The following is a 72,089-nucleotide window of genomic DNA, read 5'->3' on the forward strand; positions in this document are numbered from 1 at the left end:
ATAAATTATATTCTTAAAATATTGCCTTCTTATTTAAATTAATAATCTACGAGATTGAGTTACTTATTTCTTCAATATATGAATATTTACTGACGTTTTAAGTAAAATTATGTAAATATAAATATTTAAATTATATATATATATATATATATATATATATATATATCAAAGAACTAGTTATGTAGTAGATGGTTTCCTTTCAACAACAGAATAATAAATCTACTTGATCCCTTGCCAACTTTGTGTGTGTATTCTGCCTTTGTCTCAGACGCCAAGATACGCGCTGTGGGCTCTTACACTGGTGTAAAGTGTTCTCTTATTATTAACCCTAACGTATAAACTACAATTTGTGTTTTGAACTGATTCATCTTTAACCAACGTCAATTATTTCCAAAGTGACCTGTAGGTAAATTAAGTATTTCATACATGTGTATGTGCATTTTTGAGAAACTTTTAATTGAGATCAACTTTCTCTGTAACGAAATCGTTACCGTTTAATATCTTTATTGCAGTTAAACAATAATATGAAACAAAGTAAAAATTGGATTTTATTTCCATACTTTTATGTTATCTTTACTTGTCAACCTATATTTAAATATGGTAGATATTTAAAGGAGAAATAATAACGTAGTGACAACGGCTAATACCTGTATAAGTCAATGTTAGAAACTATAAATATATTATGAAGGCCAAATTTTTAGTCTGTTTATATCTATTTCCATGTTATTTGAGGTTAAAAATAAAAATTTTTATTTGTGTAAAACTTATATGAAATATATACATATATAATATATATATATATATATATATATATATATAAAATAATAACGATTTAATCCTTAATTCACATAACATTATTTTTAAAACTTAAGCACGGTATCGTTAGGTTGATTCCCCATTCCTCTTCTGAGTAACTCCCTTAGAATATTATCACTATTTTGTTTTATGCTACTTCATTTTCAAGATGTTTTAGGATTACCAAACTAAAGAAGCGCTCTTAAAGAGATAAGTAATTGATTCTTTGATACGTAAAATCGATTTTAAACATGTTATACTGAACTTTTATCCATACAGTATTACCAATATAAATACCAAAAGGAATATATTCGTTAGCTTAACTTCTTAATTAGTTAGCATATTAAAAGGTATGAAAAGAAAACCCTTGACTGGAATACAAGTTTGAGAAACCTCCTTCAAACTCTTGAAATTATTTAGGGGTAATTAAGACTTGAGTTGAAATGAACGCTACAATGATTGGCACTTTTTTATTATTTCAAAAGAGTATTAAAAATAATCAAACCAGACATATTATTATCTAACCCTATAGAAATAGTTCCACATATGTAATCTAAATGAACTAAATGGTATAGTATGCAATGAAAACTTATTTTAAATTACCATGCATAGACATGTTTCCTTTATTAAGTCAAAACTAAAACTATAAATAATTATTCGATACTTTTTTTCAATCTCTATATCAAAATTAATTTATTTTTAATATGCATTGTTATTAATCTGTTAGTATTTTCTTATACCAACTTATAATAAAACAACTATTGAAGATAACTGGGCAATTGTTAAACAATACTTCTAATATTTGAAAAAATGAGACGTAAATCTTTTTGAACTCTACGTATGAGTTTCGTCTTAAATTTCATACTCAGGTCACTAATGCGTTCTACTTGCATTGTATTTAATTGCCATTAATACAACCATGCAAATTTCTGACGGGACTAAACCTGAAGATTATGGAAGCTGCTTAGTTGAATGTACTAAAACGGTGGGATAATACCTGCCTCTCTGTAACTCACAGGCTATATTGCTGGTCCCTATAAACAAATCGATTGTTGGCTAATATAATAGCAGAATGACCTGTTATCGGATCATATGCATTTACATCTTGATTCTGCTATATTGTCAGTCAATCTAGAAGTTGTGCATACAGTTCACTACTATATCTGCATTCTAAAACTGTATAATTACTTTTATGAACCCTTTGGAATTATACTCTAGCTAACATGTTATATAAGCAAGAAATCTCTGTAGAACAATCACACTTAATAAGGGAATATATTATAATATAATGAGTGTAATAACGTAATTACTAGATTGATTATTCATTTTCAAAGCTGAAATACTTCTCGTATCAAAGCTGAAATACTTCTCGTATAATTTACTCCTGCCTGAATCTATAAAGGGAAATAGCGTTGCTACTACTTATAAATTCTTATTTTTATCCACCAAGAAATTAACATAATTATCTAAGATTAATCATAAAATAACTGGATTACATTACCATAATATAACACAATATATATCACTAAATATGGAATACAATTAACATAATCTCTCATGACAAAATATAATTCGATTATCTACTAAAAAGTTTCAAGTTCAAGTTGTTTATTTATGAACGAATGCATGAAATAAACTTACCCTGCCGCTACAAGATATTTTCAAATCCACTCGCTAAGTTTATTTAATTCAGCATGATTTTCCATTTGCTTTTGGCAGCACATTGCGACTTTAAAAATACCATGATTTAACTCGCAAAATTTCACTATTGAATGGAGATTAAATGTATTGGTGAATTCACACGTATTTATGCTTCTTCTAATATTTTGGCAGTCTGGACAGATTTAGTGGTTGCTATACGTTGGGACGTGTCAGAGGTTTAATAACTCGACAAGCCCAGATCTGCTAAAGGCCGGGAAAATATAAAGGCCAGGAACTACCAGAGACTAAGATCTGCCAAGGCCAGGAAATACCAGAGACCTTGATCTTCCACAAATATAACCTGCCACAGACCGATTCTAGCCGGAGCTGCGAAAGCCTAGAATCTATTAAGATCCGGGATCTTCTCAGGCCGGAAACTGCTTTGGGCCGACAGTCAAAGAATTCATGATATGTCAGAGGGTGGAAGGGTCCAGATACGGGAAAAGACAGTGATGTCTAAATATGTCAAGTTCAGGTATCTGCCAGTTGGAGAGCCCATGCCTGTTTTCAAAGAGATATAAAAGGTATTGTTTTATTTTAAAGTCTATGAACTTTTGATAGATGCCTGAATATGTACCTTATGCAGCGTTTCTCCTGTTAATTTGGTCTTTGTATAAAATATGGGTAGTCCAAAATTTTATTTCTAAACAGAAATATTTTCCCTAAAAGTTACTCTTATACTGAATCTATACAGGGAAATAGCGTTGCTACAGAAACAGAGTTTTTTAAACGAAATAGGTTCTGATTGTTTAAATATTTAGTGGATGTTTAAAAATATCTGTTATTAGATCATATTTTATAGTTAAATCCTATATGTAATTTCTTTAATTAAATCCATATATGCTCTATTATTTAAACCGCGAACTACTTATGAAGAATAGCTTGCCATTTTCTATCCGCAAAGGCATTAACATAATTCTCAAAGATCAATCAATAAATAATTAATTAAATAAATTTATATTATATTAAAAATAGATAAGTAAAAAAAAGATAAATTTAAATTATATTAGTTATTTAGTTATTAGTCTTTGTTTAAAATATGGGACGTACTCCCCGCCGGAAGAGCCAAAGTCATCCAGTCGTTCCCCAATTTTTCTTGCAAAAATTTGGATTGTTTTAACGACATATCTAAAAAAGGCACAGAATGAGAATAAAAGTGTCTAAGCATGTTTATCACAATCTCTTACACAGTCTTAAGTGCTCTAGAATTTCAATTGCTGAATGGCATGTGTAAGTTATTTTGAAAAGCACATTATACTTCTTAGATGACCTTTTATTTTATTATCCTCGAATATATATAAACAAATCCTTTTAGGCTACGTCCCACTGGTCTCTAAGGCAGCTAAAAATCCCATCTTGGTCTTAAAAGTTGTGAAATATGAATCAAAAGTCCTTTTAAATATATTTAGCTGTTCTGTGTAAACGTTGTATTACGACAGCACAACCGTATGTTTAGTAAATTCGACCAATATATTATTATAGATTAAAAATCATAACAAAAGTAACAACACCTCTTATTTCAATATCGTAACAACATGACAAACCAATAAATTTAATCTGGATTTTACTTTATAAACTACATTGGGAATAGGTACATGTAAGGTATTGAATTGAGTTTGCCTAGACATTGTGAGGCGGCATATTTGAAGTAGCTCAAGGAACAAAAACCGAGGAACTGAGCTTGATTCAACAAAACATTCACTCTATGACAGAGAGGAAACAGGTAAGCACGGTGAGTGAGTTTGTGATTATAGCAAGTAGAATCACACAGCAATATACGAGACACTAAATGCAATTTTTATGATAGAAAATCGTCCAGGGGACATCACATCTATTTATCACTGATGAGGTACTGATTATGTATATAATCATACCATACTGATTAGGTATATAAATAACGATGTAATGTCATAATGTAAGTATTGAAATGTATTAGCGTTATTGATGTTGAATTTTTGTAATAGCACTAACTACATCCATACAAAATTGTTCTGAGTTTCATTGAAAACTGTTACACTAAAACAATAAAATCTGATTCTCGAAATTTCCAATTAAACTAACAGACGAAAAAATTTCACGTTTCAATTTCAACATTAGTTACATTCATTATGTTTACAACCACAAAATTATGTTCCTAGAAATTTTTATAGTTAAATTACCATAAGGATGTGTAAAAGTATACCAAAATAATTCAAACTATTTTTTAATATCATTTTATACCAGCAACATTGGTCTTGCAATAGAACAATAATTAGTATTTTTTTCCTGTGAGAACCAAAAAATAGCTAAATATTCAATAGTTGGAAGCAAAATAAATACAGAAATATTTATTCCAAATACTAACGTATCATGATATTGGGAGTAAATCAGTGTCACTGGACCCAATTTCGTGACAGTGAAGTTGGTATTAAAAACATGTAAGCATTGCCGACAACCTTATATCTTAACTCATGTCGTGATTGGAAATACACTGCGGTGGCAGCTCTATATCACCGTGCTTGAGGGGCTTTGTAAATAACCTACACCAGATTCTTCGGTAACCGTATCTCTCTAATCTCGTGGAGGAATTGGAAATATATGATAAACCTCAAACAAATTAACCACCTTATTTTTGGTCACATAAAGTTATGACTTATATCTAATTTTGAAGATATCAATTATACACATCCCCGTTTTATTGTAAAGTGTTTACTTTTAGAGTTTATAATAATTAAAACATTTCAATAGTAATAAATTTTAAACTCCGTTTGGAATCATGTGAATTATATCACTAAAATGAAACACCACCAACAATCATACGATGAAAAATGACCACATTAATATATCTGTGGGTTAAAATGTTACCTAAAAATATCTTTAACAAAGTATTGAGAACATATATGCGCTGTCGGGATTCCTATGAGTTTATGTTCGATTCGTCACGTGATAAAAATATAAATATTATTTTACCCGTAATTTATCAAGTCAACAAGTGGTTTAATTTCAATTTCAAACTCAATTATACGTTTAGCCTTTTATTACTTTCAATCTAACGTTGTCTATTGAATAGCTTTTAAGTACTTCACCTACATAATGTCGTACAATAATATGAACTTTGGCCATAATAGTTATTTTCATAGTATATTTATTTACCAATTATAAATCGTAACAGTCTTTTAATAAACTGTATTATTTACAAATTTTAAGATACAATAAAGGTCCGTAAAGTTTTATACAATTACGTAATGTTACAAATTCCTAAAAAATATTTACAAAATTTCATCAAGCCTGTGACCAACATTTAAAAGGTACATTACAATTCCAATGCATTTTATTTTCAGTTGTCAGCCATGACAACACTAGCTATATACCATTTCCACAATTATCGTTAAACCTTCATGATGTGTTTGAAAGCGGATTTGTTAATGAATATTCGTCAATAAATATGTTGCTATTTAAATACACATTAAATATGTACAGAATGCATCCACGTTGTTTACTTTCACAGTGTTGTAGGGTTGGCCTTCTTGAAAGCTTAATCCGTAAAAACTATGTAGAGTCTCTTGATTTAATACTATCCCCCTAAGTTTATACAGTGTACACAAAGTAAATCTAGAACATTTCAGAATACTCAATGCTGTAGAGATAGATACCTTGCAAGAAGACTACTAAAATCGTCTGGATACCAAAATTCTGGATAATATACTGTATGTTTCGATTTCCTACCTGATCATATATTTTTTTAGTTCGGAAATACATTAGTCCTAATTGATTACATATATTTAAATTTTTAAAATAAATTGTAACATTTTAAGAAAGTTAATGAGAAAGGCAAGACATAGTTATGTGAATCTACGATGAGGGTGAAACTTATGAGACACCCAACCCTCCTTTAACATGTACGGATAACCAAGGATATCCTTGTAACTTAACTACTACCCTTCCTCCTCCGTACGTCTTATTCAGTAGTATTCAAATTCACATAGTTTTAACTTAATCAAAGCTATCTTCAAAATGAAATGTTGACCAATAGTAGAATTCTGATTAATAAATGTGAATAGTTTGGTGAATTCTTCAAGACTGCTCATAAATTTAGTGCAACTATAATGAACAGAATAGTTTATGCAAGTATTAAAACATAGTAACAATGTATAAAAAGAGATTTCCTAACACTGACTATTTGACTTATTGATCAACACCCTGCAAAAATTATTGAAGTTAGAGACATGAAATCTGGTAGATATACTTTGTTTGAAGGTTATTTTTGACGAAGGAAGGATTGTGTAGGAAACAGGATTTTTCCGGACATTTGCCTTCGTTCAGTGAAACAAGAAATCAGTAACACTACGTTTCGAGATCTGCAATCTGATCTCTTCTTCAGGTAAAGAACTAACCTAATACATAATTACAAACTGGTTAAAATAAACAAATCTTACCAAAGCGTTGTGGCACGTCTAAGTCAGGAATCACAACCACCATGTTGTTTGTCAATATCACTAACTCTATAAACATGCACTTAATAAAAAACTATACTCAACACTAATCATTAAAACTGAACTACGGAATACAAGTCACAATACGTCTTCATTCGTCTACTAACCACCTACGACTGACCAGGGGGCATTACCTGTTTTTTACCTGAAGTAGAGATCAGATTGCAGATCTCGAAACGTATTGTTACTGATTTCTTATTTCACTGAACGATGGCAAATTTCCGGAAAAATCCTGTTTCCTTGGTAGATATATGTATCGCAAAAGCAAGTAAGGAGTTTTCTATCTAACTTTAGGGCTACACCCCACTGGCCCTCTAAAGTTGTACAATTTTCCATAAGAGTTGCATTTCAGAAAATACATGTTTCTAATTGGAAGAGCTTGTTAAAATGTAATTAACTGTTCTTTGTAATTATTATTAGACAACACAAATATATTACGTGATTTATAGTACAATTTTATTTGTCTTTAAATTTGTAGTCTTGAAAACATAGAGTTATCGTAAATATAACATCTAATGTATTTCAAAATCTGTAATATCTTATGAGCACAGACATTATCTAGATGAATATTGTAATGCTATGTACCTAAATTTTTCTAACATCTGTTTTTAAAATGCATAGGGCCTCACCATTTATTATATCATAATTGCGTTAGCTGAGAGCTTAATGACTTTAATATTAAGATTCCTCCATACTGGGGTAAAGTGTCAATGAATCTGTTTGAGCTGTGCAATACAAATCATAGAACTCTAGAGAGAAATTCGAATTATTTGATAGGTACTTTCTAGAACTGTTTCACTCTCGATCTTCAGAGTTATAAATCGGTTCTGTAAATTTAAATCGTGAATGGATCAGGAGATTATAATATTTCTCTGTGACTATCCCTTATCACAGGAAATATAAGAATGAGATAGTATGTCATTTTAGATAAATATACCCAGGATGTCCATATAGTTGAGTAGGATAATGCCTGTTAAAATGTGGGTAGTTACTAATTACATTATAAATATTAATTTGTATATTTGTTTACTGAAATATCACATACTAGGGGCTCAATCAAAACAGATACATTCTTACTTCCCGTAGCATATAGGTTTTTGGCGTAGTAACATACTGATTTTTGCAATATCACAGCATACCACAAGGAATATGTATGAAAGTAATTACATTTAAATTTACCAAGCAACTACATAATTTTTGAATAAATAATTTCATGGTACGCATATAATTCTGTTTTCATTGTTTATAAATTCTTTTTCTGTATTAACCCTTTTCTTTATTGTTTCACCAAGCATCGCTTTTCATTCTTACTTTTTGCTGAGATATCCAACAGTAATCAGCTGGCACAAAGACGGGAAAAATCGTGCGTTTCTATGTAACCGACGGTCCGATGTAGCTTTGTACCTTCCTCTTCAAATAATGTAGATTCTTTTAGAACTCTTCTCCAGGTAAGTTTTTAAATCAACGAGACAGTAACTTGTTATTGATAAATCTTAAGTTTAATGTAGAAATAAGAATAAATACTAGGTGACAAGTTTCCAGAAACGTTTCTTGTTAGGATAACTGAAATAAAACGTTTGTGTACTAAACGAGTATATAAAAATATATAAATAAAATTGTTTATTATTAATACAAATCAACAATATGTTTTAATATGTTTATGCAGCTTTTCTTATAATAACTGAGTAATTATTATATTTCTCAGTACTATTGGTTACACATTGAAATTATCAAACTGTTGAACATTTCCTGGCATCTGCTCGTCCTGCGTAAACAAAGGTTGTATATAACATCAGGTTAAACGTGTCAATAAGATATGCAGGCACCATATTAATAAACTCAAGTGGTTCATAAGTTATATATATATATATATATATATATATATATATATATATATATGTGTGTGTGTGTGTGTGTGTATGTATGTATGTAAAATAATATATATCTTATAAATAAAAATTATTATTTAATGAAACCATTAAAATGAAATTTTATAGCTCGCAAACAATGATTTTTTTTCCAATTCTTAACCGTTCTTTTCATTAATTTACTATCACTGGTAAATAAATACAAAATTGTATTCATAACACTTTTATTTATTTACCAATTAAAGTGAAATAAACCTTTTTGCAATGCTCCAAGATTTTTCAGTTCATTTCATTATTTATTAACCTAAACAGCTTTTACAAGAATGATATTTTTCTTCAAACTCTGGGTTAGCAATGTTTTATTTTGTACTAATTTTAAACATATAATAATATATTTACCGCAAACAAAACTAATTAAAAGCAGTGTTACTTTTAAATAAATACAGTCAAAGGCAAACCTTATATTGTGCGTAATATTTTATTTACTGAACAAACATGTAGCTCGGATAAATAACTAAAATCTCACTGCTTACGTTGTTTACCAAGGATTCATCATTGGAACATGTTTAATGATACTTTTCTTTCAAACAATCTTTTATGTTTAACTTAATGTTACACATGGCTTAGTAAGACCTAACTTTATAGAATTTCCGTTGTTTACGATCTAACTTTATCGAAAGTTAGGATGGCAATCCAATGTTTTAATACAGTTAAGTTGAGTCAGGTAGTCTCCTAACTCATTTAATAGAGTTAAGCAACCTCCTAACTAATGTATATGGCTTTGGGTTCAGGTAGAATTGCAACCATTAGATTATTGGTTGCGTATTTGTTATTTTTTACTTTCTAACAATGAATATTCCATTAAAGTAAAATAGCTATAGTAGCTGTATGGGATAATCCACAGATAAAATCGAATACTACAGTCACTTGATCCTGGAGGAATTGAAAGAATTGAAATTGAAGGAAATTGAAGAAATGAGAACTGATGGTAACATCTAGAAAATATTTGAGCGTTATTTTTGTATATGTACGTTGAATTTAGGAGTTTAAATATTTCAAATGACATTGAATATTTAAAGAAATAATGTCATCTTAGAAGTAAAAACCAAGATTTAATTTTTATTACCATTTTAGGACTTTTGAGGGGCAAGTTATAAAAAGTTAAAAAAACTATAAATATAAAGATACTTCTTATATTTGATAATTAAAATTGATTCGAAAAATACGTTGTTAAGACCAGTTCTGCTAGTTCATTTTTTTAAATACTCCTTGAAGATTCTATATATGAAGAGAAAGATTGGAAAAGTCACCTAAAACATTTTAGAATACGGAAAATATGGTTTTATAATCCAAATTTAATTGACACTAAAAAAACTGTCGTCACTTTCTGTAGTTTGAAAAAGCGTCTACAAAAACTGTTTATGGTTTAATTTTATAAAATATTTTTATAAGGTGCTCAATCAGTGGTTTAATGTAATAATACAGTTAAAGTTATTAGTTGACATTTATTCCAAATTGCGCCTGTGAGGAATTAAAACATGTAATTCGTTAGTAAATACTATTTATACACTGTCCTCATGAATTACCATCATTATCTTAATGAATGGTGCTTTTAAATAAGGTACTCTAAACTGATGGGCTTCTTTGACATCGCGATATCGTATTTTAACAAGAGTGGCTTCATGGAAAATTATAAAATGTTCGATAAGATGGTTTAGATATTCCTTATTTTCCGGATTACAGTCTGAAAAAAAGACTTCTAAAACAGAAAATCTTATATACAATTATATTGAAATTTTACATGGACCTAATATAGATTTTCTTCTTCTACCAGAAAGAAATAGCAGCTAGGTAGGATTTATCTTTAGACAGCAAGATGCTTCTCAGTGCTACATATGCATATAGTTTCTTTATCGGAATAATAAGGCACTCTTAACCCTCGACATTTCTTTGACTGAAAACAGATTATAGAAGCCGAAAGTGGACGCTTTCTATCCAATTTAAAGTTTTGACAGCTACAGGGGCAATTTGGTTTCTTGATCGGGGCAATAAAGCATTGACAAAAACAACTGTCTAGCTGTACTTGGATTTAAAAGGCCGAACGTGGACTCCTTTTAACTAAAGTATGCTTTTTCGTCCTAATTATCTATACAGTATATCTTTTTTCGTGGAAAGTACAAGACAGACTTTGCTATGTTGCTAGAAATAGACCCAAAGTATATGACAAGAACGCTAGAAGTAAACGCTTATTTTACTAAAGTAGGTTTCCAGGATATATATATATATATATATATATATATATATATATATATATTTATATATATTTGTAGTTCCTTGATAGAAGCAACAAGGCAGACAAGCTACGGCGTTAGAAAAGAACAATGTGAACAACTAATGGTCCATTATATGCACCACATGCATGTGTTTCGTGCAAAACATGTTATAAGATTCAGGTTAAAATATGACCATCTTACCCATAATTACTAAATAGTATGCGTCTGGAAGATAAATAATCTTATACATTCTATGTTATTTTTAGAATTAACCTGAATTTCTACGTGGATGTTGATATTAATAAATAAATATACAATGTAATAGCCAATCCGCTGCAATATATGCTGCCATTTCAAACACAAAGAATACGTGTTTCCTAATACAAACATCAGTCTTTAAGATTTATTTTGCATTTGTAGAGTGATTTTTTCGTATTAAATACTTATATACTGATATTAAAACCTGACTTTTAGTATTATATTTAAGATATTGTGTAACAATAGTTATAGCTCTTTCATTGTTATTTATATCTTAAGATAAACACGATTAAATTATCCATTCTGATGATAATTGGAGCTGGACGGTTAGAATGGCTATAAGTAGAAATAGGCTTATATATATTTGATATGTTTTAGTATTAACTTGACTAAGATTTAGTCCACGTTCCATCAATTTTATAATCTCTATCCTTAATTGAAGTATTGCATTTGGATTTGGACTGTCTGCAAATTAGGAAAGAGTAGAAATTTACGGGAAGAAGCGCCCCACTCCTAGTGTTGTACGAGTATACGGTACGACGTAAACGTACGTTATTGTCCCACCGGACAGATCTCCTGTGTTCATGGAATATTCGCTAGATGGAAACTCAGCTGACCGCTTTATTTTGGCTTCTAAACGTGGTAATGCCTCATCTGTTCGCAATAATTAAGTGTTATAACCATCTGGGGCTATGAGAGTATTGCGCCCTAAGGCGTCAGACGCAGTCAAAGTGTTATGGTATTTACAGCTTCATGAAATAATTGGGAGAGAGTGCGATGCTATAGGACTTGTTGCCAATAAAAAAAACAACTGTTATAGAAATGTAATATTGACTGCATTATAATTCCTACAGCTGTCACTGTTACACTATCTAACAAACTTCGAGTGCCAACTCTTAAATAAGTCACGTATGTAAACTATTATAAATGTATTAGCTAAAGTTATGTTATTTAACAGACAGTAAATGGTTGAGGAACACGCGTGCTAGTACCGAGCTGTTTGGAACCAAACAAAATACTCTAATACGGCTAACATTGTAAATTTTCATTTCAAGTTCATATTTGTATTTCAAGTCTATACAAGGCGCACCTGGTGTAATAACGTTAAATTATACAAAACTTGAGTTTAAGTGAGTAAAGTCAATAATAGCTTTACTTACCTAAAGTCACTATATGTTAATGAAAAAACATGGCAATGTTCTTTATTATTGTAATTGGATGTACAATTTAATCACATGACTGAGAGCTACAAAATTATTTAATTAATTTACGAATTGAGTTGCAAACTTACAATTACCTAATATTTCAATTGATTAGATCTGATTAAACATCTTTATATTAAAACGTAGCATTATTTTAAAACATAGTGTAGTCAATAAAATTACATATTTACTATTATTTTGAAACTACTAAGTGTCTTACTAATACAATGTTACCACTATTCTGAGTTATTTCAAACTATATAAGAGTACCTCTTTTGTTTCTCTGTAAAATTAAAACTGAGTCAACGAATCTTCTTTTGTGTTAGGCTCTCATAAGTCTTAATATTTTCTTAACTATTCCCTCTCGACACCCAGGATGAATTGAACAGCAACCAAAAGGGACGGAGAACTGTCGTTCTTAATTACTGGCTCCACATTTTATTCTCGTATCCTTGGAGAACATTCAGAATTGGGTTATTGTTGTGAATCTCTTCTATATAGTAGTTACTTTTTGTATTTATGGAATTTTCTTAATGAAAAAAACTATTAGAATATAAGTATTTCAATGTAACTCAGTACTGGGATTTACTGTAGTTTACGAGCAACTTAATATTAAAAATACCGATACCTAATCCAATTTTAATACTTTCAATGAGAAGGAATGTGGTTGTTAAGAGCTAATAAAACATGTCCACCTTCATGGCAAATAAACCACTCAACACGTGTACTGTCTAGTAATTTTGTCTAGTAATTACCAATTAACAGTACTGTCTAGCTGGTAAATATCAACGATACACAGGACATAGTATTTTTTACACTCCTTGGGTTACCCCACATCTCATCTTCTCTAAACACCTAAAATCACTTATAGGATAAAATGTAATTAGAAACCACATTAGGGACTGAAAATAGATACTTTATAATCGAAGTAAATATTGAAATATATTTTAATGACCTTCATTTATCTGAAGAATGTTTGGTATTTAATAAACAAAGTATACCCATGAGGGCCTGTTATTCAACAGTAAAATTATTGCACATCTACTTTTACTGACAGTGTCTTATTAACATCATACCTGGAAATTTAATAATATAGCTTGTATTTATATTTACAATCTGTGATATAAAATATTATTTTAAAATCTGATAATTGAGACATGCGTAGTGTAATTTTAAATAATATATATTACTACTTGCGACCTCCTATGTGATTTCTTTGACAAACGAAATCCTTAGACAAATACAACCACATTGGAGAGACCTTCAAGTTTAATTTGACCGGAATAAAACTATATCCAATTTGCGGGTAGTTCGCAATCTCCTTTATTGGTGTTCCTTTAAATTGCATTTCATGATTTAAGTGTGTTTTAAACGTTCACCTAGTTGAACTTGATCACAAGAAATACAATAATGTTTTAGAAACATGTCTTTAAACGATAGCTTCCAGAAATGTAGACGTTCTATCACAAATTGTGTGGACGTCGGAGGCCTACTCGTTATCTTAAATTTCAGCCCGCTTATATGCACAGCCAAATGTCCTAAGTAAATCTAAGGTCAGTAATAGTCATTACGAAAATCCAAATCCCCATCTCATCTCCTGACTTCCTGACCCGGAAAATACAATACCCTAACACGGGTTTCACCGAGGCTAGTTCCTTGGATGTTCAGATATATACAGTGTATTTGTGATTTCAGTAAAGATATTTTTTAATATGATTCCTCAGTAACTTTAGGAGTAACTTCCTACTCATCCTGTAATTATTATCACATGTTGTACCTTTTCTTGTAAATAATACAATAACTGATACCCTAGTATATCTTTAAGATATACTTTAAGTAAGATAAATATACTTGTAGATACCATTTTTCTTATTCAGAGATAAAAAAACTCATTTAGAAGCACTTGACTTTTGATAGATGTCAGCAGAAGGGAATCCTTCTAAAGGTAACAATCTAATCACGGTCTAAACTGCCTAACTAATGCTAGAACTTTTGATGTGCAAATTGAAATCTAAATATAGTTGTTGCTTGTTGGAAAACTACTTGGAATCAAAATATAAACTACATTGGTTTCATAAATCAGTTAATGGTTTATACTGCATGCGCACATCTGTGCTCAGACCAGTTATACTTCTCAAACACGCAAATACATCAAACACTTAACTTAATTATAGCTTAATTATAAATGTATTATTATGCAATTATGCAATTATTATGCAATTATATATGCAATTCTATGTTATTTTATAAATGATATAACAACGTTTTAAATTAAAATTCAGGAAATGTATCGGCACATTAGCAATACACTTAAAATTACCTCTCAAAACACTGATATCTTAGAATAGAGTGGACAATGAACATCTCTTCCAGGTAAAACGATAATATTCAATACTTTATTAGAATTGTCATTAATTCATTTGAAATGCTATCATTGTGAAATATTACGAAGATTATAATGGCACTCGGGTCGTAGGATCAGCTGTAGTTGTATCATACAGTTATTGTTGACAGAAGTAAATGGAAACAACATAGCTGACGTTTCTGTATGTGCTCGAAAGTATTACGCTGTCAGTTATCAAGTAATAACAATGAAACAAAACGTGTAAGATTTTATTTTGTTCACCCTATGATTAAAACACTTTTTCACCACATGGACCAAAAGTATCTTCAGGCGCTTGGTTGTATTCCCGACATTGGATTTGCTCTGTTGTTAAACATATTACGCTCCTTAAACAACTAAATTTGCCGAACTGATTCTCAACACCAAAAATAAATAATGAAATTTACTGAAAACTACTATTACCGTGTTGTCACACACTTATGTTTTAAAGACTGATACAATAAAACATCTTTTCAGAACAAGATGTGTTAGTAACAACAGTTATCTTTATCATATTTACTGGTTGATTTAATTATTATTTTAAATCGCTAGGTGTTTTAACATGGCTAAAACCTCGTGAAACTGTTGCTGTATGTATGTATGTTGTGTTGTATGTAAGAACTGATGTAATATAAAATTGTTTTCAATATTACGACCATAAAATTATCCCGACGTCTAAAATTTGTGACTATTTCCATCGTTCCGATATCTTTGAATCGTGTCTCGGTAATTTTGTTTTTACCTAATTGCCTAATAAAAATATCTACTATTAAAATATATTAAAATTAAATAGTCCCATGTTCTAATGTGAGTGGTTTACATATGATGATTAAATTGGTAATTAGGTCGCATGCCCGAACGTTATTCGATATTAATTTCATACTTTACATTTTATAATGTTTGCGAGGATAAACCTCCTCGTACATCTATAAAAAATATTTTATATAAATATTGATATTTATAAATTATTACGAAACAACCCTTATCTTATATAAGTGTGGTTACAGTTAATAGCTATATTAAAAAATTAGTCGGGCATTCTAAAATTTATGTTATGAACATAATATATATATATATATATATATATATATATATATATATATATATATATATATATATATATATATATATATATATATCTTATATATATATATATATATATATATATATATATATATATATATATATAAGAGGTTTTATATATATATAAAATACACATAATCATGTATCATGAGAAATTACACTTATAAACGAAGCAATTTTTTTTATTATTATTACCAGTCTTCAAACCTCCAATTCAGTAAATCACGATTGTCATCGAGTTAAAAACTGAGCAACTGCGTCTCCTTCATTTCTTACCAGTTATCACGAATTGACTAATCAACTTTGTTTCATTACAAAGCTTGTGGTGGTGTTGACTGCTCGTTGCTCAAAGATCCGTTTAGTAATTATCTCATAACTTCTTATAAGAGTTACTACTTAATTGAATTTTTCTGTTTAAGTAATTAATTCTACCACCATTTCCTTCTTTTTCAAACCTGAATTACCTAAAAGTAAATTCATAAACATCTATAAAACCTCAGCAATTATAATATATTTAAATGACTTATTTAAATTTTTAGTACTTCTCAGACAGTTCTCTATGTGATGGAGCAAATATTCGAAGGATTAAAGGTATAATCCCCAGTGAAAGGGTTCCTATTGAGTTGGACAGATTGCTTCCCCCGTCTGGAGGGATTACTGGCTAACGGCTGAGACCATATATCCTGGGCATTGCATTGGTCTTTGTTGTTAGATTCATAAGTCTAATTTTTCCATTTGTACCAAAAAGTTGTAAACAATGTTTTATAAATAATAAAAAATTTTATTTACTTTGAAACATTGCATTAGATGCATTAATAATTTTTAAGTTAAAATGTTTTTCAATGTTCTAAAATACAAATTCTACAATAGCTGTTAAGCCATGATTTATTTTTTAACCACTTAAGCTCTATAATTTCAATTCTTTAAAATATTCTAAATAATTACAAACGCACAAGTACTGTAAATAATTTAAATTTGTTTTAATACTTTATTGCACAAGGGTGCATACGCTAGGTATCCAATTTGTAAAAGAATAAAAGACCTTCAAATAATATACGGTAATGTAATTGCATTGGCTTATAACGTGAAAGCAACAAGAAAATTATATTGAATTAATACGACTTAAGAACTCGTTTAGGGCATATTCTATACAGATTTCCTAAAGTTTTATAGAAATCATTTAATTCTGGTAATAATTACTTACTGTTTAACCAATACAGACCACTTCCAAATTGGAGGAACTCATGAAACAGTTACGCACATTAAAAGAAAGATGGGCATATAATATCATTTCCTAATAAATATGCTTAGTTTTCTGTACATAAACTGTTCGTGTTTTATAAGCAATCGTCAAAGCATTAAAATTAAATTTGTAATATGTGCTGACCCTGATTGGTAGATCCGAAGTTGCTTTAACCTCAAACTCACTTGAAACAGTTAACTGGTTTAAACAACAATCAAAATGTTTAAAAAACTTCTCAACTTTATAAACAGCCAGTTTAATCTATTTCAATATAAATTTTGTTTACTGGTCAATGTTTTCGTTACATAGGACCAAATGTAACGTTTATGTTAAATGCATTAGACATTTAAAACTTTTTTCAAAACTTTGATACAGTTAATAAATGCATAGTATTTTTAAATTATTGTTCCTCTAACATAATATATTTTGAAAGTATTATTTGATGTTATATAGAATATACAAATTGTAAAGACGTTTTTACGATTCTTAATTATCATGAAGAAAATGTATAGACGATATCATATAATTAAATTCTGAAGATACAAGAAATAATTTTTGTCTGTTGTTAAACTAACTAGAAAATCTACAATAAATTGAGGAATGAAAAAAGATTGTTTGAGATATAAGTTAGAAAATGTCATTCTTCTTTACGTCATAATTATTTCTCAATAATATTTTTAATTGTTTAGTGTACTACAAATTGTCATTCCAGACTAGAAGGAGAGAGTTGAATGTCCTCTCGCTTACTTTCTACCCACATTTCTACAGATATCGACTGTTGACTAATTTGTTTAGTAGTAATAGTTACTTCATTTTCATTACATCAGGCGATTACCCAATCGCAATCTTGCCACTTTTCAGCAAAATCTTTGACAAGGCGTTTTTTAAACAACTGCAAAGATTTCTGGAAGGATTTGACATACTGTGTCCTGAGCAATGCGGCTTCCGTAAAAACAAATCAACAACTGATGTGTTTTAAAGTCTTTGGATGTTGTTGTCTATGGTGTTGAAATTAATTCATTTGTCACAGTGAATTCATGCATCCATTTTTTGTCTGAAATCAATTTGAAAACAAACAGCTGAAAATCAAACAAAATTTATTTTTGTCTGAGACAACGTGAAGGTAGTGCACGACCTAATGTCCTGGTGGATGACAAACCCTTAGAGGAATCTAACTCCAAAGAATTCCTAGGGGTGTATCTAGATCGAGGTCTGACCTGGGACAATCATCCAGGGATGCCTGCGCCGCCGCCTGACCATATGACTGGCCCAGCCACCTCCGCTCCGCCCGCTGCCATCCCCATGTCTGCTGCGACCAATGGAGAGTCGGCTGTCGCCCCTCAACAGAGACTGAACCATCAGCACATCACCTACGCGGAAGCAGCTAGGGGATCGCCCACGTTAGGCAGTGATGTGCAAAAGGGACGCTCTCCAGCTTCAAAAAACTTGACAATGTCACACTGTACGAAGCAGACCTAGGCATGACTTCTGATCCAGTCTTGCAGCAAAAAAATGACCGAAATCAAAAATGTTCAAACACCTCAAAAAAAATTCAAATTCAAATTCAACCCAAAATATTAAATTGGTTCACCAAAACGCTCAGATTGCAACAAACAAAAAATTTGATGAATTGGCTTTAATGTGCGAAGAGCAAAACACCAGATGCGTTTATAGTCTCTGAGCACGGATTTTCCCCTGAAAACAATCCACCTTTTCAAAATTCCAAATTATTTTTTGGCAAAATATTTCTGTCGAGCAAGCTTCAAAGGGGGTGGTGTGGCAATATTTTTGAAAGAATTTTCCAAATTTGAACCTTTCAAAATTAACTGCAGTGCTGACATGGATTTTGAAGGCGATGGCATCAAAATCAATTCCAATTATTTCGGTTAAAATAACAGTTCATTGGGATGTTCAGATCCCCCAATGGCTGTATTAACTCCTTTTTTGAAAAACTAAAACAGCTCATGAATTTTATTTTTTCAAACTCAATGAAGTTTCTCATAATCGGCGACCCTCAACATTAATTTAATGGACCTCACCGACCCCCTCACCCAGCGGCTGCGCGATATTCTGAACTCCTCTATACCTAAATTGGTCTGTGAATTGCACCAACACGGGTGACCGCTACGACGAGCACAGCCATCGACAATGTGATCACAAACATTCATGGCACACGGTCTCTGTTTTAAACCACTGCGATCTCTGACCACTTTGCGCAGGAGGTCCTGGTTCATGGATGCAAGCTGGAAAAATCAAAACCCAAAATATAAAATTGCAAGATCTGTCAATTTTCAAAACATTTGCCGACTGAATAAATTGCTGGAGCGCGAGTCTTGGGCATTTTTAAATGAGTTTGAGAATGTTGAGGACAAGTTTCAAGCTTTCAGTAATAGTTTCAATTATTATTTGGATGTTTGCTTGGTCCGTTTAAATAAACTAAACAAAATCAAAAACCACGGAAAAATGGCTGGTTGACTAAAGGAATTCTTATATCTCGAGGACAAGCTTAAATTCTACCACAACATCTTTATTCGAACCCAAAAACGAAGATTTCAAAACTTTCTTTAGAACATACCGCAGGATCTATAGAAAAGTCATACGAGCCGCCAAAGCCTATGACATCAATAGAGCCTTAGGTAATTGTGAAAATTTCTCAAAAAACTGCTTGGAAAAACCATTAACAACCTTTCTCGAGATTATAAAACTCAAAAAAGTCTTCCCAACCGATTGCAATCAAAATTTAAAACAAAATTTACGAAGATCAATTTCAAGTGGCTGACCTATTCAATAAATACTTATCTACCGTGGCTACAATGAACTCGTTATTTAAAGAATCTCAGTCACACGGAAGAGAAGTCAGTGATCCGAGTGCATCCATGGCCTTGGCCCCTGTGTGGGAGGGGGAGGTAGCAAATGTCATACAGAGGCTGAACACAAAAAAACCAGTGACGCTAATGTCGGGGATGTCAGTATGGCTACTCAAATGTTGCTATAAGCACATTTTGAGGACCCGCTCACAAAATTGATCAATTTCTCATTTGAAACTGGAAATTTTCCATCTTCTTTAAAGACTGCCAAAGTCATTCCGAGTTTCAAAAAAGACGATCCTTGTCTCGCAAGCAACTATCGTCCAATCTCAATTCTTCCTGTGTTCAGCAAAATTTTTGAAAAATTATTCTATGAAAGACTGGAAAGCTTTCTAGAAAAAAACAAAATTCTGAATCCAGAACAATTTGGATTCCAAAAAAAACAAATCCACAATTGACGCGGTGAACAGCCTTCTGGACAATGTTGTCGATGGACTGGAAGGTCGTGAACATATGCTAAGCATATTCCTCGATCTTTCCAAAGCCTTTTACTGTGTGCATCACGGGACACTGCTGCAACAGTTAGAAAAATGTGGCGTCCGAGGTCTCCCACACTTATGGCTCACGTTCTTATCTAAAAGATCGAGATCAACGTGTGATTATCTCGAGCGTCGTTTCCAGCAAAATAAAAATGGCTCATGGTTGTCCCTCAGGGATCAAATCCTTGGACCTCTCCTTTTCCTGATTTATTGTATGTAGATTGAACTCAGTAATCCAACTTGGGGCACTGGTTAAATATGCTGACGACACGGACTCTCTGTTTCAAAAGCAATTCAAAACAAGACCTGGAAATCAAATCTTTTGTGGGATTGAACGCATGCAATCAATATTTCACAGGAATTGAACTTGCCAACAAAACCAGTCAAAATCAAGTGTCATCAATTTTTTTCTTCGTCAGCATGATTATGCGATGCGACCTTCTGTCTTTGCGGATGATGCCCTTTTAGAGGATACAGATTCAACAAAGTTTCTGGGGATGTTCCTTGGACAGAGGACTGACCTGGAATGATCATGTTGATAGCATCTGTGCTAGAGTTACCACAGGCATATTTACCCTACGGCACCTAGCAAAATTCTGTACCCTAGAGGTTCTAAAAACGGCCTATTTACGGCCTAATCCATCTACTTCTTCTGTATGGATTAAGACTCTGGGGAGGATGTGCCAAAAAAACAAAATGGAGCGGGTTTTCAGGCTCCAAAAAAAAGCAGTCAGGGTTAATTTTAAAACTGAATTATAGAGAGTCGTGCAGGGTATCTTTCGGGAGCTGGGATTGATGACATTGCCCTGCTTTACGTTTTTGAGGTGATCGTGTACTGCAGATCGAGATGTGCCTTGATAAGTGGCAGGGACGTTCACCAATATGAAACTAGAGGACGGGACAACTTGCGAACTCATCAACGCAGACTGGCATTATCGCAACACCTCCCTCAGCAGGTGGGTGCCAGACTAATCAACAAGCTCCCTAAGGATATCAAAAACTCCAACAACCTCAATCAATTCAAAACTCGTCTCAGACGCCTGTTGGTGTCTAAAGCGTTTTACTCGATTGATGAATTCATGACGAGCCGTTGGGATGATTGAAAATCATGGATCCGAAGTCTGTGTGATTGTGTCGTGAGAATGCTGAGATGTAAGTATGACTGTGAGTGAATGTGTAGTTAGGATATATTTTATGATGCATTTGACTATTGCAATACAATGTTACATATTGTCAAACACGCAATAAAGAGATTATGAATTATGAATCATGTTGAAAGTGTTTGTTCCAAAGCAACTTCAGGTTTGTATGCTTTGCGGAATCTGGCAAAACACTGTTCTCACGACATCCTGAGAATGGTATATTTTTGCCTTGTTTATCCGCACCTTGCATATGGAGTAAGACTCTGGGGCAGCTATGCAAACAAAAAAATGGAAAGAGTGTTTTTCCTTTAAAAGAAAGCTGTACGAATCATTTCAAAATTAAAGAGAAGAGAGTCGTGCAGGGATGACTTTAGGTCGCTTGGATTACTGACCTTACCCTCCTTCTACATCTTCGAGGTGGCTGTGTTCTGTAAATCAAAGAGCACATTGGCTCAGGGAAGGAACATTCACCAGTATGAGACAAGAGGCAGGGACAACTATCGCAGTCAACCCCATTGAACGGTGGCGTCTCATAATTTGCCATCTCAGGCTGGAGTTAGGTTGATTAATAGGCTCCCTGAGAATCTTAAAACATTGTCATATAGGTACCAATAAATCTATATCCCGTCTTAAACGCCTATTGGTGTCAGGTGCTTTTTACATCGTGGGTGAGTTCATGGAAAGCCGCCTGGAAAATTAAAATTAAAATCGAAACACGTTTTAACAGGATCTGACATAGGCATTACATGTTTGTCTGGACGAGGAACGTTTTGTATGTATGATTGTGTGTGCATGAGTAGATAGGCTAATGACTGTTGTTATACAATATTGTATGTTTTTCAAAGGCAATAAAGACTGATCTGATCAGAATCGTTCTTAAATGTTGGTTTTGAGGAGAACTATATTGTTTAATATTGCAGAATCGTAATTTCTCTCACAGTTGGCTTAAAAATCCATACAAAAACTGTTATTTTTTTTTTGATACACAGAATATTAAAAATAATGGAATCATTAGAGTATTTATTATTTTCATAACACAAGAAAGTTTATGAAATCCTAATGTGTGCCCTCCACTATATCTTAATGTAAGTCCTAATGAAGTAAGTAGCTCATTAGCGTGATCACACATGCATGCATAGCCTAACAAATTCATTTCCATAAAAGTTTCCTTAAAGGTTTATGTCCTGGAAATTTACGTGAACTGCACATAAACTATAAATTTGTTTAAAGTTTGAAAAAACATTACCAAACAGTCAACGAACAACGTATTTTAGCAATCATTTAGTGTATTGAAAGAATTAGTAAATAATTGTGCACTACTCTTTCATGCACAATTCTCAGCAGATATAAAAGTATACCTTTTCAAGAAATTATGTTTTGATTAGCAACGTATCTAACAAAACAATTAAAACTCTCCGAACTCTAAAAAACGTACTGTGTACTTATAATCATTATTTTTATTAACCTAAACGGTGATAGGTAACCTCTTATATTTTATTTACTTGAGCATCTATATTGTTAGAATGGTTTTTATTGCTTACCAAATTATTGTATACACACTATGATATGCAGGAAGCAGCGCAATTTGGCTTCCAAATTTGGGTTTTATTACTACTCATAGTTAATTTTCCTTATTGAACCACATGGTAGATTTATAAGTCTTTTTTGTTCTCCTCAAAATCTCTACCAAAAATTAAAAAACATTTTGATTATAAACTTAAATAAAAATTAACATAGATAAATTCATTTTATGTTATGGAGTTCACACACGATTCCTATTATTTCAATTACCTTTTCGAAAAACTTAAATGAGAATCCTTAGCTGAAAGTCATTAAACATTTTATTATGGCTACGTAATACATTTTCAACGCGTGTCCGAAAATATATAACAGTAGTATTTTTTATTGCCTTGTTTAAAAACGAGTTTGTGTTCTGTTTTGGTGTTCCCTCTAGAAAATAAAGGACTTTGATATAGTACGTCAAATATTGCTAATTAACTATCTAATTAGGATCGCCAATTATCATACTCAGCTTTCCAAATACGGCTTTCAACTAATCTAGAGTGTTTTAAATTGTTTGAAATACATTGAAGTGTGCAATTTATATTGTATACAAGACACCTTGATAAACTTCCCTGACAAAAATGGAATTTGCATAGTATTTCTAGTTGTCTAGCATTCTCATACTGTTAAGAGTGCTTTCATAGAGCTTGTACAGAAATCTGAATGAGTTACAGGAAATCCGTTTTAATAAAATATCTCATATATTAAAATATTAGTAGATAATAAGCATATTTTACAACTAAATAAATAATCATTCTTTTATTTAATTCACTGAGTAGATTATAAGAATGTGGATACAAATGTTGTTACTGGGAGAAGTTAGGATTACGACCTCCCCGATCGAATGGTTTCCTTTGCTACATTCTTTTACCAATCAGGGCAGATCTTCTCTTTTACGTAAACTCTCGCAATTTACATTTATCAAATTGCATGTCTACGGAAAAAGTGCTGAAAACCTTTTACTCGTTACTTAACACTGAGCAGAGTTATATGTGTTTACATTGCTTTGAATTACGGTATGCACGCTGATTTGTTAAAAATGTTTAATACTACGGTAACTAATGCGTAATAATATAATAAATTTTTGCTTGCATAATATATATACAATTGTCATAACATAAACTAAAACAGAAAATTTCTTCTACGTTAAGTAATAACATTAGGAATTACGGATAGGAGGGATATTAAACCATTTTCAATGAGTAAACTTATGTGATTATTCAGTTATAAGTTTATTCAGATCATGCGCGGAGTTTATAAGAGATGTTTCAAACGTCGTAAAGGACCAAAAATCAATTGAGGATATTAAAAAACATTTCTTTCTGCACCTCATTCACGCTTACAATATTAGCATTGCATCCAGAAGCTAGTGGCTCTAACAAGATTGAACTATTGAATATATAATTTTACTTATGCATGTAAAATCATGTCGATTCTTGTCATATGTCATTACATCTTTAGAGTAAATATAAAACCCCATGAGTTTCACAGCTCCAATGGAGGAGAAAAACGAAAACTGGGCAAGTGTGTCCTTAATATTATTTAATAGTAAATATAAAATAAGTTATGAGTATGATTCTTATCAGCGTTACGTTTGACTTCTTACCATCATATTGTGCCAATTGCCGAGCGGTCTAAGTCGTTGGACTTTGGGTCTGAGTTAGAGATAGCGAAGGTTCAAATCCTGTCTGTGACCGTTGCACTTTTTATCAGTACCATCAACCTCGTACTGTATCGACTCTCTCCCCCTTATTCTGTTTGATAGGATCCTCGCACAGGCCAGTGGGCCATGAGGACGGACAGAATAAGGCTTAAAAGGGGATCGGTCTCTCCTTTTTTATAAAAAAAAAAGAAAAAAAAATACACAGGATTAACTTTCAAAAGCGTAGAGGCAATCGGCCCACCTGAGAACGTACCACCTTATGATTGATTTATTTATTTCTCCAACAGAACTACACCAGTATTACAATAAAGTACGTTAAAAACGATTATTAACTAGTATAGTATATACACTAATAAATTTACTTATATAATTCAATACCCCACAGTGTTAAGATAAATTATTAACAAAACAATGAATAAGTAAGAAATATCAGTTAGTTAATAAGCAATCAGCAAAATGGTAATAAAGTAGTCAAATACAACAATACATTTGTGGTGTGTAATAAGAAAAACAACAAAGTTGTAAACAATTTAACAGTTCTCAAAAATAATAAACTTTAGAATTAACATGCATGAAAAGATAAATAATCAGAAGCAAGCGAAACATTAAAAAGCTACAATAATCAGAAAAATCTAAATAAATAAATATAAATAAGCATTAACACTTGTGAATATATTACTAAATCGCTGCATGCATACTAGAGTGACGTGCGAGGGAGGGAGAGATAGAAAGAGACTTATCGATTGACTTTCAATGGTGGTGTGCTCTCTGATGGTTAAAAATGTTTTCATAAGTACAACTGAAAATAATAGTCCAAATCAAGCAGACGCAATTGATTTTTACCTCAAAAGCAAGACCCACCTCGATGTTTTTATATCCTAAGGATTCGGATAAAGTGGATAAAGTACTTTTATCACTTAAAAACACAGAATCCTCAGACTATAATTGGCATAACAACAGCTGTTATTGAACTAATGTAATTTTTGTGTGCGTTTATTTCTGAAATATTCCATGTTTATTTTTAAAAAGTGGAACATTTCCACCAAATCTTAAGAGTGCTATAGTATTTCCATTGTAAAAGAAAAACATAAAGACGGATGCGTCAAACTACCATTCAATAACTGTATTTTCCGAAATTAAATGTAAATGTATTTTTATTTCGTTTCTTTACTTTTTTTAATACATTTAACATTCTCACAGACTTTCATTTCCGAGTTCATCCTAAATATTAAACAATAGTGTTATACTAAGAAAAAAAATTAATTATTGAAACAGTTTTAAAGAAAAGAAGGTGTAATATCAGTTATGGACAATTTTTCTAAAGCATTTGAATGCGTCAATCATACTCTTTTCAAAAATTTGAACATTATGTGGTCCACGGTAAATCTGAAGATTAGTTGAATTCTTATCTTTCTGGGAGAAAACAATAGGTGTCTCTTGTAAATTGTGCCGGTATTACTTGTCAACCTCCCTTGAAATTAACGATCATGGAGTGCCCAGGAATCAATATTCCAGATTTACGTAAAGGATCTCTGCGAGTCTTCACAGGTTCATTGGTAGTCGTTTTCACCGATAACACTAGATTAATTATTTCAAAAAATAATTCCATGAGCTCAATAACTCATTGCATAAAACTTTGGAGAAAGCAGACAGTTGGTTTTTGCAAACGTCCTCTAGCTTAAACATTGAAAAAATGAAATCGTAAAGTTTTCCACGATACAACCCAGATCTATGCAACGTGTAGCATGTAGAAATAGTAGCTTCCAGATTAGGCTCATATTCTTTTACGATCAGGGGTATTTCTCAAGTCGTTATTCCTAAGACTTAATGGACTGTTTCCTAATACAAGCACCGTATATAAAGAGTGGTGTTCTGACGAAACTTGGTGGATTGTAATAAATTATTTATAGTTCAAAAAGTAATATTATTAAAACAATATTTCAGCTGAAATACAAGCAGTCCTACAAACCTTTTTTTATTTTAAAATTATGACTTTGCCTATATTTTAGACATTCTCTGTATATACAGTGAATATACAACAAAAATCAACAATCAACAGTATGAATATCACTATCAGCTTATACATAGAGACCTTAATGATAGAGCGTACAAGGCACTGCCGGCAGGACGTTACGTTCTCATTTGAGGACGTAATTCAACTGCTTACACGAGGACGAAAAGTCCTGCTAGCAGGACCGTTCTTGGTCCCATTTAGAAAGAGGGAAATGTAACGAATTAGCGCATGCAAGTCTGAAGTTGGTTAGCTCTGACCGTTCAGAAATGGCGGCGATTATAGGAAAGGGTGACCGTGTGTATGTTTTCGCTACTTACTTTGATACTCCAAATAGTGGAAATGCATGGAGTCGCTCGTTATATTTGGTAATAGTTATGATACCACTAAGTGTAATGGGGGTACTGTAATTAAAGTGACGTGTAGTTGTGCAACAGTTCTGTGGGACATTGACAAAAACACAACTAGATGTTTACTAAAAGACTTGTTCTCGAGTGATGGTCGAGCTGTCATCGCTGCTAATGTGACGCCTGCTGCCAGCGCCGCTATAGGCCTACCCCCGCCAGCTCATATCACCTGCAACGCTATCAGGTAAGAGAAAACATTTCACTTTCTACCATTTATTAATAGTTGATAAATTAAAACTGGGTTTCTTAGTATATTTTGGTCGTACTTGAATAGTAAAGGTATTCATTACCAGGACAGTTTCAAAGGGGACAAGTATAGATGACGGACTTTTGGCACACGTTAAAACTTGTAATATTTTGTCACATTAAAAGTTCGGATAAATGTTCGTTTATTATTAAAAAGGCATCATCTGAAACAATTTCTTTGTTTCAGATGATGCCCAGAAAAGTAAAAGGAGGGAAGACTACCGTTCAACTCACCAGTGCTGAAAACAGTTCGTCGTCATCATCATCCGATGAATCTAATGATGAAGATGAAGACCTTGATAGCGGATCAAACAATATTATTGATTTACCTGCAGATGCAGAGGAAATCTATACTAATTCAAACTTAGTTTTAGTTAATGACACTGAGTGGGACTTTGGTAAACATGTAAATATTGATCAATTCAAGGACCATCAATACAAACCTCGTTTTCACTTGCTCAATACTAATCGAGACATTCTATCCCTCAATGAAATGGATTTTTGGCTAATATTTTTCCCCATTGATGATATAAACCATATTTCTAGTTTGTTCAAATGCTCATTTGAGGGATAGAAGAAAACCAATTTCGAGACATGAGTTTTTCAAGTCAATTGGTATTTTGTACGCCATGAGTATAAATATGTTTAGGGGTCCGCCCGCCAACTACTGGTCTACGGAAACCGACGGCCTCTTTCCTGCTCCAGCTTTTGGTTCTAGGTTTGGGATTGGTCTGCATCGTTTTGAAGAAATTTTAATGGCAATGGCATTTGCCATGCCTGAAGATAAAAGGAATGGAGATAGGTGGTATCATGTTAGGCCTCTCATCAACATGTCCGTAACACATTTGGAGGCAGAGTTTTTCCCCAGGTTTCAAATTAACTGTAGATGAATCCATGTTTGCTTGGTACGGGAAAGGCAACTACCGTGAAAATGGCATGCCTGCTGTGATGAACATTAAAAGGAAACCTAAAGGAGTTGGTTGTGAAGTAAAAACTATTTGTGATAGCACATCAAGAATCATGATTGGGTTGGAAATCAATGAGGGGAAAGAAGAAATGAAAAATAAAATGGAAAAAGGACTTTGGTGCTGGAACTGCAACGCTACGATTGACTGAACCGTGGCATGGAACTGGTCGAATAGTTGTAGGAGATTCTTGGTTTTCTTCTGTAAAGACCAGTATTCAGTTAAAGGAAAGAGGTTTGTATTTTTTTAGGGATGGTTAAAACCGCCTATAGAAACTATCCTCTGAAGCAAACTGTCCTGAGGTGCCCTAAGGAAAAGGGGTCTTTTATATCAGCTACAGCAAGCTCGGAAAATGTAGATCTTATTTGTGTAGGATGGAGAGAGACCGTAAGGTTCATACGTTTGTAGGTACCTGCTCTACAACTTTACCTGGACAACCATGTACAAAAAAAGATATGATGACGACGGAAAACCTTACACCAAAGAAGTAGCACGTCCAAAACTAGTAGAAGATTACTTCATGGGAGCTCCTGCCATAGACATACATAACCACATTCGCCAAGATGGACTAGCACTAGAAAACGGTGTGGCAAAACTCAACAGTGGCATCATAGAATGTTTTGCTTGTATATTTGGTATTATGGAAACTAAATGCTTTTTTAGCATATAACCTTCACAGACCTGCCCTTGAAAAGAAGTCTCACACAGACTTCACTAAGGCACTAGCCTTGCAATTAATAAAAAACCAATTTGTCCTTCCACCAGAAACAAGACCTGCAGAACCTTTGTTAATCGATGAAGTGAATTTACCTGTGGAGGTAATCTCGCACGTCCTTGTTAACCTTTCTAAAGAAGACGAACGGAAGCGAGTTCAAAGGAAGTGTCTAATCTGCTCGAGAGTGCACGGAAAAGCAAATGGAAAGCAAGCTACTTTTGCAAGAAATGCGGACCTATGCTGTCATGTGTAGCCCACAAACTGGCAGAGATTGTTTTGAATACCATATAAAAAAATGGTATATACCCTTACGTCGTAAAGAACTAGATATGTATTGAAAAAAGATGACTATGTAGCTATCAAGATAGAAATCATACTTTTTTGAATTTAGTTCTTTGAGATAGCTAAACATATTAGAAAATAAGTTCCAAGATTTTCAATATCTATCCTAAGTATATGAATACATAATGAATTTTACTAATTAGTTGAAATACTTAATAAAGTTTTCTTGGGTAGATTCTTAATTTTTACTACTTATTCTATACTTTTAATTTATTCATGTATTCTCTCTCTGTTGCGTAACGGAACAAGTTTTATACTTCGTATGTTTATACATTTATTTTACATTTATAAAATAGATTACAAGGCAGTTGTTGTATTAGTCAGTAAGAGTAGTATTAAACAGTTTTTTTCAAAATTTGCAGTAGTTTATTGTTCACCCAACACCATATCTGAAGTATTACTGCCACTAATGCGCTCTGGTTACCAAAAGTACTGCCGGAAGGACGCGTCCTGCTGGAAGGGCAGTTCAAACATTCGCCATAAGTGCCTTAAGTCCTGCTGGCAGGACGCAACGCTGCGTACAAAAGTACTTCCGGAAGGTCCTTCCAGCAGGACGTGGGACTGTACGCTCTATCATTAAGTACCTAATCCACCAATTAGTGATAAAAGAAGCTAGAGTTTAATCAGCTCTGAAACTGCATTACAAGCTTCCCCCATATCACAAATCCCAAAAGCAAAATTAGGGTTTCCCTAAAAGATTATCCCCTAATCGGGCATATCACACGGTTGAGAAATTGTTAACGAATGAAATAGATGTGATCTCATGTTTCTTTCACACATGATCTCAAATATTTCAATTAAATATTTTAAGTTACAATAGCTTTTTACATTTTATTGTAATTGTTTGATTAAGTAACTTGTTGCAATGACTTAAAACTTTTTTCAACTTGAGCACACCTCAATATTGTAGAAAAAAAGGATACAACAATTTTATTTTTTCTTTATCCTCGGCTAAGCCCCTAGAGTGTATAAACCAAAACTAAATAACATTTTATTTTTTATCAATCTTATAATCGTAATATTGCAATGCAGTGGTGTCTCCATAATATGCAACATTCAATAGTTTTACGATCAGTAAATACTAGTTAATTAGTTTTTATTCCAACACAAAAACCTGGAAATTCCTTATCAATTTGCTGTGTTAAGAGCTGCTTGACTAAGCTACACACATGGTAAAGCGTGTAAATCAAGTGTGTCGAGGCGAAGTGCCAACGCGGTGTAACTTTGGTTCCGTATTGAACGTGAGCTATATATTCTCTGTTCAGACACATGTACACCTTGCATTATAACTTTGCTGTGTTAAGAGCTGGTTGACTAAGCTACACACATGGTAAAGCGTGTAAATCATGTGTGTCGAGGCGAAGTGCCAACGCGGTGTAACTTTGGTTCCGTATTGAACGTGAGCTATATATTCTCTGTTCAGACACATGTACACCTTGCATTATAACTTTGCTGTGTTAAGAGCTGGTTGACTAAGCTACACACATGGTAAAGCGTGTAAATCAAGTGTGTCGAGGCGAAGTGTCAACGCGGTGTAATTTTGGTTCCGTATTGAACTCTCTGTTCAGACACATTTACACCTTGCATTATAACTTTGCTGTGTTAAGAGCTGCTTGACTAAGCTACACACATGGTAAAGCGTGTAAATCAAGTGTGTCGAGGCGAAGTGCCAACGCGGTGTAACTTTGGTTCCGTATTGAACGTAAGCTATATGTTCTCTGTTCAGACACAGGTACACCTTACATTATAACTTTTCTGTGTTAAGAACTGCTTGACTAAGCTACACACATGGTAAAGCGTTTAGATCAAGTGTGTCGAAGCGAAGTGCTATCGCGGTGTAACTTTGGTTCCGTATTGAACGTGAGCTATATGTTCTCTGTTCAGACACATTTACACCTTGCATTATAACTTTGCTGTGTTAAGAACTGGTTGACTAAACTACACACATGGTAAAGCGTGTAAATCATGTGTGTCGAGGCGAAGTGCCAACGCGGTGTAACTTTGGTTCCGTATTGAACGTGAGCTATATGTTCTCTGTTCAGACACATGTACACCTTGCATTATAACGAATCACCCGATTTAAAGTCCAACTGGTACAGATCTATAAATAGTTATTGTGGCATTAAAACATATTTACCATATAAAACAAATTTTTGTAGCAAAAAAATCTAAATAACGAGAGATATAAATAGACAACTAATACACAGTATCTTGTTTGTAAAAATAGATAGTGACCCCTTTCCCAACAATCATAATGTATCATATAGTAAAATTAAAACTCGGGAAATGTTCTAGACAAACAATTATTTTTAATCGATGATTACCGTTGTCACTTAGACTTGACAGATCAAAAATTTGTATATGTGTCATTATATGTATTTGTGTGTAATGATGTTTAAGAAGGGATCCCTACACCGTTTATAAACTAGAGACAAAACGTACTGCTGATATTTTACAAGAGCTAAGTTTAGTTTTCCCCTGTAATTTGTTATCAACACAATACAAAATGAATGAACAGACTAGTTTTTAAAGTAATGTTAATGTTTTGGATTAACACTATATAAATAAAATGTTAAGGTTTATACTACTTCTTCTTAAATAATTATTTACACTGTCTCGTATATGTTCAATGCTTTTTATTACTGTTTCTTATTTTCGATGATATTTATTGTCACGAAAACTAACAGTGGGTTTTATAGATTTTGTCTGTAATGCAATGGCCAGTCAACGAACAGCTGATTATACCTGTGGCCATCTTGATTTTAACCAAATAAAAATATTTAACAGCTTTGACGACCTTAATTTGTATTTTTTCGTTAACTGAAATGCTACTTAGAATATAGTTAATGCTTTTAAACATACTTTTTACATTTTTCTATATTTATATTTGTTATTCAGTAAATTTTTAACAAATAAAAATTGGAAAGTAGATAAAACATACATGTGTATTCCATTTAGCTTTATTAAGGCCCCTCGGGCTCTTCGTGCAACAGCAAATCCTAAAACTTGATATTTCGTTTACCTTTGCAGGTCCTCTCGATTTATATTTACATAAATAGCTATTTAGAGAGCTAGACATTTAGACATACAAATGTTGTTTCTCTTAAGCTTTTGGAATATTGAGTGCTATTTAATAATAATTTTTGTTCCATATCTAACATGCATCTAACAAGAGCTAGTTAGGTAGTAGATCAATCGGGAAAAAGTTATCCCGAAGTTTCCAACCAGTTATTGGAAAAACTTTACTGGTATTACTTCGTGTTTTCGGATTTTAGTAAAAGCTTTGGAAATGTGGGTTCGAGATTTAGGATTATAGCTAAAAGTCGGCTTCCTTCTTATGCCCACCCATTTCCGTAAGGCTATGATGAATCACTTGGTCCTCATTCAGAAAATTGTTTATTTTTGAACCCTGAAGCGATCCCAACCAATGTTATGCTGAGTCAACCGCGATAAGTTCATTTTTGAGGGTATTTCGAACCCTCTCACAAATTTAACAGCATGTTTCGTATAAAATTTCACAACTTCGGAGACTAGTGTGGTACGGCCAAGAGTGACTTTCCAAATATAAATAGCCCCATATGTTAACCATGGACTCTAAGAATGTCCGTGTAAATTATACAATTTTCCAGAGAGATACCATTCGAATTTTATATAATGGCATAGATAACAATTTATGATTGATTCATCACATGAGAAAGAAATATTCTTAAACAGGAAACATTTTAAATTTCCATTGTTAGATGCATAATTGCAGCTTGCGAAGGAAATTTATGTAAGAATTAAACTTGTGTTGTTCTGGTCAACACAAATACAGATACCACTCGCTTGCATAACAGAGCAATTAGTTAAACAGAACATGATTGTTTCGTGAACACAAATTAACTGCAAAATCAATACATCCACTTCCTAAATGCACCACAGCATGAAGAATGATAATTTAATATTGAAATTACTTTTATAACCTTCTGCCCCATATTAAGGATAATTGTGATTTCATTCAAATAAACTTTTCATATAAGTTATTTCGTTGAAATAACAAGATAATTTTACAACAAACATTTACCATGGTAACAAAGAATAGCCCCATTGAAGTAAACTTTTTGATAATACCACGTGTTGTACTACATTCAGAGTTGTCTGAGCACTCCACTTCGAATAGAGTAAAAGGAAGGATCAACAACAACTATAGAATTGACGCAAGGTCTCAATGTCAAATGGAGTTTACCATGTCCATGTTCTTGCAGGAACGCTATATACAAGTCCTTGTTCTGTACTGGCTCTTTTCATTAGTTTGTGCCATCTGCGGTTGGAATACTTTATCAATGTGTTAGATAAGTAGTGATTATTAGAATAAAATTGTTTATTGAAGAGCAGTGTCAGACTACAGCAGACTTTCATGTCGTCCAGAAAGTTGGCCAAGTTCCTAGTCTTGCTAATCTCTAAAAAGGTTTTTAATGAAAATATCAGATTTAACCTGTCAATTAACATGGCATGAACAGAGACGTGACAGAATGCCTCATATTATGCCCTGAAACATGACATTCCGCCAGTAAATATGATGTGGGAGCGCTGGTTTCAATTAGTAGTCAACTAACCCAACCTGCTGTAACAGGTGTCTTATTACAAAAGAGGCATTCATTTTCCTTCCTGGCTTCTTGACCTGGACGTTATGGCGTTAACAGTTGGTTGAATAACGCAATTACAGGACACAAGCTTTTTTTCAACGTTCTACTTAGTTTTTCTAGCGTTACTGAAATATTTAGGTTAGTTACAATCATCAGTATCGATATTTTTATGGTAATCTATGAAGATCTAAGCCATTAATACATGCTAGCAAAGAAACTAAAATATAAATTGTAAGAATTTGAATACTAACAATTCGAAATTTGATAAACGGCCCAATTTTTACTTATCATCATCGATTGAGCATTATTCAGGTATCTTCAGAGTCTGGCAATTCTCACGCCAACCCCAAATAAACTGATTTTCAAAAGGTAAACTTTCAATCAAATATAGTATTTGCACGCTGCGTTGTATGCTGCAAACTTTTCCTTAAACCAACATCTGCACTTTTTTAATCTACAATTTTAAACTCATTATTTTACCGTACATAAAATAGCTTGCCAATATAGTATACCTATATTAGGTGAAACGTGTTGGCTATAATAGCCATTCGTCATAAGAAGAAGCCCTGTTTTAAAAAACTAAGTCCTGATGTCTTTGATGAAATTAGTCTATTCCAACTGTTCCATATGCAATAATTCCATTTATCAATATAGACTCTATTAGTCTGTATATTTATAAATTCTTTAGTCATAACAATTTGAAATTTGACAAACGGCCCACTTTTTTACTTATCATCATCGATTGAGCATTATTCAGGTATCTTCAGAGTCTGGCCTTTGGCATGTAATATTAATCGATTTGAGTTAGGGTTTCCTTACCTATGATTATACCTAGAACAACACGATTGGGTCATTGATATTTTCTCAGAAGCATGTTTAAAGTTTCATCACCCTCACTTTGAATTGTCATACGTTCAAGGTTTAAAAATGGTATAACGATTAGGTTAAATTAAAAGGGTCCCATTGGTTACGAGATGGTGTCTTATACGTATTTAAGTTGATTTGGACGTCTTAAAAGTTGTATAAAATATATATTTTGTGTTCTATGAGCAGGGATTCTGCGAATCATTAGCTTTTAATCGATGCAGTATCTCATAAAATATTTATTCCTAGTAGAATTTATCAAAATACTAGTGAATATGATCTTTTTAGTAATCCTAAGCATTAAAAAAAAATGTAAATCAGACATATAGAATTGTAGATTTGTTTTTTATAATTTGCAGCAGACCTATTTGGAAATCCCTCAATGTTTTTACAAAATGAAACTCTAGCCCGGAACCATCAGTCAAGCTACTTCAGTGTAGGCTCAGATGGTTATATTTTAGCATAAATACATGCTGTTTTCCAGCATTAGATCAGAATTCACGTCCATTGGGGGACAAAATAGGGAGCCAACTGTTCCAATACTAGAGAAGATAAAACCTCATGTTGCAGTCTATATTCCAATTGTGCTAGAAGATTCCCATCTGAATGACTCAGAGATTTTGTCGTAACTTATGTACCACATTTAAGCTAAGAGTAGTTGAGGTAACAACTATTTCACTTAAAAGGAAATAAACTTAATAAAACAATCCTAACTCATTTTCGAAATTTATAAATTAAAGATAAAAGAAGGAGCTGCAAACTAACTTAGTATTCCTAATTTGACCACCCAAGGTAAATAACAAACAGCACATGAAATATTAAAGGAAAGTCTCTGCAGCACCGAGCGCCGCCACCTGCACCACCTGAATCAGGGCTGAGCAGAATTTCCTCTATGATTCTGTAAACAAGAGAGCATCGTTAGCATGAGATAGGCATCAACTCTCTGGTCTTTTACCTAAACTTTCTCATGCTTCATTAGTGCACTAATCGTGTTTCAATCTTAATACTGCACTAAACTATACATTTTATTATTTATTCTTGTACAACTCGCTACGACTATTATTATCTACAAAGTTTTATGAAATAAAAAAAATAAAGAGCTACAGTTCAGAAAACAGCAATTCAAATTTTGCAGCTTGAAAGGCAAAAGAGTAAAGTTTTTGTATTTATCTATTGAAATATAATGTTCTAGTACAAAATGTATACAAATAATGTATACACAAATATAATGTCAGCAGGTAATATGACCGTAACTATAAATAGTTTAAGGGCACAATACTTCTTAAAAGACCATACTTCTGAAATTAATATTTTTTTAAATACGAGCTGTAAGCCACGCTACAAACATGTCCTATAACGGTGGGTGGAGGAGGTGAAAGAAGGGTAGAGGAGAAGGCTTTAGGCCAGACACTCCTAAATAATATAGCCTATTGATTGCACTTGATCTTCATTTGACGATTATATCTCTAATCACATAATGTCTCCACATAATTGGGATTTATTTTACTCCCAATGTTCATACTCTAATATAAGTGACCAATTATTAAATTTTAATTTCAAACAACCTAAAGAGATACTGGAAATAGAGAAATAATTCAAAGAAAACGACAAATAATGTTGGTACTTATTAATCAATTAAAATGATCGTGTCAGTTGTTACATTGGTGGTTTTTATTGAAAGCTCTTTTATTAGATATAGCTGGTGGTATTGTTTAACCGTCTCTGCTTAAATATGCAAAACGGATTATTGGATTGTTTGTAGCTGGTTCAAATCACAATGAGATACGCGTTACTTTATTTTATAAGAAATACCTTAGATAAAATACTTGGAATAAATGCTGCACGGTTATATTGCGATTGTGTTCATAAGTACAGAGATAAAATAAGGCATGACATGAAATTGAATATTATGATAAAAAAACTATTTATAAGATAACTGTTATATTATACCATAAAATCTACGAAACCTACATTTTGATTAAATTGGGTTCACAAATAAACATTAAAGCAAAATGACATATCTTAAAGTAACACTATTGTACATCTGAATATTATTATCTTTAATATAAATAATCACACCAAACAAACAATGGCTGTATTTAAATTATGTACCAACATTTACAACCATTTTCCAACGTGAATAATTTAAATGAAATATTATGTGGGTTTGGTTATATTAAAAATATCTGGTTAATGTTTTTTACTAATCTAGTTCAAAACAACATGTGTAGAAATATACACTAATTGTTCCATTAAGCAATTACTCAAGTAAATTGGTATTAATTAGATGCGAAAATTGTTTTATTACAGCCATGAACTAAATGTTTTTCAATTTAAAAGAGTAAATTATTCTTCATGTATGGAGTCAGCTACTGCTTCAGACTGCACAAATAATAACAGTAAGTGCTTGAGTTAGCGCTGAATTGTCAGCTACAAAATCAATTGTTGTCAACGGCGCGGTGACCTGGACTTGCGTTACATTTTACCACTTTATTCTATTCGTCTCAAATACTTTTTTAAATGGTATTAATTATGTACCTGAATACTATATAAGGATATTAAGGATCCGATAGGGGGTTTAAATTAACCCTCTTAACGTCGTGACAATATCCTTTCTGGCTGTTGGTCTGTCCTATAACTCCAGATAAAAATTTCGATCAAAGAAGAAATCTCTTAATTTTTACTTCAAAACATCAAATGGTCGACAATTTTTCCAGTCTGTCAGCTTACATACATAGCACATACTCGTAACAAAGTGGATAGTAAATTTAATAATAACAGTATTGTTTATTAATAACAGTTTCACAAACATAAAAATGAAATACAATGAAACAAAAGCAGCCTATAGCGAATACGACACTTACGGCAAACATCAGTGAATAGTGAGGTTAGGAAATTCTCACACCAACCCCAAATAAACTGATTTTCAAAAGGCAAACTTTCAATCAATTATAGTATTTGCACGCTGCGTTGTATGCTGCAAACTTTTCCTTAAACCAACATCTGCACTTTTTTAATCTACAATTTTAAACTCATTATTTTACCGTGCATAAATTAGCTTGCCAATATAGTATACCTATATTAGGTGAAACGTGTTGGCTATAATAGTCATTCGTCATAAGAAGAAGCCCTGTTTTAAAAACTAAGTCCTGATGTCTTTGATGAAATTAGTCTATTCCAGCTGTTCAATATACAATAATTCCATATATCAATATAGACTCTATAAGTCTGTATAGAACTTGAAAATTTTACAAGGCACATCTTTACTACCTTGTAAAGGTAAAGGTGAGATGATGTATACTCTATGGGAGTTTTCTGCGCGTGAGTGTAGCATCATTGACCATACGATGTGTCGAGAAAAAAGTGACCTTTGCGCATTAAATTTGCATTTGACTTTCTTGTAGGAAAAGCAGCCAATGACGTTAAATGTTAGTCCACGGGGTTTGGCTGGACTTTAGTAAAGCTTACCTGCCTGCACGATGTCTCTAGAATGAATATAACCATGGACATTCAATTAGGAAAGTGATTCATATCCACTCAAACTGTGAAGAATTCTGTGGTATAATATACTTTATTGTTACACATACATGCGAATTAGTGTCTCCTGACTTTTATACTTGGCAGTACCCTTCACACGAATGGGATTAAACACACTCAGGATGATGTATGTAAAGATTAAGCACTTTATAAGTTTGAATGAAAAATGTGTAACGTATATATTATCCGTGTAAAAATCCAAGTTTCTCACCCACAAGTTTGCGCTTGACCTCCTGATATCAGATTAAAAGAAACATAAATCTCTCACTACCTTCATTCGTTCAATCGGCTGGTTGGTCCTGCACAGTATATTATACCAACACTGGTCTAAAAATAAATTGGGAATTCAATTACAGTAAGACATTTACTATCATTAACTGTTAAATTGTTTTCTTTTTATTTAATCATGACATGTCCTTAAATTACTCAATAAAAATGTAATAGATGTTATTTGTAAAGCTGAATTAAAGGAAATACGCCTATTTTATTTATTTTTCATATGATTTCATTTTTTTATAGTTAAGGGTTCTCAGCAAAACCTGGTATATACTTCAATACATCAATCCATGATTTCAAATCAAGATAGAAAGTATACCAAGGTTTATTATTTTATTATATTTCAGTTGTAAAAAGTTATAATATTTTATATAGTATTTATATTTTATTATAAGTAATAACATAGTTAGACATTTATTGTTGAGTCGTTTGACACTTTGACTCCGACAGAGAACTTAAACGGTTGCATACTGGATGGGCTACTCAAGGTAGATCATTCAGTATAGACACTCAGTAAGTATATTAGACATTAAAGTTGAAAAAGTCTTCATTAGACTGACATTTTTCATAATTTCAATTTAGAAGATTTTTGTGATTTAAAACTCCGCGCGTGGTGATTGGTCGGTTTAGTTCGTTTGTTTGGTCGCACTGTTATGACAGGTTAGAGGTTATAATTTGTTATTTTAAATGTTTGACTAGCAATACGCGCTGTTTCTTCTCAATCGACTGAATTACGATTGATTGCAGAGTGATTTAAACTAATAATGTACTTAACACTATCAACATTTGTCAATAGTATGACATAACCTATAAACTCAGTTTCTCAACTTTTGTGTCAATCTAACAATTAATCAATCAATCATAGTTTACGATAATGAAATATCAGTGTACAATTATATACCTTTATTGTTGTAGTTGTTGTAAATGACGAATCTAAGCACTCCACATTTTCACGAATAAACATAGTTATCTGCTTTATCCCGTGCGTGCGGCGGACCCACAGTTATCTGCTTTATCCCGTGCGGATCCCGTGCGGCGGACCCACTGGACGGGCATCGTAACGTTACCGGGCGTTACACTTTTTCATGAGTGACTCCGAGCCGCAACCTAATTTAAGACGTTGTCACGTCAAAAATATAATGATTACTTAAATGTGAAAAAGTTATATTAGTGTTGACAAAAGATAGATTTATACATTATATACAATTTATTTGTTATATGAACTTATCATGTAAGAAAGTAGAGTGAGTCTCCACATCTCTGGCAGATCATTTGGATGAAGTTTTATGAAGTAAGAGTATTAACAACCTGTATATTGTTGGATTTACTTTGCTAATTTGGATGTTTCTTACAATACAGGCCATATATTCCGAAGTTACGTCCAGAAGCATGTTATAAATATTTTTAAACACAAACTTTTAGAATTAAATGTAAGATATAATCTAGTTTTAAATAACTTTTTATCCAGAATTTTTCACACCAAACACAGTAAAGATCTCATTAGTTCTATACACATTCATTGTACATTGATTTCTGTCAGCAAAAACATACAAACATATATAATATACTCATATACTCAAGTCATAACTAACGGAAAAATAAATTTCCAACATATGATTGTATGGTAATCGTGATAGCAACAACATTTCAGTATCCTGCAACGAAACTGAGTACAATCATATACAATTTTATAAGATTAAGTTTATTTGTTGGATTGTTTAGTAAGGGTTTCTTATAATCAATTGGGTTTTTCGATAATCTTTGTATAGTTATGATTTAAATTATCAGATTAAATTACTTTCAATCAATATTATTTTATAGTTTAAGACCTTTTAATATATATATATATATATATATATATATATATATATATATATATATATCCATTAACTGAAAAAACTAACAAATATGAAATGGGAGATATTCTTCTTTACGTTTAAGGAAATGGAACATGAATAACATGCAGAACATAAATGGTAATCAGGCAACAGCAGAACCAATCCTTTAACGTTTATGTTCTTTAATCTCATTTCGTTCTACACTATTGAGATCGTTACATGTTTGGTTTATATATAATTTGCATGGTTGCTTTGAAGTATTTTGCATTATATGCTATTAAATATAAACTATCTTTATTTCACCACAGTATAATCATATCACATTATAAATATTTTTCAATTTACTCTATTAGGCTATTAAATTTTGAATAACACATCTAGTTGAGCTGATGTGTCATTTAGGTATTTGCATTATCTGACGTTTTTAAAGTTACGGTTCAAGTAATATTACTGAAAATGATGTACTTCTCGTATATAATAGTTTTATTTTATCAATATACATGTGATTCAGTAGGAAAATTTCAATACAAAAATTTGCCCAACCACACAAATTTCCTTTACTTTTAACTACATGACCAAAATACTTCGGTCGGATGTTCAACAGATAAAGAATTACAGTATGACCAACCAAATTAAGAACACTATTACTTCATCCTGATCCAAACAAGACTTTATAAACACAACTCAACATCCTAGTAGAACACAACTGGCGAAACAAATAGAGATTTTAAAAATTGGTTTCTATGGTATGCTCCTTTCAAGATTGAAAATGATAGTGTTTTCTGTCAGTGAACAGGATATAGAAGACAATGTATTTGTAGAAGAAAACGTGGAAAGCATTTCAAAGTTCTACCAAGAAGTATAAGATATATATCGTGCTAATGGCAAGTGGCCAGTTCTCCATGTCTGTTGTTGTGTTGAATCAAAGCCAGCTCTACTTTCGTTTTTACATAAATTTTTGTATACTATAAAAAAAGTGTTTGTAATGATAGAAAGTTATTCCTATACAGCAGTAATACACCTTTAAAAGATCTTAAATTATAAAATAATATTGATTGAAAATAATTTAATTTGATAATTTAAATCATAACTATACAAAGATTATCAAAAAACCCAATTGATTATAAGAAACCATTACCAAACAATCCAGCAAATAAATCTTGATGATATAAAATTTTACATTATTGTACTCAGTTTTGTTGCAGGATAATGAAATTTTGTTGTTATCACGATTACTATACAACCAGTATGACTTGTAGTAGTAGTTATGACTTGACCTCATGCTCAACAGACTTTCCATTGGACCAAGCAGAACCTAATTACTAAATTTAAAGTTTCAACTACCTTTTTCAAAAATATTCAACACTCGAATGGATATATAGACGAGTAGACAACGACACGACAGCTCAAATATCGGAATAGAGGGAAAATAAAGAGGAGTTTAGAACTGCATTAATTAGCGTAAATTTATTGTGTACTTGTACACAAAATGAACGTAAATATTTCTCCAGTTATCTATAGCCTTTAACAGATATGGCTTTCTATTAGGTAATGGCATCTTTGATTGTCCAAATACTACTCTCGGGACACTGCCATGCAATCACAAAATTTGGTGTGCTGAGATCGCAAAAGGGCCATCCGCCAGTGCATTTTTTCACTTGGTCACCTCTTTGACGGCCGCGGCACCCAGATCTACAAAACAACTTCCACTGGACCTTAACTACGTTTACGTACTGATGTAGGGATAGTAAAGGGCAGTTTAATACTCTCGGTCGATTCGTTGGAAGGTTATCGTGTGCCCTGTCGACCATACACACAAGCAGTCTACTGTTCCCATCTACTGGCGGGAGAAACTTCGCCAAATACTCATTGAATAATTTTACTGCAACGAAAGAAAAGTTAGTGTAATGTATCAGTTAGTTAGTTTCACATATAATGGTTTTTCTTTTAGTATTAAAGAGTGTTAGTAAGATAATGCAAACTGGATACCTAACTACTAATGGGAAGATGCCAAGAAGATAGTTAAGGAATGTTCGTAGAGCCTTCCGGAGAGAGGTCTACGATTTACTACGTTCCAGTTTAGCGTCCCTGTTGGCTTATTGTTCTGTTGAAATACTCAATAAAAAGTACAAAATAAATCATTAGCTTCTCTGAGTAATGAAAATATAATTCTTTACATTATTTTCTCTCTTAACGCGGTTAATAATTAAGATATAATTCAAGAATGAAAAAAATACAAGGATCGTAAGCTGAAGGCTTTTTGTTATATACACAACTTTAGTTTACATTCCAATTCCTCTCGTGTATCAAGGGCAGAATATAGCGTGTAGATCAGCCAGCGAATATTTATTCTTTGTTTACAATGAAAGGTAATGATAATATAATCATAAAAAGCCTTGATTTTATCTGAAGAAAAGTAAGTGGCAGTCTACGCTTATCAAATGGGAGAATTGGTCGTTGATTTATCTACTAGTTAACAACGAGTAAACAATTTTCCTCCGCAAAATATACAACAAAGAATGATATTCAGAGTTGGCACAAAGCAAGTGTACAGAGAGAATGAAAAAAGGTGAATGTGGTCCGGCAACGCTAAAATTGTGCTTATAAAGAATCTGATCTTCTCTTAGCATGTAACAATGGTAATACTAAAGCTAATTTGTTACTTGTGGTCTTTATATTTCATCAAGAGAGAGTTTCTTGATACTTTACAGACCCTATACAAAAGTTGCATTTAATACACAACTATTTCCTGAAGCAGAATCCAAGCTTACAGAGGATGTTGAAGTCAAGACTATGAAAGAAATGTATTTTTTGGAGCTGGACGAAGTATTTTCTGATTGCGATCAAAAATAAATATATAGAATTATTGTTTTGTTTTCTTGTTGGAAAGTCCAATTTGTCATTCCATCCTGTAACCTCGTAATAAAGAGAACGAAACAAGAATATAGCTTATGAACTACGACACATGTACAAAAATTAATAACATTTAATCAGCTTGATTAATGTTTTCTTGTACTGAATATATGGCACAAAATGAATAATAAAAATCTAGAATTTATTCAATTATCAAAACAAAATAAAGTTTACTTATATTTTTTTTCTCTTTGATCCCACCTCTTTCTGTTAAATATATTAAAAATATTGTCTACCAAATAAACCATTACTGTAAATTGAATGAGTTTATTAAAATGTAAGATCCTAGTTTGACAACAAAACCATTTAAAATGTACAACTCGTTGATTACTCATGTGCAATCATAATTAGATTTTAGAATGGAAAAGATGAAAATATACCCTCGTCCACCCCTGTCTTGCGTCACATCCAAGTTTGAGACAGCTCGTAGACTGATAGATTTGATGCAGCTGTGTACAGCAGTGGGAAGAAAATTAAATCATAATGAATGAAGATTTTTCTACTCCAAATTTATTACTTCTCGCATAAACCTGAGGTTCGGGAATTTATGCCTGGAGTGCTTGGCTGAAGATATCTTAACTTCTCAGAGATTATATTTGGACTTGAAGTTCGAGACTTTGGATCCCAAATTATGTCTGGATGTAAAGTTTATGATGAAATGTAGAGTAAATGATTAAAGATTTCCTAACTTCTCGCAGATGATATTTTCATGCTAAGTGTAAGACTTACAGTTGCTGGGTGTTGTAGAACGAGCTGAATATTACGAGTGAAGTATTACTTCCAATCCGGCATTACTACATTATCATGTTCCTTAGTACACCATTTCTTATGCAAAAGTCTCTTAATAACACCTCTGTTACCTATGAACTGGAAGTTGCACATTCTTCTAAGATCACAGGTCGGGAAGATCTGATCGACTGTCGGTATCATCTCTGAAGCTAAACCACCGCTCCATACAAAGTATACAACATAATGAAGCTCGGCTGGTTTTTCTATATTCAGAGTAAATGAGAACACATTTACTGGTATTTATTGCCTCGGTTTGAAGTATAAAACTAACTTTGAAATTTGCAATACAATGGTAACAAAACTATTCAATTTTAAGTTTAAAATATATCCTTATAAATTGATTCTGCTAAAACACACTCCCAAACCACTTACAATACCCAACGGTTAATGGTTTATGAATAGATATTGACTTCTAGTAGGTCCTAATTCACTTCCACTACGACAATGTGACGATGGAACAATATGATATAAACGTGTATTCCTATAAATTATAAATCGAACCTGTTCCAACAGGTCAATCAATGAGGCAATATTATAATATTGATCTATCATTCCATTAAATGTATCAATTTAATAGTATTAAAAATAATTATGAAGTTGAGGTATGGATTTGAAACATGAATGAGCAAAATTTAATCCATAAAAATATTTCTAAATATTATAGACGAATTAAAATTAAGAGATTATATTTTCACAACTTTAATAAGTGTCATAAGCATAGATTTGTTATCTTTAATGTGTACTTTAAAAAGGATTGGTATCAATTCTCTGCAGAGGTCAATTACAAAGAAATGAGACTGCTTCTACGTGAACCAATCTGAGGATCTGGCTGCGCTTCAATACACCTTTCTTTCCTCGTAGCTAGTGTATCGTTTTAATTAAATAATCTAACTAACGAATAGTAAAATTACAATAGGTTATCGTTTGTATTAGAAACACTCATTTCGATGGTGGTCCAAGTGAGTAGCATGGGACTTCGTTTACCGTTAAATAATATTTTTAACTATATGTATGGTAACTATGATGCCAACGAGAAAATATCCCAATAAACAAACTCAGTAAATCATTTTATTATTTTCCATCTAACTATCACAACACTTATTTGATTGTATGGTTAATTGGTGTTTATACTTTTATTTAAATACTAATATGATAACAAATTTAGTGAACCAAAATGTGAATTTATTATGTATTAAAGTTATTTGAGAAATTTATCATGACAATGTAGACTTTAAAATTTACATTAAAATTCATCTCTATATAAAAAAATAATGTATTCTATAATTCTGCATGTCTAACCACGTAACTTGCCACTCACCTACCAACAGTCAGCAAGTTAATTTGTTATTTTAATATACGTGATAGGAGGCCGATTTCATACAACGTAGTTTATTCTAACAATTAGTTACCTTAGTTGGTTAAATTAAGTTAGAGAAACCTCGATACATTCCGACACATATAGTTTGATCTTACATTTTCAAGATAAACTTTCTTCAAAGTCGATTCGTCGTTTACTTTACTACGTTCAATCTTAGTGAAAGTTACTCACTAACAACAGTAGTATCTGACTTTTTGTTTTAATTAATTAACGTAACATCATATATTTTTAATAAAAATTATGGTTGCCTGTAAAGTCGGTTTTACGGGCGAAGATTTTACGTGACAACGTCTTTTTCTCGGTAGAATATTTATTGATATGAATATTATTAAATTGCACAATAGGAACAAGGAATTGAATGAAAATAAGAATTGCACAAATTTTAACTATAGAAATATATTTTGTTTACTAAAAACATTGTACATAATTTGAAATTAATTAAAATTTGTTTATTGTAAATGGTAAAGTTGAATAAAACATTTACTAAAATTGGAATTTGAAATTCTTGCTAAACACAGTTAAATTCTAACTCCGCGCGTGGTGATTGGTCGGTTTAGTTCGTTTGTTTGGTCGCACTGTTATGACAGGTTAGAGGTTATAATTTGTTATTTTAAATGTTTGACTAGCAATACGCGCTGTTTCTTCTCAATCGACTGAATTACGATTGATTGCAGTTTGATTTAAACTAATAATTTACTTAACACTATCAACATTTGTCAATAGTATGACATAACCTATAAACTCAGTTTCTCAACTTTTGTGTCAATCTAACAATTAATCAATCAATCATAGTTTACGATAATGAAATATCAGTGTACAATTATTTACCTTTATTGTTGTAGTTGTTGTAAATGACGAATCTAAGCACTCCACATTTTCACGAATAAACATAGTTATCTGCTTTATCCCATGCGGCGGACCCACAGTTATCTGCTTTATCCCGTGCGGATCCCGTGCGGCGGACCCACTGGACGGGCATCGTAACGTTACCGGGCGTTACACTTTTTCATGAGTGACTCCAAGCCGCAACCTAATTTAAGACGTTGTCACGTCAAAATACAATGTCAATTATCATATTCATCTAATTTTAATAATAATAATAATCTGTTAAACCAAGAAGTTATTACGGGCGCATTTCTATGACAATAAAAAATTAATTTTATTTTAAACAATCTATTATGTATTTTTACGTATTTATAGCTAGAATGGTGTCTCTATAAATACAATGTTAGATAAAACAAACATTTTAGAAGCTAACAGAAATCAACACTAAACGAGGATTTATGAGCAAGCAGCCGTGCTCTTGTAAGCAGGCAGGACAATGTAGTTGAGCGTGTACTTTTGAAGGGTACATGCTCCCTTTAAATTAACCCCAAATCTGTAGTTATTTGATTATGAAAGCTTAAGCCTTCTGTAAAAATAAATTCGCGCTACGTCAATTTGGGACGCACCATACACAAACGCTACATATACCTCAAAAATCTTTTTCCATAAAGTCAACGCTAATGTTTTATTTGAGTTTGTTACCATATAAAAAGACTTTTGGGAACGAAAAAGTATATTTTTTTTTTTAAATTTAAATTATAAAACAATATAAATACACAAAATTTAACGAAATGTTGAACGAAATTTTACTATCGTGTATAATATTATATTATAGTATATTGTATGTATAGTATGTATGTTATACAATTAAAATAAAACATTAATGGGTATAAAAGATGTAAAATTAGCCATTACGGTGTTCAAGATAACGTCAACGTTTGGTACGTCTTGAAACACGTATCCGGGTGCAGGTTCGGCCGGGCGGTGCATGTCTCGCACACGTAAATGGTCTCCTTGCGTAAACCGTTGCGTGTACACACAACACATCTTCCCAATATGTCAAAAACCAATTTGACAACGTAAACACAACAGTTCCACTCGCAGTCCGAGAACGAACTAAACCGGCGAGTTAGTTCGTCAGTAGCGCTAGTGTCTGGCAAAACAGGCAGTGGCATGGGTAGTGCGCCGCCATTTTGCAGCTTGGAGAAAAACCGGGAGGCGGGGATAACTATTACTGTGCTTTTCTATTGAGGGATATTATGCTTCAGCAGTTACTGCACTCCACCGGCAAAACTGGGAACTACTTACTCCCAATAATAACCTCAATGTTTAAAAGCGAATATATTTGTCAACAGCGTTTTTAGCAAAGTAAATATTGGCGGTTATATTTGTCAACAGCGCGCGAAGGGTTAATTTACAAATCATTAGTGAATACTCGATTGCATGTAAAATACTTTTCTGTCTGTCCGCATGATGTCTTGAGTACAAACTGACTACAGGCTTTGCATTTATTTTATATAAGAAACACTTGGTTTTATGTTTGGTGTTGTCGAGCGTTACGGAAAATATTTACGTTCGTGTTATGGGTAAACGTGATCGCAACGAGAAAGTTACAGGCTAAATAAATTAAAAACAGTGCAATCATGTTAGATTTAACATGCGGTACACAAATTTAGCATGATATTGAACACTTGAAATCTTCCAGGCAAGTGTTAAGTTCTGCAAAACCGTCTAGTGGCTGTGTTGCAAATAATCGGCCTCGCTGCAACATGTGCATGCAGAAGAAAAGAAAAGAAGTATATAAAACCTGATAACTTTCACTGACATTTATAATAGTGTATATGCTAAAAATGTATCTATATTTTTACTACTGGAATGTTAAATTTCCGGGCTTTCCTATCACTGCACTAACTGAACCGTAACAATCACTTTTCCTACTATTGAATATAAACCATCCGTTAGCTAAGGTTGTTTCCATATCTATCTACTGTCTTCTTATATGTAGATATAGCTTATATCAAGTAACAAAACCGTAATTATCTTTATTCAAAGGTAAAAAATACAGATAACACTTAATTGAAAGATACCAAGTCTGGAGTTGACTTTGTAACTATTACCATTGAACATGTTACGCAAACAGATTGTGTATGTATATATATATATATATATATATTAGGTAGGAAGAGTGACCTATTTCTTTAAAACAGATAAAAATCTATTTCAAAAAATAATTAAATTAAATATGAAATTATGGATTTAAATCAAAGTAGCAGTACGCGGCATCTCGTGTTGCGTAACAGGCTTCTCTAAAGTAACATGCCAAATTTAAAGTCTACACAGTCATTTATTTCTCAATATGTCCGTCGGCACATTGACAAACAATCACACAGACAATGCATTATTTCATCCCCAGGAGGATAAATGAGATATTTCATTACCCTCGTGAGTAATAGGCGTCAATAACGTTCAGACAAATTCTACGCACCATTATAGAACTCGTTCTTGTCTGGTGACAAAAATTAAAAATTCTGTTTCATGCGTTATCGGAGTCTGCTGCATAAATTTTTCTTAAGATATTTTGGAAAATTATAAAAAATTTTTATTTGAGTTCCATAACAGTGTGCAATTAATAACATTTCTATGGGCTAGGGAGATAAAAAGTGTATCAGTGTGCTGAAATCAAATCATATTACCAAATTTTTACATTGTCTTTCTACTGTATTGTTTTTTATACACAAAAAAAATCACTGAAATATTAAGTTTTATACAATGATAAGTGTTAACAGTTTACTAATCTATTCATTCTGTTATATAATATATTGCAGATGATAAGATATTATTATTTTGTAGTTACAAGAAGCTGTACTACTAATCTGTATTGTCACCTACTTTGTTCTATACAACTTGTCCAGATGGTTACTGGTTTTAGACGTATATACTTGTAATTAAAAATAATGTAACAGACACATTCATAATACATTGCATTTCTGACAGCAGCTTTCTAAATCAACACTAACATTGATATGTATATCTTTAAGTAACATATTTAATGACATATTAGTGTTAAGTGTGTGTTCAGTTTTATATTTTTTATAATTTTTGGTTACCTTAATCTTATCTGAAAACTTCGTTATCTTCATTAGATTAGCTACGCTCAATATACATGAATTTTTACCACTTTCATGAAACTTCACTAATTTCAAGATGAAAGTAAACTTTTTAAGCTTTTGATGGAATAATAATTTAATCGCCTTTTGTTTGCTTTTGCTTTAGAAAACCTACGCATAAATTAATTATAACTCTCAACTTAGTCTCCTTGGAAAATTTCTATAACGCTTATATACCGTTTTATATTTGGTTGCTATAATAAACTCCATTATTCATCAAATTTTAAATGCCTAACTCGTAGCAAGAGTAAGAATAGAATATAATGTGCTTCGCTATAAGGCATTATGGTGAAATAAACATGCAAAGTATTTCTCACTATAGTTCGAATAAAACTCTTATTTTTTAATATTGTGTTATTACATATTTTATAAACCACTATAACACACTAATGAAGGGAAAGCAAATAGAAATTTTGGAATAAAATCGGTTTTCCTAATCTTATATCATATTTAAACAAACCTAAGTTAAAGTATAAAGGATAAGTTCTATTTAGTTGGCCAGTAAGTGCAGACCTACTATGACCTGCATTATGTAGCTAAGTTCTAATAATTAATTATTGTTTATTTTATTACTAGTTATTATTAACCAGTTTTACAGTTAGTGTGCATGGAATATACACACACATGGCTGATGTGGTTCCTTGCTTGTGCGTGTCACAATCTTCTGGTATGTTATGTTTATTTTAACTTAGCTTGTAGGCAGGTATTAGGTTAGTCCTTTACTTGTAGAAGAGAATAATAGAGCAGATCTCAAAACTTTGTTTTACTGATTGTATTGTATCACTGAATGATGGAAAAGTTTCAGAAAAATCCTGTTTCCTTCACAATCCTTCCTCAAATTCATTCATCAAAAACAATCTTGAAACGAAGAATAGGCCTAGTTATATTCTGAGTATATTTTGTAATGTACTTTCCTTAACAATAAAACGTCAACTTATGATAAAGACATGCAATACAAAAACACGCACGCAAAACTACTTCTGATGTCTCTTTTCGTTCTGGGCTTATATTAACATAATTATGTGTTTGTTAAGCCTCACATGGTTGTATAAAAGAAGATGGAAGAGCATATTGAATTCAATCCAGGATTTAATATTGACCAGGAGTATATATTATTATTAATAGTTATTTTGTTCATAGGAAACACTCTATAACATACATTAAAACTAATTTAATATTAAATATTACAGTCTTTGGCAAAGATTATTACAATAGTTTTCCTCAAATTGATAGGAAGTATTCCCTACAAGCAGCCAGATTCTACATCAAGGTTGTACTGTGCATAACACGCAACTCCTGGAGTTGAGGAGAGCCAAGCGGGAAATTACTCCTAGCTTCAGAGAAAATAACCTATTTGCCTTTTAAATATCATCTTGCTAGACCTAATTTTCAGTAATTACGAACAAATAACTACTAATTATTATAGAGGGTTTAAGAAATAAAAAATAACAATAAATTTACTGTGGTATGTTACTAATAATATAATGCATTTTTTTATTTTTTAATGTGTTTCTGACAACAACCCTCTACGTAAACAATAAATTAAATCTTAATTTTAAACAGTGCAAAGCATGAAAAGTTAATTTGCAATAGATTTTCTTTTTGACAAACGCATTACAATTTTCTCTAAGTTACAATAATAAAATTTAAGACACAAATATTGTTACCTTACGGTAAATTTTCTTTTAGGTTCTTACACAAATTGAGTAGTAATATAGTAATATAGATTTATAACTTGTACGTACTTAAATTAATTAGTACTTTTTATTGATTAGTATCTTTTCGTTACGTATTAATTACTCATAATATGTGACCTAACATAAACTGAGTTTATATTAGCTCACATAAGCAGCTATTGTACAGGTCTGTCACCTGTTTAATAGTTTTTCGATACTCTTATAAGAAAATGTTGCTCTAAATATTAACTCTTCTGAAAAATAAAAATCGTGTTATATGCAAAATTCCCTTTAACTTTCGAAGTTTAAGTTTCATTGAATTAAAATACGTGGTAATTGTAACAAGAATCAGTAATAAAGTAAATACGTCTATGATTTCATAATACTACTTTTAGTCACTAGGGTTGTCGTCCTCAGGCCCTCAGAGTTATATTTATTAAAGGATGTTAGAACCAGCTAATTATTTATACCAGCAACCACCAGGTTTAACAGGGTTAGCATCCATCAAACGGTCAAACTTTGGTTCAGTTAACCAGAGAATTATTTTACAAGAGACCGAAAAAACAGTTTATGTAATTTTTATACGAGATCGAAGAAGTTAACAACAAAACCTCATCCAGTACCTTAGCGATTGGATTAAAATTATCACAAAGTACTTAGGTAATTAAAATTCTGCAAAGTGTACAATAATATATTTTTCACTTTTTACATGTTTAGGAGATAAAATTGATTACAGAAATTCTCTATGGAAGTGGGTTAGAATGTGTATAAGTATTGAGTGTGTGAAAATATGTGTGTGAAATAGTCAAAATTCATCATACAACAAGCTATGCTAAATATCATAACTGCGGGAAACTGTCATTATACTGGCTAAAAATAAAAACAAATAAATATAGAAATTGATGGAACATTTAATGTTTGTCTTATACATGTTTAAAAGCTAAATAATCCAAAATAAATTTTTTTTTAAAGATTTACTTTAACTATAATTTCTTTTACGTAGGGGGAATGCATTTGCGCACGGAGTGTGGGACTCCCTTGCGGAGTACCCACTAAAGCCCCTACGGGCCACGGAGAGACTAGGGCGGAACCCTTTCGGATGACTAGGCCTGGTCCGTGTGTCTTATGCCCCATCCAAGACAAAACTACTTGTTTCGGAAGCTAGGAGTCAGCCAGGCATCCGTCTTCACGCTTCTGGTGATGGATCGCATGTACTCGTACATAAGTGGTGACTGCATTCCATACGTCCTCACTCTGCAGCATCAGCTACACAATGGTGTCTGCCGAAACATCGCCAACTGTGGTGGCGAGCGTTCGCCTGGACTCGGTGAAGTGCCCGTAAGCGAAGAAGGTGTGGTGAACATCATCATGTTCCTCCGGGCAGTAAGAACACCGAGGCGACCTGACTTTTCCCATCCTGTAGAGGTACTTCCTAAAGTAACCGTGCCCCGTCAGGAACTGACACAGTTAGAAATCTATCTCCTCGTGGCCACGATCTATCCAGGGTTGAAGCTCTCAAATGAGACGGTAGGTCCAGCGACCGTCAGATCCTTCCGTCCACCTCCGCTGCCAAACCTGCAGAGTCTCCACCCTGCAGCCAAGGCTTCCTCTCTACCCCACTCGGCAGCCTCCCGAAAGACAGTCTGTGTCTCGATGGCCAGCAGATCAATAGGAATCACCCCAGCCACGACCACCACGGCCGAACCGGAAACGGTGCGGTAGGCGCAGGCGACCTAAGTGCTGCTCTTCTCTGTACCGATAACAGCTTTAGACTGTGTCACCTTATCCTCATGACACCCGCCCAAACCTCTGTGCCATACAGAAAGGTATGTCAACTGTAATCATAAATGTTTTTACAAAGTTAACCTGTGTAATACACTTTTAACTGCGGAATTGTCTTTGAAATGCATATTACAATAGACGATATAGAGAAATGTTTCGTTGATACCATCGGCTAGTATAGTGTTAAACTAAAACATTCCTCAAACGTATATTTTGTACTTCTATTAGTATTGTTTTTATTTCTTGGGGTACTCATATAAAAGTTTTAATAAATAAAGAGTTTTTTTAAGTTTTTTGTAACCCTATTTTGATAAGACTATCCAAATCACGAGTGCATTATTTAGATTTTTTATATTTCTAGAATTTTCAGATTTTAAATGAATTACGGTATACATAACAGTTTGGTTTACTTAAGCAAGATTACTAATGACATACTTATACTTATATTGTAACTTAAGGTACAAAGATACTATACTAATGACATACTTATACTTATATTGTAACTAAAGATACAAAGATACTATAATAATAACGTACTTATACTTATATTGTAACTAAAGATACACAATAAGATATTATACTAATGACATACTTATATTGTAACTAAGGATACAAAGATACTAGTAAATAAGCCACTCTCTGTTGGTCGGGAAATATTTGGGTGCCACATCGTGTTTGAAAGGGACGTTGAAGTGAATAAAAACCTATACTGGTGCATTATTCTTTAACAAAGGCAGCATTCCGCTGGCAGCAAGGCTCCACTACTCAGTCGCGATCATTTATCAGCAGCACCAATGATCTACAATGAGCCTAATAGTTTCTTTAACAATATTTGTTATTAGTATAGCGTGCTAATACATTCCTTTTTTAGTCATATTTACAACATAGTATACTGAGTACGTGAACTGTTCCATCGAAATATACTTAAATGTTCTAGTATATTTTGTGAACATAATACTGAACAAGCAAAACAAAGTTTTCAGTAAATGAATAGTGAACATGTATGAATAATTAATTTAACTAATACTTTGAGAAGGCACCTATAAACCTATGTGTACCTTACAAATCGGAAAGTAATCCTTGATATTTTAGTTTCTTAACACAAAACAGAATTAAAAAAACACACACACACACCTCATATTCACAAACACTGCACATGTGTGTGTGTGTTTGTTTTTATTAACGTATTGTATAATATAAAGTCAATTATAGCCCTTTTTAATGTTTATATTACCATACACGTGTTTCGGTATTCAACCGTTATCGGTGTACATTAACCTCTACATAGATAATAAACAATTAAATGTACACATGTGGACTACTGTATTTAAACATACATTAAATTTTAATGACACTGTTGTAGGTTTAATTAGTAATCTGTATTCAATATTGTAATTTTTACAAAATTGGGTATGTCTTATTTTTCAGAGTACTATTTAAAATATAATTAGGATATTTATTATAATTTATGTAAATATGTCATTCTTCTTTTGTGTTAAATTTTTCTCCTGTCCTTTTGATATCTAAAACTGCCATGTTCTTTTCGATATTTTTGTACTTATGGTCAGTTTCTAATAAGTGTATGGCAATTGTACCGTTATTTAGTTGTATTTTATATAATACAGTACATATTTTCGCAACCCTGTTACTCGTTACTGGTTAGTATAAGTTACATCCGATGTTCTTGGAACTAAATTCAAGGCGGTTTAATCAAGTAATTGGCACGCATATTAAGTTTTTCTCTCGAGAACTTCGTAGCTGCCGTTCCTGCTGCCGAGTAACATCTCGCGCACCATGTACGCGAGTTCAACTTCAACTGAGTCTTTCATTTAACTTCGAGTCTCTTATTTCAACTTCGAGTGCTTCCTGTATTCATGTTTCAGACTTCTAGTTGGCTAATCATAACTTTTTTCCGAGTACAGCTGCAATGCCGAACCAAGATGCTGACGCCCGCGCTTATGAGTCGACATCAACGTGAAGGGACGTAAATTTTTCGTATGCAACTTTTCCATAGAACATTGGAAACCATTAGGCCCACACTTATGATATAATTTGAGTTATTTATCAATATATTTGGCAGCAACGTGGCAATACATTACTAAATTTTTAACATCTAGAAGTGGTAATTTATGTTTATTTGCCACAATTAAACGTATAGCTAAACTTGGCAAATCGAATATTCTAGGTATATATATATATATATTTATATCGAATTTTTAAACGGATTGCTAATATATCTCCATTTATATTCATAATACCTGAACCTCAAAATGTTATATTTTTTCGTATTGTGTAGTGTTTCTTACGACGTGGGTGGATTTTAATAGGTCTAAGGTGGATTAGAAAAGAAATCAATATGAATGAAGCTTTTAGGGTTACTCTGTAATCCTAAACGCTGTTTAATACTCCTTACTGGATTGTGGTTTATAGAAAAGGCTTTTCAAATACGATGCTGTCGTTTGTCGTGGTGACTTTAGATTAAGAATGCTAAAGTTAATGAAATATCTCAATATTAGCATTTAGAAAACATAATATTTATTATGCTTGCGTTGAAGTAATAAATATTAAGTAAGTGTGGTGAGCCGATCACCAAATGATTGAGGGTTCTGGAGTGTTGGTCAGAGTTAGAACGATATAACGCAGTTTCAAATCCTGTATATGTGATAGTTGCACATTTCATCATAATTGTCACCTTTACACTGACATAAAATGTGGGAGTATTCAATGCGATCTATTATATTACATATCATTCTCTTCGTAGAAATAAGGAGCAACATTAAACATTGCATTTGATTTATATGTAAAAGCATATATTCAGATTTTAGTTACTTAAAAACCGGTAGCATATGTTAGTCTAATCATAAATTAGTTTGTGCTGGTTGATCAACCCTTGCCGTTTTTGGAGGTGCAGGTTTGATTTGCCATCGGCCTGTTGTAACGGCAAAAATATAAACTGACCACCAGCGCTCTTTGTTACATCGATTGGGATCACCATATAGCCTACTTACCCTAATGACAATTTTATTAATCTCCCAAACGCTTAACTCGAGAAACTTAATTTTGATGTGAAACACATTCTTCGCCTTAAAAGACAAACATTGTAAACCTCTGCTTATAAGTATGCTTTATAAAGATATGCTTAATAAATAGCAATAAAATATTAGAGCGTTCTAAACTATATCCACTCCATTTACATCTACATGTAAATAGAATTACATCCTAATTATGCCAACGTGCACTAATTATTGCATTTTCAATTACTGTTGCTTTTAACAGGAAATGTCAATCTAATGAAACATATTCATATTTAAACATTGCATTAGCATGGTGGTTACCAAACGACGACGCGATATCTAATACCAATATGATGTGCAATACAGCCAGTATATGTAACACTAGGTATTAATGATATACGAAAAAGGAAACAACTCTTATGTTTTATCTCCGCTAGGATAATCATTTGTTTTTATTCTAAAAAGTATTGTTTAATCTGCACTTAGCTTACAGGTCATTGGTTTCATAAACGAGGGCAAATCTTTACTAAATATAAGAAAACGTATTGAACCAAGAATAGATTACTGGGGAAATATGTCATGTGTTGATAAAAATCTGAACATTTGGGGCCAAAGTAATAATATCGATTGGCTATTTATTGTATAGATTCATTAGGAGGAAGCCAAGTTAAGATGCGGGCTGCGCACCTCAAATAAGTCTAGATGGTTTTTGTGTTTACGAGAACACAAGCCTTTATAGTTCAAAAAATTACCAGAGACGTTTGCTTTATTTTATATCTATGCTCAACAAATACCGTTTCTTGAATTTTTGCATAGCGTACCTAGTTTTCACGTGCCCATAAAACCAAATATGATTAAAATTGTATCTATCGTACATTTCTTAAAATTATAGAGGTTTATTTTAATTTTGTCTTTTCTCATTTTTAAATAAATGGACACATTTAACGTACTTTAATATGTTATGAAAAGTGATAGAGTTATTTAGACATAAAAGACAGTATTCAATATTATTATCAGCCACATTAAAATCGCTACTCATGAATTGCTATCTCATGTTATACATCTACGTATACATAGCGTATTCACTTTCCGAAATGCATGACATTTGAATTACTTTAATGCATACTATAATAATTTAGTGTAATGTTAGCTAGGGTTTCCAGTAATGGTTTGAATTGTTAAAGATATTTGCTTAACATTTTATAAGTATAGTTTCACTTCAGCGTAGGTAGAAGTTTTATTTGTTTATTCGCGCAAATTATCGTTCTTGTTTTAAATAAAATTGTATAAACGTTTAATTTATTTTCGACCGTAATTTTTTATCTTCACTTATGTTTGTTATTGAATCAGGATTTCATTATTATAAAAAAATAAATATGTAAAAAAAACTCATTGCTATACATTTTTTTGGTTCAGATTTTATGTAGAATTCTCATTTCGTAACAAGTCACTAAATTGAAATAATTGTCACCGCTTAATGAAATAGTTTTCAGACTTATGATATTTTATGCAGTTGCATCTAAAAAATATGTTTAAAAAATTAGCCATCTGAATAAATTAACGTTTTAATCACTGAATTCATAAAACGCGGTGTTAAAAATTTCCACGTAAATAGAGCCCCTATTCTCTGATTCTACTCTTGCAAATGAAAACGTTAAGGTGAAAAATAGTAACTTATAATTGCTGTTACTAAGCCAATAAATAGTTATAATTACGCAATAATAATCACAAAATTATTTTAAGAAGATGCTGATCCCTTTTTTGGCCATATTAAGTCCGTCATTATGGGCTACCACCGGCCTGTGCAAAGTTCTAGTCAAACAGAGTAAAGGAGAGTCTCGGTACAGTACAAAGAGTGCACCGGGTACGCGCATAGGTGCCCGAATAGTAATAAAAAATCTCATCTTCATTCAAATCATTCAAATTATTTGATTGTATTTCACAATATTTCACTGTGTAATACATTGCTAACGGTATTGTAAATGCAAAAGTGCTTTTTTGTTTGTTTTGTTTTACGCGAAATCTACTCAACCGATTGAACTGGAATTTCACATGGGCATTCTTAGGGTGCCTGAAATGAATATAGGCCTATTATTATTTCGTAAATTCCTCCTGGCGACACCCCACTGGTCTCTAAAGCAGTTAAAAATCTCTAATTAGTCTCTATATGTACAAAATAATAATTTGAAGATCCTGTCAATGTAATCAACTCTTCCGTGTAAACGTTGTATTAAGGTAGCATGCTCATGTGTGCAATTAGTTTTACTTCTATTTTAAATTTGATTACTTTTATAGAGTGAAAGCATAACAAAATTATTATACTTCTTATTTCAACATTGTGGCAACAAGACTAACCAGTAAATTTATACTGTATTTTATCTCAATTAACTAAATGTAATATGTACATGTGATGTATTTAATTTGTTTCCTGAGATATATTGTGAAGGCATATTTACAGCACCTTGTGAACAATAATGTAGGGACTGAGCATTAGCATGGTACAACTTTCGCTTCATGACTATAATTTCAGGGAACAAGCGAGGGCAGGAATCCGTGGTTATGCCAAATGGAATCACAAAGCAATACACGAGACACTAAATGCGAATTTTAAAACAGAAAATCCTCAAAGGATGTCGCATCCATTTCGCACTGATGATGTATACGATAATGTTGGGTATATAAATACTGATATTATACCTTGGCTGGACCGAGTATATAGTAGCTACAATACCATCTTTAAATATGAATGACAGCTGTGATATGTAAGAATTAAAATGTGTTGTTATTATTGCAGTTTTTAATTTTCAATAACAATATCTATATTCAAGCAATTTATAAAATAGTAATGTGTTGAGTCTAATCTTATTAAGAAATTATTTATAGGTCTATATATTTTTATTCTCATGACAATATACAAAATTGTAATTTTAGGTTGGAAATGTAAGTAAAAGAAGTGAAACACCCGAAATAAAATTCTACTTATACTTTGCCCTCTAAATTATGAACACTGAAAATGGGTTCTTGACCCATGATACACAACAAATTTCTTTTTTTAATCATAGGACCCTATCGTATTACATCACAAGTGCTTTCACTAGAAAGCTATGAACTTCGAGTTTACAGTTCCTCTAAATTAGTCTAAAATATTCAAGTGGTACTGAAATCCTTTTAGATATTCAATAAAATGCACAGGATGTTGCATAGAAATTGCGTACAAAGCTACGGGTATGTGCTAGTATTAATACATATAAATAATGACCAAAAATATTAACCTTGTAAAAACATTAGTATCCACGAATTTTAAACTTCTTATATAGCAGAATATTATGTTTGGACTAGACATTTCAAGTGAACTTTATTCAAAATGATACTTTGCTTACATAAAGTATATAAACTATTTACATCTAATAATATTTCAATTGCATGGACATTCAGCCTAATCAATGTCATGACATTATCTGAAAATATTTTAAATTATGAAATAATTTGTATTGAATTAAATTAGACAGATTTGTGTTGAGTTACAGGAACTAGTTTGAAAGAAAAACAATTAATTCGTTATAATTAAATGAAACTCCACTTTAAAATTATTGTCGGTGTATTTCTAAAACACTATTCCAATAATAGTACATCAAATTCAAGCAAATATGTCTGTTTCTGATAGTACTTTTACAAACAGTTTGTGGCAAAATCACATAAAAAGAATTGGAGAAGGCAATACTTTATGTATGTTTAACACAAAAAACAACTAACTTCCTCAATCACTGATTGCATCCAGGATTGGCATGTCAAAGTAAAACATTCTACAAGTGAAAAGGAGACAGGATCTGGAGATTCTCAATGAAGTTTAAAGTCCTCAATCAAGTCACAACTATGACAGCTCCACATTCAAATATCTGCGTTGTTTATTCTTTCTACCCTTAAAGCTTATGACTATTATCGACAGTGAACTTGATGATGTATCGATACTATAAAATTATTGCTTAAACAATAACAGAAGGGGTTAACCAAGCCATGGTAAAATGTAAATAGATATGAATAAATTTATCATAAAAAGCTATAGTTTTTATACAATTGTAATTACTTAAACATATAGGGGTCAGATTTCCCTGCTAACAAAAAAAAATAGCTGTACAATGATAATTATTATTTAACTAAAATATAATTTAATATCTCTACAATTTCATACACAATATTTACATTTATGTATTATATTGTAATTTTATTTTTACTGATAAAAATGTTGTTTGTAACAACAACGTGTCATTTTTAATTCATAAAATACTCATGCAAAACCTACTTCACTATTTTCACAGAAACGTTTTATATGTTCTACAAAGTACCCATTTCCCAGATGTTTACTATAAGTCAACAAAAAGTATAAATGAATATATATAAAATGTGATATAGGTTCCAATTTCTATAGTTAAACTATGCTCTGTGTGCTATACTGTGATTATTTTTAAGATTATATGTTTCGGCTGATTGCACAACAATATTAAAATATTTCACATTTAGAACTCGTTTATGTAACCTTGATTCGATTCCCAAGAAAAGATTTTAAAATATGACATATGTAAGGTAGAAATTCTTTTAGCATTATTCTCAATAACATTTTAAATGTACTGGCAAATACAAGATTTAATGAAAAGGGAATTTATTCTTTAGAAATCTGAAAACCGTGAGATTTTATAAACCCTACGTAATGCCTAAAACCTTTTAACCTTTAATAATACAAACATTCTATCTTACATAACGATGTGTTGAAATATAGTAAAAATAAATATTGTTAGTTTCCAGTATAAAATAACTTTCTCTCTTGGTGAGTTAAAAATAATGTTATCTAACGTTATGAACATGGGTACTGTAAATTGCTATTACATATACATTCCTCAATTTCACAATACATTCCGCGATTGACCATTCTTTCAATTTCAACTAATTCAGTTTTCTGTCACTTTAATTTCTTAAACCACAAAAACAACATAAAAATATAATATTTATTCTACTATTAGTAACTATATCAAAAGTAATACCCTTCATTAACATACCTTATAAAATCGATCCCAACCTTATCAATTACATATACTGGAATTTTATAAAATACTATAAGGTTTCAATAAACCTCAAATTTACATCATCCATACTCAATTACCAATTTCTCCTCTTTCTCAACTTCAGAGTTAGAAAACTATATATAATATATATATATATATATATATATATATATATATATATATGCCTTTATATATATATATATATATATATATATATATATATATATATATATATGCCTTTAAGCCTGGATTCGGAAATTATTTCGGAAATGGAGTAACCTCATTGAATTTTTACACTGTCCTCCTCAATAATCATTATTTATAATTTCTTAATTATGTATGTGAAACAGTGTTATGGTATAGAGAAATTAATAAAAGTATATTGTGTTTGAGCTCTTTCTCCTATCATGACAGTGATCCTGAACCTTGAGAGTAACAGTCTCTTTAGTAACATTTATAGTTCTTTATACATGAGTATTCAGCTTAGTTTGTACTAAATCTTACACCTAATATATTAAATGTTGACCATTCAATTAATTGTCTTGCGAGGATATTTTCTTGAAATGAATATACTGGAATATACAATCTGTAAAGGTAGAACTGAAACCACCGATCAGTAGTGCTAGAACCAATTAGTCCAATAATGTAAATTGAGTTATATAAAAACCCTACTATCCCTTCACATTTCCTTTGACGACCCGCCACATGTATTTTCATTTGTTAAACGTTACTCGCTGCGGTCTGTACAGGGACGTTTTGTCACCTCAGGAACTTTCAGATGACAAGTGCTCATAACTGGTTTCTATATGCACAAAAGTATGGTTATTGAAGGAAAATATGCAATTATTTCGTAAATCGAAGTGTAATATTATTTTAAATTGTTTTATTGTAATCTAGTTTAAATTAGCAATATAATAATATCTGACTTAAAATAGTGCTGTAATTCCCTTAAATCCCAAAAGTCCTCGAAAGAGGGCTGCGTAGTTGACAAGTAACAATATTATTTGAAATCGGAAGAAAAGTTTATACTATAACCATAAATTATATTTACAATTATATCAATATAATAACTTACAACTTTCTTGTTTTTAAATAATCGCATGAAGTACAATACTAAATTATAATAATAATATACATTGTTTTAAACAAAAGAACGAGCACGATAAGGCAGAAATGTTTATCCAAATTCACATATCTCGGAATTCGGATGATTTTTCTTAAATGGTTTCGACAGCCAACTGATGACCAGGTCTTGAATCAAGTATTATTTTCAGATTTCTTTCGCCCGTAATAGTTTACCTCTCATGGAGTTGATTTTTCAAGTTCATGCACCAAGTTTTGTTCCACAGTGATGTACTTTCAGTATTCAGTTTTATTGTTCCTTTTCTCAGTTTACATTGAATTACTAGTAGTCAGCTTCCATACCTCTAGTATTACTTAGATTCTTTTTAGTACTAAATCAAAGATTTCTTGAAAAATTTCTTGACATACTTGATCAAGTACATCTACTCCATTAGGAGCTGTATAAACAGTAGTAGTCTGGCGCCTTCTTTGTTTACAGTGTTATGAGGCCTAATAAGGAATTTTGCTGCATGAAATAATCTATTTTGAACGAATCTTCGAATAGGTGCAGTTGCTTTGGTATTAAATGTTTTTTTTTAGTTTATATTTACACCTAAAGTTTAAGTTTTCAGGTGGAGGAATTTATCAGTAAATACAGTGTTTTGATTTGAAGTTTATTCTTGTCCACTTTTTCCTTTCATCACATTCTCTTCACTGTCTCTTAGTGTTATGCTTCCTTTCACTGTTATTTATTCTTAACAATAAATGCCCAGACACAATAGAGTAAAACAATTAAATGAGCAAACATAACCTCACAAACTAAACAAAGCAAATTGGATTGTGCAATCATAACAACAGCACTGCTGACACATCGATTATAATTGACCTCCGGTTGCAGGGCACATACACCTGACGCATTATGTTGCCTTATACCAGATTTAGTAGAAACATCTTTTGCACTTAGTTCTAAATATACTTCAAATGAGTTGGTTTACAGACCGTAATTCCGAGTATAACTTAAAAATGTAAAAATGCCAAGAAGTCCTTTAGTTACTTCTGGCCTTAAATTTAGTGTTAACATAAAACAGTGACAAAACAGCATTTTTTTCACATGACATTACATCACAGTGAAACAATCCTGTATAATTTCTACAAAAATACAAAGCCATGAATTACTCTATTTCTTATGCCCAAAGTTAGTTGAAAGTCTATTTTATATCAATAACTTTCAATCGTAATCACTATAACAATCGTTATGAACATGAATTACTTATACTTTGGGTAGTGCAGATATGATATTGCAAAGTTTAACCATACTTACAGAAAGATAAATTCGTTTAATAAAAATAAAATCATCCGTAGACACTACGCCTGGCGATTATGCTTTCTAATTTGATTTGGATCAAAGAATTAACTACGTACAATCTCGCCTTAGAAGTTAATTGGATTGTAATTTTTAATTGGTGCATGATGTTAAATGTACGGGTTTAAATATAAAAACAAATGATGAGTACAATTTTTATTCATAAGGATTAGAGAGCCTCAATATTAATCATCATCATAATTATATCAGATTTCTTTCGCCCGTAATAGTTTACCTCTCATGGAGTTGATCATAATTTTTATCGTTTTGGGTATAAATTTGTAATCACTTCATGATGACATAGGGATAAGGTCTATTACTTTTAAATAGATTGGTCGCTATTCGGGCAAAACCATGACAGAATGTGTTACGTATAAGACTACATTAATAAACATATAACGCTTTTAATGCTGTCAAAAATACTGTATAACTCAATAGCATGCACCTTCTAGTCTAATATTCGCTATACTCAAGATATATACATGTCGAGTCACTATCACTCGAGCAGCTGGGAAAATTTCATTTATGTCTGTAATTACGTTAGATATATAATTGTGGTATAATGTATACTTTAATCTATTGTTAAAAAAATGTCGAGGAAAAGTATTGTAATTTGTTTGAATTTCTTAAAATTGCAGATAAATTTTAATGTTACGTAATTTAGATTAATTTGTTGGCCTATCCTTTTTATATAGCAATGTTTCAAAACAATAAAGAACATGTTTTTATCATTAATTACAGCAAAGGATGGAATCATTTTAAAACTGTAAATATTAGTAATGTATAATCTAATACACATCATTAAACAAACGGCCTCTCTTACGGAACCAGCAAAGCCAGTAGTTACACTACAATTTGAAGAGTTCCTTGAGGGTTCTGATCAAAGTAAATAGCGAAAAATCATGTAGGGCTGGCTCCTAGGAAATGCAACAAACTTTATGGCATCTGCGATCAGGATGAGACACTGCGACTGTACCATGAACACTCCTGGAGAATTGTGTTGCTTCAAATTTCTCACCCAAACAATAATTGTCCTTTTTAGAAGTTGTAGCAGTGTATTATTCAGGTTGAGACTTTGTAGTATTATTCAAATTATCGACCTATATTTTATAATGTTGTGGTAAACTTTGAACTATATATTTCATGAAAATGTGTTTTCGGATAAACAAAGATTAAATACATACTTAACTCGATAGTACAAATTTCTAATGAGTTAGATCTAAGGTTTTCAGATTTTCTTCATCAAAGATTTTTATTTTTGGAGTGACAAAACCCATATGTAATGGACAATTGTTTCTTATTTCAAACTAGCTGTGTTATTGTGATAGTGTTTCTTATTGAAACTACTTATGTTAACACAGAACATATTATTTTCTATTTCACGCTTACAATATTTATGTACAAATAACTTATGTTAATAAGTTTACGAAAGTGGTTTTCTTATTAAACATAAAATCCAAACGCAATGGCAGTGATGTAATACAGGCAAGTAATTTAGTACAACTTAAGTGTCAACACAGGACGTATGAATACCAGTGAACGCAAGTGGAGCCCCATGGTTTGTACAGATGGAATTTGAAGTCATCACAAACAAGCACTCTGGGGCGTAATATCATTCAATTACAGTACATTCGTACTTTGACATGTTTCGTTAGATACAAGAAACTAATTCACGGTACGTTAAATTCAATATACGGTGAATAAATTGCTCATAAACTCTCACCCTGTTATAAATAACGTATAACTAAGAGGTCAAAATCTATTTGGACATTGTGAGATTATAATATTGAAATGATTGTATAAGGGTGGGTTAAACTCATATTAACTACAATAATTAATGTTTAGGCAGTATTACGTAAACCAGAATTTTAAAAACTATTTAAACAAAAAATATTATCAAACTTAGCTAAGTAAGTTTCAAATGGGGAAAATAAATTAAATGCTATGTATTTATTTTTTACAGCTACTAAAAGTATTTGCATTCCCTGTAATACTGCCCGATTAATAATTATTGGTTTAACATTATTATAATAAACAGAGATTTTTGCGGCAAACCAGTGTAACTAGTATTGCTGATCGAGTTGTCAGCAGTATCCAAATATTTCCTATTCATCCATATTGAGATTTGATTGACTATGAAATTGTTTTATTTCTAGAGACACAGTGGTATAGTGTGTCTCATCTACCCAAAGATGAGACAGGAAAGGTAAGTTGGTGCGGCCGGATTATAATCAATAATAACTTAAACCTGGTGGGAATTTTACCACAAACATTCTCAGTAAGGCCAACCACGAGGACTACATCACTACGTAGGCTATTCTTCATCAGTCCGTTCACCATGTCCGTGTACTGACTAGGTAACTATCATATACAAAAGATACATTCTCAAAAACTATATGACACTATATTTTTTTAATTGTAAGCATTATTTTACTATGATATAAAAGTACACAATTTTACTTTGAATGTTCAAAACAATACATAACATTTATAAAACTATCTACAAGTTCATATTTTTATTTAAACTAAGTTCTGACGGTTTTTACCATCATATCAATTTGTCACATTGGAAATAAAATTTAGTGGTTTAAAGGTGATAATAAAAAAGATTAGACATATGGTGTTCCCTCATGTACCATATATTTTTAAAACGATAAGGATCTGGCGTAAGGCACAAATAATATATGATTAGAATACAATAGAAAATTTAATAGTAAATAAACCTTTGTCACCATCCTATTTGCAATACTACTAGGAAATCATTACGGATTCGCAAATTGTTTTTATAACTATTTTCATAAAGCTCAACAAATCTTATTTGGTCAAAGCAATATTTATTTCATGTATAACCAATTCACACCTTCTCTAACTTGATAAGAACTAATATTTTAGTAATTTGCTATAGTCCGAAGTTGGAACTCAATAGTATCTTTGTTGGTTGAGCGTTAGCGAAGCATACTACTGGAGGGGCTCGAAAATTGTAATGTATGAATGTCTATCTGTCTATTAATTCGTAAAATATACTTTTTTAACTGATCAATCGACTTGAAAACTTGGCATGAAGCCTTATCTAGCAAACACCGACTTCAATGATGGTGAATTTCACTTTATGGAATCTGGCTGATTATTAGTGATAATTTTTAGGTTCGTTTTATGAGTAATATGATGGTAATAAACAGTTCCAAAATACATATAGAATGTCAAACCAAATGTGTACAAAAATATAACAGTTTAATATATGACGTAGTACTAAATGTAGCTATGTACTTTCAGCCTACTGAATGATAGGTTTCAATGACACTCAAGTAAACTATTTTGTAGAGAAAATCATCTCGCTATATCTTGACATAAGATGCAAGAAAACATTTTTGTTTGTAAGTCACATTTCATAACAATGTTTAAATAATAAAAGCTTCGGTGAGCTAGCGAGGGTACTTCAACGCTAGGGTGCACTGAAATCTAATCTTGTCAATGATTTTAGACATGTCAATTGTTTCCGCTCTAATATGTTTTTATTTTGATCCTTGAAATAAACTGTCACATTTTAAAATCTCATGTGATCATACTACGTTTTTTGCACAGATTTATTTAAAAGAAAGCTGATATGCGGGCGTATCTGATTCTATCACAATTACAGATTATTGGATCGTAATCATTCTTGTCAATGCAATACTGGTCTGTGTCTCACGGATCCAAGATTTGCAAGGCGATCTATTATACAACCATAAATTGATTCAATTGAAAATAGTTTTAGTAATATCGTATTTACAATAAGAATTGTTAGTAACGTGAAATAATAATAGAAAATAGGGTTTTTAGTCTAGAAAGTAATAAATCGGCCAAGGATTACATTGTTTTGGACTCATTGTTTTATAAATACTGGAAGCAGTAAACTTAAGTCTCGGCCGCACGTGCAACGCTGCTATAAGAACCGATGCTAACGAAATTAAAATTATCACCCTAATCAATGAAAGACACCCTGGCGATCATCCAGTGACAATGCGTGCCCTGTCAGCGGCAGCAGCAGCCACTCCTTCACGGTCAGTGACTGGCCGCGCGTCCGTGACAGCTTCCTCCGCCTTCTCACCACCGCAGTCCGCTGTCGACTCACCATGCGCCTCACCTCTCCTCTCACAAACTATCTTCCGGACGATAATTTACAGTGTGGAGTGTCAAACAGATGACATTCACCTGAAGAGTAAGGATGAATAGGTTGCGCGAGTGGGAGAGTTGACGTTACGTCAATCAATGTTAGTTGATGAGATTCCAGAGCAATATAAGAATATTTGAGGACGCTCAGCCAAATTCCATGGATAGATAACCATCATCATTGATGTCAGTGTGGCCTGTAGAGCAATGAATTTCTTTTAAAATGTTAAATCTACAGATTTCTTTGTTTCTGAGATATCGTGCAAACATACAGACAGATAGACAGGAATACATTTGTCCAGGACCACAAGTAGTAACATTAAATCCAAAACGCAAGGAAATATTTGATGTTATTTAAGTTTTATTGTCTCCCAAATGTTTAAGCCAGCAGCTTCGAGAGGTATCATTGCCTAGGTGTGAAGGAGTATGTTCCATGAATTGATAAATGCGGACTTCTAGGTAATTTGTTTTGGTCGGTTGCTTAAGTACATTTATTTGGCATAGCCCTCAGTGCCTTACAGAACTTTTAAAATAAGAACCTATCCGCCGTCAGCTAGCGTATGTTTGGGTGTCACTATGTACACTATTGTAAAGAATATTAATATCTTATTTGTTCTGCTTCTCGTACAAATTAAGATAGAAATGTTCATTATTTAGGAAATAAATATAAAATGAGCGATGAAGTTGTGGGCAAGGCGCTACACAGATGGTCACAAAGTGGGGTTTGTAGCCCGGGAGATAATATCATGGGACAACAATATTATGAAACTCATTTCGTGTTATTACAGAAAACAGCTGTAAAGGAGGAAATAGGCAAAGTGTATTATTATTTCCTTTTATGTAAATATTATGAATAATATTGTAAGGGACATGCACATTATTAGACTGCATACAAGGTACAATATTTTATCCTAAATTAACTGCTAATAAATGTCACATATTTTACAAACACAACTTCTTTATAAACCATAAAAATGTTACAACCTAATCAGAAAATTCATTGAAGAATACTATTTGTTATTTATTAGTCAATATTCAAGGGTTTACTTTAAATAACCTAAAAATAAATTATGTAATCGTTACTACTGCGTTTTCTTATCCTAAGAGGCTTGCATTGCCTATGACTTACTTACAATAAGACTAAATTGTGATTATGAATATTCCGTGAGAAAATAAACTCATTGCGCTTGTTAATTTTACTTAATAAATATATTTTAATAAACTATTGCTGACCATCTCGTATAAAACAACGGTGGTTGTATAATCCTATTGTTGCAGTATACTATAATATTGGCAAAATGATATTTAGTAACTGTGTATTTTTTATAGTTAAGTTCTTCTGATAAAAGTTAATAAAAAATTATAATAACAAGATAAATTTAATAGCAGGCATTGTCATCTATTTGGTGCTGACATCGGCTGACACAAGTCTTATGATATAAATCCTTTGTCTTGTTACCTCGTTAATGGAATTAGCGTTGAAGTTCAGATTTTACGTTCCTTTAATGAGGACCTCTACAATGTACTTGTATATTGACAGGGCGAGGATTGAAAACAAATTAAATTTAATTTAATATGGTAAAATTCGCTTCTTATTAAAAGTATCATATTGCCAATGGTGTACTTCAGCAGACTGTACTTATTAAAAAAGTAATGAAATAACTTTGACAGTGCCATAAAATATATCACGAGATTTTTTTGTATAATTATCTATACAAATACAATATTAGATAAGCAAGTTTAGATTTGAGCTAAGATTTAAGTGCAACTACTAAATAGCCAAATATGCAACTAAAATTTTTCAGGTTTAAATTTAGACTATATCAAATCATTATTTATACTAGCACAGAATTTTATTTAATTAGAAACTGATACGAACTTTATAGATCGTTAAATGACAGATAGCACTAAGATAAATTAATATCTAGAACTATCATAACACAATAAAAATATTTTTATTATTTTACACTCCTCTCTCACCCCCAAACAAACATTTATACACGCACAATTTTTTTATATTAACAAGCAAGCAGTGTATAAACATTACAAGGTATAAAAACGCTACGCCACGTGCCTTAATATGCTAATTGTAGCTCATTTAATTCTCGATTTGACAATGTACAGATCTGGGAACAGATAATCATATAATCATACTAAAAGGAAGTTATAACAAAAATTATGCATCATAGAACTCATTTTCCAAGACATGAATTTCATACAAGATTTAAAGCCACTGCATTATGTGTTTTCCGACGTATCTTGCTACATGATACATTCACAGTTTTATTCATTAAATTAGTTTTATATAATTGGTTAAATAATAAAGGTCCACAAACCAAGTCAAAGATGACACTGGATGTGTTGAGATTGTTTGCCTGGACGTGATAATGTCACATTTTTGAATTTATTATGGATGTGTTGAGTTTGTTTAGATTGTATTCTGGTAGGCCTATTTTCTATTTTAAATCATGGTTATCCATGCACCTTGATGGTGGTACTCAGTATTTCTCGTATATAAATGAAGCCTCATTTTCAAGTCTATAATATGTCAGTTTTTTTTAGAAATATCATGCAGGCAGATATAAAATTTATCCAGTCCCTCGAGTGAGAGTCTAAAGATCAGACAATTATACTTTGTAAAAAAAATTTATTAGTACCATGAATTAAAAAATATATTCAAATCGTTTCTGTACTGGAAGTCTGAACGTGTAAGCAGTACAGTAGCCTAAAGTAAGAAATGTATTAGAATAACACAAGCTCCCAATTTTAAGTACAAAATCAACACTGATAACATATAATGGTAATAAAATATACAAAATCTATAGAATTTACTGTTCTTTGTAAAGTATCTAGTTCCTTGTATTTGGACCATTACATTAGAACCGCGCTAATTCTGCTGTATATCAGCAGTAGTAAAAGAATCAATATTTATGTATGAGGGTCATCGTGTATCGAGCCAGGTACAAGATTAGTTATCATCACCACTACTGACAGATAATTAAGGGATCTCTTCCGACTAATTGATCCTTGCCAACTAGGTACCTAATCCTTGAATTGTTAGAGTACTAATCCTTACGTGTACTAAATCAAGAAACGTTTAGGCATATATTCACTATTTTATGTCTTTATGTAGTATATTGACGCACACATATTATAGAGTATTGTGTGAATTTATTACGTAATATTTGCTTTTACTTTAGGATTGTAATATTTTTGAATAAATACTGCCAGCAGTCATTGAAAAACGCATTAATTAAAAGTGACTATTATAATTGTTTACTACTATGTACATTTGTGTATACAAATCAATGTAATAAACGTAAACGATGTATTATTTTACCAGGCAAAGTTAAGATTAAGTAGGCCTCTGTAACACTAGAGATCAACGGATTAGAGGTGATGTTTTAACTACTATCAATGACTGGGCAGGTAAATATCTCGCAAATACAGGTTTGTTTATGGTAATACACTTAGGTTATTTATTTTAAAAATACTTTTAATCCGAATTCTGTTGGTAAATATGTGCAGATGTGGGTGTATTTATAAAAAAACTTATCATAAAAACAAGTTTTTATATTTACAGTTTTTATGGCTACGAAATTTATGTTTTCATTAAATTTAAAAATGTTTCATTACATGTAGTGAAGTTGGGTGTAAGAATCTTCTACCAATTCCTACATTGAAGTTTAATCAATCTATGTTTGAATACAAAAAATCCTCTTTAGAGGAAAGATTCAACTGTACCTTTTTACTGGCACATGAGGGGTTAGCTTTGAAATTTAAAATAAACTTTTGTGAAGGTTTAAAAAATAAAAGTAAATCTTCTGAAATAAATAAAGTTTCAACTAAAATAAAACTTCTTCTTAAAAATAATAACTGGAATTAAAATTAAAATAAACACTTATTGATGACTTTTAAATTCAATCTTGTAATACATTCTTCACTCCCAAAATGTACAATGTTCTTACAGCTTGTCTTTTATTCAATTTTCAAAATTCTGTACCGTTTTTTATAGTACATATATTGAATTTATGTGGAGCTAATACTTTATAAATTTAAACAACTTTTCGGAAATACTTGATTTATTCCGAAATTT

Source organism: Homalodisca vitripennis, chromosome 4 (genome assembly GCF_021130785.1).
Source record: "Homalodisca vitripennis isolate AUS2020 chromosome 4, UT_GWSS_2.1, whole genome shotgun sequence".
In the NCBI taxonomy this organism is placed as follows: Eukaryota; Metazoa; Arthropoda; class Insecta; order Hemiptera; family Cicadellidae; genus Homalodisca; species Homalodisca vitripennis.